The 69,862-nt window shown below is 50.6% G+C and overlaps 3 protein-coding genes across 4 annotated transcripts in view; 2 read left to right on the forward strand and 1 right to left on the reverse strand.

The window, feature by feature from the left end:
- The first annotated feature begins 2,450 nt into the window (after positions 1–2,450).
- KLHL12 (kelch like family member 12) lies at positions 2,451–30,518 on the forward strand. 2 transcript variants are annotated; one of them, XM_081218698.1, is made up of 12 exons: positions 2,451–2,566; positions 4,296–4,525; positions 10,599–10,752; positions 11,786–12,003; positions 16,260–16,409; positions 18,573–18,687; positions 26,015–26,121; positions 26,913–27,108; positions 27,543–27,701; positions 28,013–28,111; positions 28,810–28,996; positions 29,154–30,518. In XM_081218698.1, the coding sequence occupies exons 2-12, from the start codon at positions 4,331–4,333 to the stop codon at positions 29,278–29,280; spliced, it is 1,707 nt and encodes a 568-aa protein (XP_081074824.1). In that variant the 5' UTR covers positions 2,451–2,566; positions 4,296–4,330; the 3' UTR covers positions 29,281–30,518. The 2 variants fall into 2 exon arrangements, with proteins under 2 accessions (XP_081074824.1, XP_081074825.1); XM_081218699.1 differs by lacking the exon at positions 2,451–2,566 and adding an exon at positions 2,626–2,795.
- A 2,357-nt stretch (positions 30,519–32,875) lies between these two features.
- RABIF (RAB interacting factor) lies at positions 32,876–40,311 on the forward strand. Its single transcript, XM_081218720.1, has 2 exons — positions 32,876–33,052; positions 37,718–40,311. Exons 1-2 carry the CDS (start codon positions 32,927–32,929, stop codon positions 37,961–37,963), a joined length of 372 nt encoding a protein of 123 aa, XP_081074846.1. The 5' UTR covers positions 32,876–32,926; the 3' UTR covers positions 37,964–40,311.
- Positions 40,312–66,832: 26,521 nt separating this feature from the next.
- LOC308612731 (alpha-1,3-mannosyl-glycoprotein 4-beta-N-acetylglucosaminyltransferase-like protein MGAT4E) overlaps positions 66,833–69,862 on the reverse strand; it is a gene marked incomplete at both ends in the record, with an annotated part of 4,551 nt that continues 1,521 nt past the window's right edge. The window contains 4 exon segments of the mRNA XM_081225385.1: positions 66,833–67,372; positions 67,375–67,529; positions 67,532–67,928; positions 69,378–69,511. Coding sequence (XP_081081511.1) covers positions 66,833–67,372; positions 67,375–67,529; positions 67,532–67,928; positions 69,378–69,511 — 1,226 coding nt within the window.

Genomic DNA, 69,862 nt, shown 5'->3' on the forward strand with positions numbered 1-69,862 from the left:
AAAACTGCTAACTAGCAGCAGGTGAATATTACCTTCTTTCTCTAACTGCATGCTATGGTTCATGCACTTCCTAAATACTTGTTGAGGACCTGCGGTGTGCTAGGCAATACAGGAGAAAAGTGATGACAGAAACACTGATAAGTTTTGATTAAAGAAAGGCCAAGAATAAAAGCTAAGAATCTGACTCTATCCTCTTCCTAACAATAAGTAAACCATTAGGGAAGAGACTAATCTCTAGCTATAGAACATCTATTGTCTTGCAATCTAAGAAAGGTTCAGCACAGCCCTGTGTTTGGGAGAAGTCCTTGATGTAAAAGCGGCTCACAGAGGAGTCCCATCTCCCCCAGAAAGTGCCTTCCTTAGTATCTGTGTTAGCACTGGTCAGGAGCAGGAACCAGCCCTTGGGAGGCATGAGGTGGGCCTGGGTGCAAATTCACGATGAATTTCAAAGCAGCAGCTGGGGCCCTGCTGTGATTACATTCAGTAATTAAGAGGTGCATTCTCATTTCTGCCATACTCTGGTGGCACAAAAATGAAATGCACTCTGCCTAGCTGGTTTAGAGATTTGACCTATATTCTACGTACTTGATCTAGAGTTCCACAGCACATCCCTGTTTTCCCTTGCTGAAACCTTTCAGTAGCTGTAAACACCCAGAGTCATCCCTGGAGTCCAAACAAAAAGGCAGGGCAATGTGTGGAACCTGGCTGATGGACTCACCTCATCCAGACACAGCCCTCCAACAGTGGACTTAAGAAACTCAGAATCAGTCTGGGCTGTAGCGTACTGAGTCAGATGTCCAAACGACTAGAAATATTCTCACTTGAGGACCGTGTTCCCACAACTTAAGCACTCAAAACATGCTAGGGCTGCACCCTTGAAGAAAACAGAAGCCTGAACTAGTTCCCACAGTGTGCTGCCTTTCTTGCTAGCAGTTTCTCCATCTTTTACTCTCAGGAAAAGGAGTGCGCATATTCTAAACAAAGCCTCTTTTATTAAGTTCCCTCTCATATTTGGAGAAACTCTCAGTTTAGCAGCCAGGAATTAGGCAATATCATTAAAGCATCTGGGTGCTATTCTGCAACCAGAAAACAAGGGATTATTTTTATTTAAATTATACATACTTTTAATTCACATGATGCAAAATTCAAAAGGCATAAAAATATATAGAGGAAAAAATCTCCCTCCCACCCTGTCTCCCAACCAACCAGTTCCTCTCTCCAAAGAAACTAATGTTACTACTCTATTTTGTATTATTCCAAATGCAATTTTTATACATATACAGGCAAATACGACTATTTATATTTCCCCAACCTTTTTACACAACTAATAGCAAAGTATGCACACTTTTCTCAACTTCATGGTATTGAACTGTATGGATGTACTCTACGTTACTGAACCAGTCCCCTACTGATGGGCGTTAGACTTGTTTTCAATACAATCTACAAACAACCTTGCACACACATCATTTTACATATGTGTGAATGTATACACAGGATAGATTTATTAAAATCGCTGTTAAAGGATATCTGCATTCATCATTTTGGTGAACTTTTCCAAAATGCCCCCCATAAAACTTGTACCAATCCTGCACTCACGATACGTAAATCAGAGAATTTTAGATCAGAGATATGATATGAGAGATGGAAACACTACGTAAAATTAGACTGCTACCCACTTGGCTATAGTTTTATTATCCCTAAAAAATCAAAGGCCCCACAGAGGAAAACAGTACAAACACAACTGGTTTGGACCTTCACATGAATTGAATCAAGGAACCTCATTCCCTTCTGAGCCACTGAGATAAGTGGGCCGAAATCAATCAGAAGCTCAGCATCCAAGAGCTGTGAAAGGCAGCAGAAGCCTAAGAGGGGAGATGAGGACTCCTGGGACTTCTAAGAAGATCCTTCGCAATCTCCCTCGCAGTGTGCAGCTTCTAGAGACCGCAAGTTCCTTCCACTTAACTGTCTCGGAGTGCAGAAGCAGAGGAGAACCACCCAGCGGTGATGACAGGCCCGACTGTGATGCAGAGAACGCTGAAGTCCGTGGCCGAAGGACTCACAGGATTCTCACCACAGCGATGGTCGGCCCGAAAAGGCCATTGTGGACAATGGAAGTGAAGAAATTGGAAGCCTCCGTGGGTTTACTCGATGTAAGAGGGCTCCTGAATACCTGTCAGGTAAAACACTCCCTGCAGTCAGCCCCTTAGCTTAGAAATCTCTGGAATCCTCTCAGTCCGCCGCGCCTCGCGGCCCTGGGGAACATCGCCTCAGCCGGTCACCTGGCTGGGGCTGCACCCCGGCCCTCGCGCCCGTACCCGCCTCCGCCCCCAGTTCCCCGCCCCGAGTCACCCAAACCCTCCGCGCTGCTTTCTCCGGGCTCGCAGAAGCCGGCAATGCGCACCCTCGGGTCAAGTGACGTGGCCAGTCACGTGACAGGTCGGGAGCGACGTCATCACCGCGCGCGGCCGCCGGGACCGCGCCGGAGCCTCCGGGTCGGGGCGGCGGCGCTTGGGTTCTTCCCGGGCTGCCCGCTTGCCCCGCGCCCAGCCCACGGGCCGGAGCGCAGGTGAGTGGCCCGGGGGCGTCGGCCGACGCCCTGCCCTGCCGCCCCTCCCACCGTCGTCCCCTCCGGGCGAGGAGGAGTCTCCTGGCGTGCAGCGCCCCGACCTCCGCCTTCAGGCTGTCGGGTAGCACAGCATCGCTCCTCACCCGCCGGGAAGGCGGCCCCTCCGCAATTCGACGCCGCCCAAGGCTTCCGCGGCTCCACCGGGAGGCTCGCGGGAGCCCTGGGCCAGGTCACCTCGGGGCGGAGGGCGGAGGTCGGGAACTCCGGGAGGGAGACCGAGCCGCGTTGGGGTCGCGTTGGTTTGACAGGCCGAGCCAGGTCATATAACCCCCCGAGAAGGTCTTCACCGTAAAGGGGAGGGGGGGTCTGTGCAGACCTTTCTCACATCTCCAGAGTTGAAAGTAAGTTGACTTAAGGAAAATCTTTTTGAAAATCATCTTATGCTTTGATGAATCACCTTTTCTGTAACATGGGTCTTGCGGAGTGGTTGGAGCGCTCATAGAACAATACCCTAACTATAAACAGGGGTAGATGAGAATTTAGGATCTCGTTTTTCCTATTCATATGAAATTATGGTTGTGAGTTGTGGACTCTTGAAAACCGTAGATTGATTTTATTTTCTTGGATCCTTTCAGAAAGTTTTGGATTCCACATAAGATAGACTCTCTTAATAACCACCCCATTTCATTCCCCAGAAGTTTTCCTGGAAGCAAATAAACAACAACAACAACAACAAAAATAGTGTGACTAAAGCCTGTCAACAACCACGAAAGTACTTCTTACATTGATTCTTTTTTATATGTAACCTATTGATATTACTGAGTTCATTTAATTGATGCATACAGGTGAACTTTACAAGTGACTGGCTATGGCCGTGAAATTAATCGTAGAGTTTTGATAGGTTTCTATCCTAGTAAGTCTCTCTCAGTATAGAAGAATTACTACAAATATTGATTTGTTAATGCTGATTGATGTTTACTAATAGAGTAGGGAGACCCTTCTATAGAAGAGCTTCAGTAGCTTAAGAGAAAGTTCATAAATAAGCTTGCATGGTTTCCATTATTCACTATAGGTATTGGGTCCTCATTTGAAGTTTCACTTTAAGAAGAAATCCAGATATAGTTGGACGTCATCATAAATAATTATTTGTGTGCTTCTTTAGAAAAAAAGTTTATTTTTACTGATACTGGCCTTTATCGCCCTAGGTTGAATACGCAGTTTTTCTTTTCTTGTGTTTTATTACTAACCATTTATTATACACTTGCTAGGAGAGAAAAAAATATATAAAACAGGGTCCCCACCCTCTAAGTATTTACCTACTTAATCTACTTAAGGATTAGAGTTATATTAAAAATAGCGATGTCACACCGTTAAGAAATTTTATCTTCTCATTTTATCACGTGCGACAGCCGCCTTGTGAAGATAGGCAGGAAATGTATCGTCTCTTTCTACTTACAGTACAGTTGCGTACTGATTACAATAAATGTCCAGTGGTTTGGGCACTCGATGATAATGGAATTCAGAGGAAGAAGAGATCATTTTTACTCGGGATAGTTAGTGGCTAGATTGTGTTGGTAATACCAGGAATAGGAGTGCTTCCTACTTGTGGATGTTTGAGTCCGATGGAGCCTCCTTAATTTGTAAAGCTAACTAAATATATTTAGTTTCTCCAGTCCTTCAGATATGCTCATTGTTTTTTTTTTTTTCTCTCTCTCTCTTGTACCTGCAGAATCCAAGGATCCCTTTCATTCTCCGTATTGCCTGATGGGAGGCATTATGGCCCCCAAAGACATAATGACAAATACTCATGCTAAATCCATCCTCAATTCCATGAACTCCCTCAGGAAGAGCAATACCCTCTGTGATGTGACACTGAGAGTGGAACAGAAAGACTTCCCTGCCCATCGGATTGTGTTGGCTGCCTGCAGCGATTACTTCTGTGCCATGTTCACCAGTGAGGTAAGTGGTGAGTCATCTCCTCACAAGTGAAACCTCACACATGTCACTTCACAGTTGTCTCATTTCACTGAATAAAATAGTAGAAGTTTGACGTAATGGTGAATTTCTATAGTACGGTGTTAAATGGGCCGACTCTGGATAACATCTGCCACTTGACTGTGCCTTAGTTTTCTCATCTCTGAATGAGGGATAATAGTAATACACAATAGCATACGGTTACTGTTACAATTACTTGAGAAAATTACATATGACGTGCTTAGAACAATGTCTAGCATGTAGTAAAACAAATACCAGCTATTGGATTTTACTTACTGTTTTTTAAATTTACATTTATTTATTTATTTATTTATTTTGGGCTGTGTTGGGTCTTCGTTTCTGTGCGAGGGCTTTCTCCAGTTGTGGCAAGCGGGGACCACTCTTCATCGCGGTGCACGGGCCTCTCACTATCGTGGCCTCTCTTGTTGCAGAGCACAGGCTCCAGACGCGCAGGCTCAGTAGTTGTGGCTCACGGGCCCAGTTGCTCTGCGGCTTGTTGGATCCTCCCAGAACAGGGCTCGAACCCGCGTCCCCTGCACTGGCAGGCAGATTCTCAACCACTGCGCCACCAGGGAAGCCCTACTTACTGTTTTTTAAATTTGTTTGCCTTCTTCTAAAGTTTAATATTTTAAAGTGAATACTGGGGAAGAGGGAGGGGGGAAGGAAAGAGGAGTGAGCCTCAGTCCTCATCCCATTCCTTCTAACAATATGTGGAGAAAATCAGTCTTCATTCTACCAGTGAAGGCTTTTGAGTAATTGCAAATGAGCGGGAGAGGGCTTAGTGCCTGACTCTGTGGGTGTGTGAAGTATCACCTAGAAAAATATGCTGGCTCTGGAGCACAAGCCTTTAACAAGGGAATTAGAAACAGGTTGGCTTGGCAAGAGAAGAGGTTCTGCTCTCAAAGTATTAGGAAAAAGACTGCCTCAGTAATTGCCTGGCAAGACAGCTAAGATGTGAAGGAGGCTGCTGGGTGAATCGTGAGGGACTCAGCTGAGCAGAGGGGAGCGCTGCAGACCTCAGCTCCCAGTATCTCAAGTCTGATTTTTAAATTTTAAATAAATTGTCCTCATTTCTTTTTAAGCTTGAATGGTGAGTACACCACTGTTGATTATATCGTTTATCTCCACTTGTATGTATGGCTGACATGTTTCATTACAGTAACACTTTTTAAAAAATCCTCTCAACCGCCAGTGTTTTATCAGTGCGGGTGTTGCTGCTGACCTGAGTGGGAGAGATCGTGTCATGAAAATGTCAGTAACTTTTATGGGCAGATGCTGTGTTCGGTGATTGTCGCATCCCGCTCACCCCAGGGGTAGTTGTTACCGTCTCATTTTACAAATGAAGAAATAAGGTCTCAGGTGTTAAATGCCTTATAGCTTGTAAATGGTAGAGGGGATTTAACCCTAAATTAACTTAGCTTGATTCTAATTCTGATGTTCTAATTGTAAAGCCAGAGTCATGTGTGATGCTGAACCAGTGCTCAGTCACATGGCTGGTAGGGAGAACACGGAAGCCTGACACGTCGCCCCAGCAGATCCAGGCTTTTTTTTTTTTTTAATTTTATTTATTTATTTTTGGCTGAGTTGGGTCTTCGTTGCTGCACACGGGCTTTCTCTAGTTGCAGCGAGCGGGGGGCTACTCTTCGTTGCGGTGTGAGGGCTTCTCACTGCAGTGGCTTCTCTTGTCACTGAGCATGGGCTCTAGGTGCGCGGGCTTCAGTAGTTGCAGCACTTGGGCTCAATAGTTGTAGCTTGCGGGCTCTAGAGCGCAGACTCAGTAGTTGTGGCTCGCGGGCTCTAGAGCGCAGGCTCAGTAGTTGTGATGCACGGGCTTAGTTGCTCCGCGGCATGTGGGATCTTCCCGGACCGGGGCTCGAACCCGTGTCCCCTGCATTAACAGGCGGATTCTTAACCAGTGCGCCACCAGGGAAGCCCCAGGCTAGTTTTAAAGTGACCCTGTGCAGGGCGACATTACAGACCCTGTCCTGTACAGTACCCCAAGGAGCACCAGAAGCAGTGGTATTTATTTAGCTGGGCGAGTGTCACGGCTGCCAGCAGGAAGCACTGAGGACTCGGACTGCTGGCTGCCCACCACACGTTGTGCGTCCTGTCTTCACTCTTTCTCTACATGTTCAGGAATTAGCGTGGAGTTCTATAAAAGAACTCTCTTTTATTTTTTTCAGACCAGTGAGTATTTTATAGTCTTTCTTTAAAAACTGACATCAGGCAAGAAAGTGTCAAATGGTCTTGTTTTTATCAACGGAAGTATAATTAACCTACAACACTATGTTTGAGGTGCACAACATAGTAATTCATTATTTCTATACAATATAAAATGATCACCGCAACAAACCTAGTTACCATCTGTCACTGTTCAAATGTATTACAGTATCATTCACTTTATTCCTCATGCTGTACGTGTCATCTCTGTGACTCATTTATTTTGTAATTGGAAGTTTGTACCTCTTAATCTCCCTCATCTATTTAACTCATCCTCCTATCCCCTTGAGGTTTTCTTTTTTAATTGAAGTATATTTTATTTACAACATTGTGTTAGTTTCACATGTACGGCAAACTAATTCAATTATACATGTGTGTTGTATATTCTTTTTCAGATTCTTTTGCATTATAGGTTATTGCAACATATTGAATATAGTTCCCTGTGCTATACAGTAGGTCCTTGCTGTTTACCTATTTTATATATAGTAGTGTGTATCTGTTAATCCCAAACTGCTAATTTTCCCTCTCCCCCACTTTGGTAACCATATATTTGTTTCCTATATCTGTGAGTCTATTTCTGTTTTGTAAATAAGTTCATTTGTATCACTTTTTAAGACTCCTTACAGAAGTAATGTCATATGGTATTTGTCTTTCTCTGTCTGATTTACCTCACTTACTATGATAATCTCTAGGCCCATCCATGTTGCTGCAAATGGCACAATTGTTATTACTATTTTATGGCTGAGTAATATTCCATTGTGTGTGTCTGTGTGTATACATATATACACACACACACACACACATATATGTATACACACCACATCTTCTTTATCCTTTCATCTGTTGATGGACACTTAGGTTTCTTACATGTCTTGGTTATTATAAATAGTGCTGCTATGAACATTGGGGTGCATGTAGCTTTTCAAATTAAAGTTTTCATCTTTTCTGGATATATGCCCAGGAGTATGATAACTCTATTTATAATGATAACTCTATTTTTAGTTTTTTAAGAACCTCCATACTGTTCTGCATACCCTTGCATTGAAGTTGTTTAAAGGAGTGGTTCCAGAGACCTGGATTTTTTTTCTTTTTTTTAACATCTTTATTGGAGTATAATTGCTTTACAGTGGTGTGTTAGTTTCTGCTTTACAACAAAGTGAATAACAGCTATACATATACATATATCCCCATATCTCCTCCCTCGTGCCTCTCCCTCCCCCCCTCCCTATCCCACCCCTCTAGGTGGTCACAAAGCACCGAGCTGATCTCCCTGTGCTATGCGGCTGCTTCCCACTAGCTATCTGTTTTACATTTGGTTGTGTATATAAGTCCATGCCACTCCCTCACTTCGTCCCAGCTTACCCTTCCCCCTCCCCGTGTTCTCAGGTCCATTCTCTACGTCTGCGTCTGCGTCTTTATTCCTGTCCTGCCCCTAGGTTCTTCAGAACCTTTTTTTTTTTTTTTTAGATTCCATATATATGTGTTAGCATATGGTATTTCTTTTTCTCTTTCTGACTTCACTCTGTATGACAGACTCTAGGTCCATCCACCTCACTACAAATAACTCTTATTTCGTTTCTTTTTATGGCCGAGTAATATTCCATTGTATATATGTGTCACATCTTCTTTATCCATTCATCTGTCGATGGACACTTAGGTTGCTTCCATGTCCTGGCTATTGTAAATAGAGCTGCAGTGAACATTGTGGTACATGACTCTTTTTGAATTATGGTTTTCTCAGGGTATATGCCCAGTGGTGGGATTGCTGGGCCGTATGGTAGCTCTATTTTTAGTTTTTTAAGGAACCTCCATACTGTTCTCTATAGTGGCTGTATCAATTTACATTCCCACCAACAGTGCAAGAGGGTTCCCTTTTCTCCACACCCTCTCCAGCATTTATAGTTTGTAGATTTTTTGACGATGGCCATTCTGACTGGTGTGAGATGATATCTCATTGTAGTTTTGATTTGAATTTCTCTAATGATTAGTGATGTTGAGCATCCTTTCACGTGTTTGTTGGCAGTCTGTATATCTTCTTTGGAGAAATGTCTGTTTAGGTCTTCTGCCCATTTTTGGATTGGGTTGTTCATTTTTTTTGATATTGAGCTGCATGAGCTGCTTGTAAATTTTGGAGGTTAATCCTTCATCAGTTGCTTCATCTGCAAATATTTTCTCCCATTCTGAGCATTGTCTTTTCATCTTATGTATGGTTTCCTTTGCTGTGCAAAAGCTTTTAAGTTTCATTAGGTCCCATTTGTTTATTTTTTTTAAACTTTCATTTCTCTAGGAGGTGGGAGAGACCTGGATTTTAGGTTCAGTTCTCTTAGTAATTCTGTGTGAACCCTGGTGACCATCTGACTTCACTAGGTTGTCTGTAGGACAGAGTGATTGAACTTGATGGCTTGTTCGTTCTCTTCCATCCCTAAATTGCTCCTTAAATGTGGTGCAACGGAAAGAGCACAGGGTGAGGCAGGAGGCCTGGCTTTGATCTGTCGCTTATTACTTGAGGCCTTGGTTAAGTCACGTAACTTCTCTGAACCTTAGATCCTTTTTGTCTTAAAGGGCAGCAATATCAGACCTAAGTGCCTTACCAGGTTGCTGTGAGAATCAGATGAAATAATAGTAAATGAGAGGCACCCTGAAAAATTGTAAAGCAAATATTAATGTGAAATACTACAGTTGCTCTAAGTTATTACATAGTGATCTCATTTACATATTTAAGCTATTTGGCTAATGGGAATATAGTTTACTGACTAAGAAATTCCTGGCATAAATGTATTCATGTTTCTGTTTGTAAATACTTATGCTGTGTTAAATGTTAGTAAAATGTTTTTCCAAAATAACGTACTGGTGACTTTTTGTATTGTTAGGGATTTATTTTGTTCTTGGCTTTGGTAGAGAATACTTTCTGATTATTATTCTGGGCTGATGATAAAGATTTAGTTCGTCATGGACGTGCACTGGAATTTTGTAAGTAATTGGAATTTCTAAACTAAGGTTACAATCTAGTCAAATTTTTGTAAGGCAATCAGTTTTCAGATAGTTGACTATCCTGTCAAAGTGAAGATTTCTACCCTTAGCTAAACCATTTCCTATGGTTATCTGGCCTCAACTATACTCATAACTCCACGGATATAGTCTAGATTGAATGCACCACCAGTAATTTGGTAAAATCCCAAAAGAGAGTCAACCCAGGATTTGACGACGTATCAGCCAATCCTGTTGGCTTCAGTGGTGCAGCAGAAGCCCTCTCAGGATGACCTGCGTGTAGTCTAGGGACACAGAGGACAGTGCTGGCTCATCTGGAGGGTCTGGAGCTGGAACTCCTGGGGCATCTACGAGCACGAAGCCTCAGCGAAGTCCGTATTTCATCTTAAAAGCTCACGGACACTAGTGGCATGCTCACGGCAACGTTTGGTTCTATTTGGTGTTACGTCTGTATCTGTTTTAACATGAAAGCAGCATTTAAAGGTATTCACAGGTAAACTTAATATTCCAGGGAGGTGTCACCTCTGTATCTTCTTGGGTTACACATAGCTCCCCCCATTTGAAAAGCTACAAATATATGCCGTGTTTGCTTTGTACAAATCAAACAAAATAGTCGATCTTTTTTTTTTAGATCTTTCAGCACATAGACAAAAATAGGATTTGAATCCCCAAAGCATGGAATTTCTAACCTGATTCTTAGGCGTTGAGCCAGGGTTCCTCCGATATTCAGTTAATATTGTTAATGTCCCTTGAAGCTCTTGTATATGAGACTCTGCCTTAATCTTGTGGAATTATAACCACCATGATTTCATACCCTTTGAACTTTCAGCTTTCAGAGAAGGGGAAACCGTATGTAGATATCCAGGGTTTAACTGCCTCGACCATGGAAATCCTGTTGGACTTTGTGTACACGGAGACCGTGCACGTGACGGTGGAGAATGTCCAGGAACTGCTCCCTGCAGCCTGCCTGCTTCAGCTGAAAGGTACAGGTGCTAAAGTTGTTCGTGCCACAGTGACTCTGGAGATGTTCAAAATTCGTGATGTAAACTTAATCGTGAAAATTAAGGAGACAGACTGTGGGCCTCATGTTTACTGCCCATGGCACACAAGTTGAGATTTCAAGTGCGGTATAGAGTAGCCTCCAAATGTGAGTCTTTGGCTCTTTGGAAGAGAGCATTTACTTTTTGTTTTTAAAAAAGTGGAGGAGGGGATAATAGATGCCTTTCCTTCCATGTATGTGCACAACAGTCCTGCAGGGAAACACAGAAAACTGATAAGCGTCGTTCCCTCCGTGGAAGGGAACTAGATGGCCAGGTGGGTCGGGAGGCTGGGGGGACTATTCACATAAACCCTTCTGTACCTTTAATTTGTTGAATCATGTAAATTATCTATTAAAAATTTAAATTGACACACAAAAATGAAAGTGTAAAGTTTTCACAGGATTGGAGATGATCCCCCTTCCAATTCCCAACCTGTCTGTCCTCACCTCCAGTTCTGTTTCTGTTATTTCCAGTTTTTGATACATGATTGAAACAGTGTGAAGTTTTTGCATTAGTGCACAGCTCTAACATTAATTTTGTACTCTGAGCTTTTCAGTTAGACAAATATGAGATTGTTATCAGTATCTCCTATTTTTCCTTCACCGGAGTCTTTTAGTACGTCTTCATGTGGAGTAGAAATTAGGTACACTGCGCTAAATTAAGTTGATTTTATAGCTTGATTCCCAAGAGTTTTATAGGCATGTTTGTTTAATTGTGGTGGTGTCCATACAAGCAGTTCGTCTTGCTGTACTTGTTCTAATGCAGCAGCAGATATTTGTAAAGTCCTTGCAGAAGGCCACACAGCACATAAGACAAAAATAGGATTTGAATTCCCAAAGCATAAAATTTCTAACCTGATTCTTAGGTGTTGAGCCAGGGTTCCTCTGATACAACATGGAGATGTTGTGATCCAAGAATATAGGCCCATCTACCTGGCCGAGTGTCCTCAAGGACTCACTGTTTTTGTCTGTCCTAGGCGTGAAGCAAGCCTGCTGCGAGTTCTTGGAAAGCCAGCTGGACCCTTCTAACTGCCTGGGTATCAGGGACTTTGCGGAAACTCACAACTGTGTTGATCTGATGCAAGCAGCTGAGGTTTTTAGCCAGAAGCATTTTCCTGAAGTGGTGCAGCATGAAGAATTCATTCTTCTCAGTCAAGGAGAGGTGGAAAAGCTCATCAAGTGTGATGAGATCCAGGTACAGACTTGGCTTGGCATTAGCTCTCTTCAGGACTGGGCCAGAAGACCAGAAAGCAAGGTGGAGTTGTTATACTTCTGTAGCAGGGTCCATATTAAGCTCTGAGGTTTCATTAAATGTCCCTGAAATTACGTGCCAAACGTATTTGCCTATTTATGGGAGTTCGCTACCTCCCTCAATGAAATTTGTGATCCCAGCGGTTAAGAATCACTATTAAACAGTATGGAATAAGCATTTTAAAACATTTACCAAGAATGTCTTCCCGTATAGCCATCGCCATGCCAGGTGCTGGGGAGCCAAGAGTGCATAAGAGACAGTCTTGTTTCCAGAGAATTCACAGTGTAGTAGTGGCGACAAACAGGAAGACAAAAATGATGACTGAGTGTCAGGAAAATAATGAGCCTGTTCAAGGGGAGGAAATTCCATAGAGGAGAGAAGAAAACCTTCTGGATTTAAACGAGTTCGTAAAGGGGGCGGATCAGAAAGGACGGGGCAGCAGGTTGGAGATGGTGAGCCAGAGGCAGCTCATCAGCGCCCATCAGCGCCCGTGGGAGTAGAAGGCCCTGCAGACCGGGCGTTGACGCCCTAGGGTCCCGCCTCCGGGTGCCAGAGCGCCCAGGGGCACGGCCCAGCGGGGAGCGAGCCTCCGTCCTCCGCAGAGGGGGGGGGGCAGAGGGGGGGGGTTGCGTGTGGATCTGTAGTTAGGCTGGGAGCTGCAGTGAGTGCAGCGGGGGCTGTGCGTGTCGCCGCAGCCAGGCATTCCTCTCCAGCGCTCCAGCCCTCTGGTTAGGAGCTTCTGGACGACACCTAGCAGAGCCAAGTGCTGGGGAGGAGTCTACCTGTTGGGTTTGTTTTCCCCAGTGAGGAGACATTCGATTCTCTAAGGAGGCTAAGAGTTCTTTTATTTTTTTTTCCTCTCTCACTCTCCTGAGATAATAATGAGAAACGACTTTAAACGTTTACTTATTTATTTATTTGGCTGTGCCGGGTCTTAGTTGCGGCATGCAGGCTCTATCTAGTTCCCTGACCAGGGATCGAACCCGGCCCCCTACATTGGGAGCACAGAGTCTTAATCGTTGGACTGCTGGGGAAGTCCGGCATTTGTAAATCTTGTTCAGTTCTCAGAACTGTGTCCATTTTTCAGAGGAGGAAACTGGCGCTGTGATTAGTCATCACCCTCACCCAGCTAGGAGGGGCAGGACTTGCACCGCCCATCTGCATCCACAGTCTGCTCTCTTCACCACGGAGCTGTGAGCTGTGTTTCTATTTGACCAGATCTGGAAGTAGTCACAGCAACCATTTATTTTAGAACAGTGGAGACTGGGGGCTAAAACCAGATGGAACAGGGAGGGCAAACAACTGACCTCTGCAGAAGCCAGGATGAACTCTTTTGTACAGTCTTCCTTAAGTGTCCAGCGAGACTGGCCTTTGCTTTTTTTCAGCAAATGACATTTTTTGTCTTTCATATACCAGCCAGAAACAGGAACCAGATGTCTGGCCCCGGGGCTAACGCTTCCTCTGGACCATGTAAAACAATAGTACTTGAAACAATGGAGGCAGCGTGTCACGTTGTTTAAAACAACACGGGCTTCAGGGTCACACTGGGGTTTGGGCTTGGCCGTGTGACGCGTGTCCCCTAACCCCTGACCTTCAGATCCCTCTCCCATAAAATGTAGATACTAGTCGTACTTACTACGTAGGGCTGTTCTGAGCATTAAATAAGAATGTCAGTGCCTGATACATAAACGAAGTCTCTGAGAAAATTTATTATGGAGAATATTTTCTCCATAGTGAAGCATTAGTGTTGGGGGCTTTTCTTCCCAGTTTAGCTGTTTCTCTGCAATTCTAGTTTATTCTGTCCTCAGTAAGATAAAGGATCTCTGCTCATGATTGAAAAACCCCATTTTAAATGGATATATCTAATTTAAACCTAGAATGTGTCAGAGTCTAGCACGCAGCTGTTCAGAACTATTAGCCTGTCATCCTTGCCTTTAACCAAAGTTTATTTAAAAAGCCATGACCGCCCTCCTGCACCCTCACCTGCATGTAATCCGTGAGTAGGCTGGGTTAGTTCGACCTCCCATAAATTTGGTTACACAGATTCTGTCATCACTGCCGTAGGCTAAGCATCACCTTTTGCCTGATGGACCAGAGTAGCTTCTAACTGGCCTCCCAGCTCTTAGCCCTTCTGAACCGCCCTCCCGCGGCTCTCGGAGAAATCTTTACCAGACGTCAGTGGGGCCCAACACTGGCCTACTTGAAGCCTGTTAACGGTTTAGAGTGAAATCCAGTCTCCTGATGCTCTGTTTACTTCTCCAGCTTGATCTTTCTCATCCCCTCCCTCATTCATTCTGCCACACCAGCCTCTGTCGTTTCCCAGGCTGTCCAATAGAAAGTCCTGTGAAGATGGAAAGGACCTGTGTCTGTGCTGTCCAGTTCACTGGCCACTAGCTACAGGTGGCTGTTGAGCACTTGAAATGTGGCCAGTGTGACTGAGAAGCTGAATTTTTTTTGGCCACGTTCATTGCTATTAAGGACAGACTTTGGGGGTTTTGGGGGGTTTTTCAGCCGCACCACACGGCTTTCGGGATCTTAGTTCCCCGACCAGGGATTGAACCTGTGCTCCCTTCAATGGAAGCGTGGAGTCCTAACCACTGGACCGCCAGGGAATTCCCGAAGCTGAATTTTTAATTTAACTTCATTTTAATTAATGTAGATGTAAATAGCACACGTGGCTCATGGCTACTGTGTTGGAAAGTGCAGTTGTAGGGCTTTTCCAAGTGCTTTCTGCCTGCCCCGAGGCTACTGCTAACTGCTACTCTTCCATCAGGTTTAAACCTGTTGCTCCTGCAGGGAGGCATTCCCTGTCCCGTCAGCCTAATGAAATCTCATGTTATTCTGTCTCATAGCCCCTGTACTTTTCCTATGTGGTACATAATGACAGAGTGGGATTGTTCGTTTTTCTGATTTAACAATTATCTCCCCACTTAAGAGGAAGGTTCATGTCTGATTTCACCGTTGTATAATTACCCTCCACAATTCCTGGCACTAGTAGGTGTTTGGTAAATCCATCAAATGAATGAACATTCTGAAACATTTTCTGTATTTTCAATTCTTGAGAGAAGTCCACAGAGTGATGTCTTTGTCTGGGCACTGTCACACTCTGAAAGTTATCTCAGAACAGACACACTCTACGGGCTGATGGAGGGACACAGGCCTAGTCCTCAGGTGTCAGTTTCAGGGAGGTACTAGGTGTTACTGTACCGTATGCTTGTCCAGGGACGTAATGTAGGTTTTCTAGGGTGTGTCTTATCCAGTCTGTCATATGTAGCTTAGACCTAAGTTCCCCAAATGATTAATTATATGTGTCATCTCAAATAGCACGGTGCCTAATACAGAGTAGTTGCTCAAATACTAATTGACAGTGCTTTGAAGACCCTGCACTCTTTACGATGCCTTAAGGGAAGTTCCTGCTCACAGCCTTGGCTGAGGGGTCCGAGAGTGAGCATGGAGGTCCTTAGACAACACCTATGAATATAAGTTATTTTAGGAGCCAGTTTCGGGGGCTTCCCTGGTGGCTCAGTGGTTAAGAATCCGGCTGCCAATGCAGGGGACACGGGTTCGACCCCTGGTCCGGGAAGATCCCACATGCCGTGGAGCAGCTAATCCCGTGCGCCACAACTACTGAGCCTGAGCTCTAGGTCCCGCGAGCCACAACTGCTGAGCCCGTGTGCCGCAACAACTGAAGCCCGTGTGCCTAGAGCCCGTGCTCCGCAACAAGAGAAGCCACCGCGATGAGAAGCCCACGCACCGCAACGAAGCCTAGCTCCCGCTCGCCACAACTAGAGAAAGCCCGCGTGCAGCAACGAAGACCCAACGCAGCCAAAAATAAAAATAAACAAAATAAATTTTAAAAAAAGAGCCAGTTTCGAATAGGGCAGCAGATTCCCCCTTCCCCTGCTGAAGTTTCAGAAATAACCAGAAAAAAATTCAGGAATGGGGAAAATTCTGAATTAAAAGCCGATTTGTGACTGACGGTCTATTAGGGACTCTCTCTCTTAGGTTTTTTTCACCCGATTTGACTATAACTCTCTTCATGATCTCAGCAAGTTGTGTCTGAAACGATTGTTTTCCCAAGAGCCTGCTTATTTCTGGGAGATGGGAAATAACGGTGGCGGGAATGGGGCGGGAAGGGAAGGGAAGGGAAGGGAAGCAAGGTTACAGAGCAGCCCCACCATGTGGTCACGCACTCGCAGGTGGATTCTGAAGAGCCCGTCTTCGAGGCCGTCATCAACTGGGTGAAGCACGCCAGGGAGGGGCGGGAAGAGTCTCTGCCGGACCTGCTGCAGTACGTCCGTATGCCCCTGCTGACGCCCAGGTACATCACGGATGTCATAGATGCCGAGGTGAGCCACACAGGACCCAGGGCTGTGGGCATCTCTTGTAGCTTCGTGTCGTGAACCCAGAACTGGTCACCTCAGAGGAGGCACGAGCGTCCTGGGAAGCATGTCCCAGGGGGCCTGGGGCGGGGAGTCTGCAGGCGGTCGCTTGGCCGGTCAGTCTCCTGGCAGAAATGAAAGTCTATGGCTTAATTTAATTTTGTGCTTTGTTGTCTTTTCATTTTACGTGCTCCTCGGTGTTCTGCATAAGCAACATTGGATGATAAGTTTTGTCCCCTTCTCTGTTAAACAGCAATTGTTCCAAATTGCCTTGGAAAAGGTGCTTTGCTTACCTGGTCTCTCTTTTTGACTTCTGGTGAGGCCAGCATGAAAGGAGTTTGATGCATTTATTGGGTTGGCCAAAAGGTTCCTTCAGTTTTTAAGTAAAAATAAAAGACACATTTTTCATTTTCACCAAGAACTTTATTGAAAGACGTATTCACCGTTTTTTTCCACTACCTTCTGTCCTTTTTCAGGCAACTTCATAATTCCATCTTCCCAAAACTTTTTATCTTTTTGAGCAAAGAACTGTTCCAGGTGCATTTTACAGTCTTCCAGGGAATTGGAATTTTTTCCATTAAGAGAATTTTGTAAAGATCAAAATAAGTGGAGATCCGAAGGTGCAATGTCTGGTGAACACGGCAGATGAATTAGAACTTCCCAGCCAAGCTGTAACAGTTTCTGCCTGGTCATCAAAGAAAAATGCAGCCTTGCGTTATCCTGATGGAAGATTACACGTTTTCTGTTGACTAATTCTGGGTGCTTTTCGTTGAGTGCTGCTTTCAGTTGGTCTAACTGGGAGCAGTACTTGATGAAATTAATCATTTCATTTTCCGGAAGGAGCTCAAAATAGAGGACTCCCTTCCAATCCCACCATATACACAACATCACCTTCTTTGGATGAAGACCGGCCTTTGGTGTGGTTGATGGTGGTTCATTTCGCTTGCCTCACGATCTCTTCCGTTCCACATTGTTGTACACTATCCACTTTTCTTCGTCAGTCATAATTTAAAAATGGAACATTTTTGTTACCTTTCAGTAGAGGATCGCTTGCGGTAATATGGTCAAGAAGGTTTTTTTCCACTTAATACTGAACCCAGACATCAAAGCAATTAACCAAGCTGGTGCAAATGATTTTCAATGCTTGATTTGGACCTTTTGAGTCTCCCGCGTGGTATAACGTTGATTTTCGCAATGAATGTCTCGATTTGATCACTATCAACTGGTCTGCCAGAACGTGGAGCATTGTCCAGTGAGAAATCTCCAGCACGAAACTTCGCAAACCACTTTTGACACATTTGACTAGTCACAGCACCTTCTCCATACACTACACAAATGGTTCTCTGCGTTTCAGTTGCATTTTTCACCTTGCTTGAAATAATAAAGCATGATATGCCAAGAATGTTGCTTTTCTCTTCCATCTTCAGCATTAAAATGGCTACAGAGAAGTCCAACGATTTTGACAAGTATCTTTTAATGCACGCTGAAATGACAGCTGTCAGCATACAATCTAACAAAATTGTTTCGAGGGAAGTTAAAGTCAGCTAAGCGCTGCTAGAGCCAGCTTAGGAAACAACCGAACGAACCTTTTGGTCAACCCAATAATATCAACTTGGATCGTATCGTGTTTGTTTATAAGTGTTTCTCCAGCCTGAGATCTCGGTGGTGCGTTTTCTGACCTTCACCATGTGCACTACCTGGAGGCTACCCTGGGGGCCGCTGATTTGTAATGTGTAGGTGAGGCCCTGGCGGCCGTATGTGCTCCTGCTTCTGGCCCAACCCTGGTCTCTTTGGAAGTTAATTACAGACACAGCTTTGCAGTCGTTCGCATTAGAAAAGATGCCGGTGATTAGTGTCACATCTCAAATTCCTTGCCTCCTGTTTGTAATTTCTTCCTTATAGTCCACTCACATACCCCTCACATACCTTTGAATCATGTACCGTCTATTCAAAAAATCTTTTTTTAATCATTCCGGAAACCCGTAGCATAATTATTACCAGCAGCCCTCCTGGAACCACAGGGCTTTGGAAACTGGTTTTCTGTGTTCAGAATTTAATTCTTTATATGTGCCATTTATGCTTTTATTAGAGGTGGTCCTGCAGCTCACTCTCCTACCTGCTGTATTTCAGCCTTTCATCCGCTGTAGTTTACAGTGCAGGGACCTCGTTGATGAAGCAAAGAAGTTTCATCTGAGGCCTGAGCTGCGCAGTCAGATGCAGGGACCCAGGACAAGGGCGCGTCTAGGTAAGCTGGCATCTTGTATTAATTGTGTCAACTTGTACAAGTCCCTTTACCACCCTGAGCTTTCTTTCCTATAAACCAAGGATATCTTCCCTTCTATTTCACATAACTCTTTGGAGGATTACATGAGATAAAGGGTGTGAAACCACTTCATAAATTGTCGAGTATCATGCAACATAAGTTATCACTGTATTTCAGTATATTGGGAGCCTGTGAATTAGAAATATCTCAAATGTCATGTAGTGAGTAAGTGGTCTGCTTCCCCCACCTCTGCCCTTCTCCACGTGAAGAGAAAAGAGGAAGGGGAAGCAGCAGCGTGGTGACCTGCAGAGGAGTCCCGGGTGGTCAGAGGCAATGGCATGCGGTGGTCAAGGGCCTGGACTCAAGCCAGACTGTGGGTTGGGTGCAGGTCCCCATTTACCACTTGCCAGGCGTTCGGCAGGAAGCTCAGCCTCTCTGTGTCAGTTGCCTCATCTGTAAGTTGGGGGCCATCATAGCTCCTCCCTTGAAGGTTGTCGTGAAGAGCAAGTGAAAGGCTGAGAACGGCTCTCGGCACACGTGAGTGCTGTGCACGGAGGCTGTCATGTCGGCAGACGGACCTGGGTTCAGATCCCAGCCCAGCCAGTGACTGGCTGGTTGTGAGCCTGGGCAGGGTGTCCACTTGTCTGAGCCGACGCTTCCGCCTCTGAAATGAGGACACTAATGTCTTATCACACTGGTTGTTGTGGAGGCCCAATGACATCACGCATGCAAGATGCCTGACATTGCAGCTGGCACGTAATCTGTGCTCAAATGTTACGTCACTTCCATTTCACTGTCCCAGGATCCTAGATACTGTATGTAGTAATAGCATTTCATAGGTTATAAATTACTCTGTGTATGGGGGGTGGTATCTCGTTTTTATCACTTCCTATTTTTGCTCTTATCCGACTGTGGACTCATGTGTGCTAAGGTGTTAATTGATAATTAAGCCTTTCATTGATAGATTTAAGTAGAATGATGATTTATCTCATTTTTTAATGGCATAAGTAGTACATATCTGTAGAAGTTTTAGAAATACAGAGGAGCAGAAAATAAATAAATGAGTCATCCATAATTCCACCACCCAGAGATACTACTTTTTCTTATTGTTGTTTTTATTTTTATTTTTATTTTTTATTTTTTTTTTTTGCGGTACGCGGGCCTCTCACTGTTGTGGCCTCTCCCGTTGCGGAGCACAGGTTCTGGGCGTGCAGGCTCAGCGGCCATGGCTCACGGGCCCAGCCGCTCCGTGGCATATGGGATCTTCCCGGACCGGGGCACGAACCCGTGTCCCCTGCATCGGCAGGCGGACTCTCAACCACTGCGCCACCAGGGAAGCCCTTATTGTTGTTTTTAAAGGGATGCTGTTCTGTTAATTCCTGGGAGATGACAAAACGTGATCTGTATTGCTTGTTATATACAGAGATATGTAATCAAAATACAAGATAAATGGAAAAAATACAAAAGGAAATTTTTTTTAAAAGATTGAAGGACTAAGTGAAAAATCATGAAAATATTAGAAGAGATTATACGAAAATTATTTGTATAACTTCTGGGCGGGAGCCTTTTTTTCTATTTTTAATTGTGGTAAAATATACATAACATAAAATTTACCATCTTCTCCATTTTAAGTGTACAGATCAGCAGTGTTAAATACATTCACACGGTTGTACAAGCCATGTCCAGAACTCTTCTCATCTTACAAAACTGGGATTCTGTATCCATGAGAGAGCAACCTCCCTTCTCTCTACTCCCCTTTTTTAACTAAAACAGAAAAATCTAGAACTATTCAAGGTTACTTGACTGCATCAGTTTTCTGGGGTTTTTTGTTTTTTTAAAATTGATGGCAAAAGACGTAAAGTCAAAAGACGGGGACTGGGAGAAAATATACTCAATATGTATGACAAAAGGTTAACATTTCTACATAAAAAGAACCCATATGTATCAACAAGAAAAAGAGCAGTGACCCCACAGAAGCCGGCATGGGAGGCGCACAGGTAGCACACAGAGGAGGACGCGTGAGGGAACACCGTGCGCTTAAAAGATGCTCCACTAGGAGGTCTGGAACCACAGATTAGAACAAGGTAGTCACTAGAGTTTAAAACGGGCACACCCTGTGTGTCCCACCTCCGGGAATCTGTACTGTAGAAACAGTGTGTCAGTACAGAAATAAGCACATATGAGGAAAGATATATGCATAAGAACGTTTACTATAAATCGCTAATATCCAGAAAAAAATGAATACAACCTGAATGCCAAGTAAAGGGGGATTAATGGTTGACTGAATTATAGCACAGCTGTACCATGGAATGTCACGAAACCGTTAAAAGCATTGAGTCAGATACACGTAAGATTAATTGTGTACACTGAGTGGGGGAAAAGAAAGAGGCAAAAGCTCCTATATATGTGCGTTTGCCTGAGCATAAACAAACGATATGTATACAGGATAAACACTAAACCTTTAATAAAGTGAGATTGCAGGGGAATATTAACTACTAGTGTTTTGTTTATATACCTCCGTGTTATTACCATAAGCTTACAGAGAAGATAACAAATATATATTCTGGAAGTACCAGGTAAGCCAGTGATGTAGAGGAAAGAATCTGGCACTAGAAGATAAGACATCTCGCTTACTTTGATTTTTCACTCCCGGTTCTGTTACTCTGCTAACGTGCTGTTTGAACTTCGACAAGTCCTTCAGCTTCTCTGGATTACCATTTCTTCTTCGGCATATGAAAGGAGTTAAATTCAGCCACTAGAGTTCTTTCCAATACAGAAGATGTGTTTCTTTCTTGTAGAGCCAGAAGTGTCCCAACCAGTACATAATTGCTTGTTAAATCGAACTAAGTCCAATGAAAATTTGTGTGAACCACCAAACCCAGAAGGTTCTTTAGAGTGCATTTCCTGCTTTTCTTTGAACAGGCAGCAGAAAGCTCCTGCTTGCTCAGAGAACTTGCTTATTGTCCTGACCTTGAGGGATTAGAATATGATTCTACACGCCCTCATAGTTTTGAGGTCATTTTTTCAAAAGTTCTAGGAAGGAAATAATGAAACTGTTCCCTACCAGATTCTTAATTTAGCATCTCCACGTTAGTACCTTAGAAGTAAATTGTTCCAGCCATCCTGTCCTCTCTGCCCGTCTCTATTCATAGAGGTTGCTAAGTCAGTTACCAGGATGATGGCTCTTTGCATACAGCATAAGGAAATTAAATATACAGCTGAGGAAAAACAGCATGCCAAATAATGTGTGGGGATTTTGTTTTAATTGTTAATCTTACCCATTACTCTCTCATAAAAGATGTAATAGAAATTGTAGTTCCTACTTTGTCACTGGCTTCTTTTCTGAGCACATGGAAATGTCGGTCCCTGAACCTGTTCTTAGCAGTCCTGCAGCCTGTCTGCACTTTCCTCCAACAAAACACCCCAGCGCACACACGTTCCCCTCCTCCCCCCCCAAAAAAATAGTGACTGGCACTGTTGGGAGGCCTTGTTGTGAGTAATGCGCCTTTTCACACTGCTCTTATCAGGTGTTTTAGACACATTTTCCTCATCATAAAGATAAGAATCTAACTTGGCAAGTGCCCCATTCCTTGGCAGAGAACAAACAGGCTTCCTTCTGGTCAGCCCTTTCCCTGGCTTTTTCTCACATTAGTAAGTCTGCTGGAGTAGTGGTCCCAGCTGAGGGTCCAAAAACAGTGAAACCCTAGGAGTTCCTCTGAGGGAGGAAGACTTTCTAGGCACAAAGCAATAGAAGAAGTTGCAAAAGGAAAGGCCAGTGTACTTGACTAAATAAAAACCATGTACAACACTGTAAGACAAATCAGGAAAATAAATCTGCAGCCACAGCAAAAGGTTAAAGTCGTTTGCATGCAAAGAGCTCATAAAAATGCATGCAAGAAAGAAACACTAGAGACTTGAGTGTACGGCTCATAGAAGGGGAGTCCTGCTAAATATAAGGGGCGAGATTCGGCCGAAGTAGTTATAAAGTCTTAGCAGTGATAAGGCAAGAATTAAGACAATAAATACAATTTTTTGCCTACCAAAGTATCAAAGAATAAAAAAACAATACCAGTGCTACAGAGAGTAGAATGGATTGGCACCTTTAGAGTGTTGGTGGGGATGGAATTTGTTTCAACCTCAGTATCTTATAATACAGATCAAAAGATTTCTTTAAGGTTCATGTTCTTCACTAGGCAGTCCTCCCATTACTGTGTTAAGAAAATGACTGGGAAAAGTTTCATATTCAAGGATGTTTATCATAGGGTTATATGTGATTATTTATAACCCCAAATGATGAACTCCTGAAATGCCTTAAGAATATTAAAATCATATATTAAAGGATTTTGTTAATATCTTGAGAAAATGAAATAAAACAGGACGTACTACAATATGGTCCCATTTATGTTTTATAAATATTTAGAAACAAAACTGGAAGGAAATAATCTTATGTTTTGCTGTGTCTTTGTATTGTGGAATTATAGCTAAATTTTTTTCATAACACTTTCTTTTTAAGCTTTTTAACACTGATAATGTATTTTATATATTATATGTTTTATAATCACAAGACATAAAATTCTTAAATCTTTTTAACCAAAGGGTGGGTAACATGTGAGTGAGGATGACAGTCATACTAGCCCTTGAGTTATTTTTTAAACTTTTTAAAAGAAAATCAATTTTGTGCTAGAAAAAGCTACACAGGCTAAACAGACATCAGAATTGACTAAAATTACATGTTTTCAGTGTTAAAACACTGGCCCTCTCATCCTTATCAAAAGCTCTGTTGGCACTGACATGAACTCCGGCTGCAGTGGGGAAGTTAACCACTTAAACTCACGTGGCAGGCAGTCTTTCAAAACACAGGATCTTTCAGGGAAAGTAATGAAAAGAGGCCTTCCTTGCAGAGAGGTTCGGACACCCCAGCCTCTAGTGATCTAGGAGCCCCAGGGTTCAGAGCCATAAATCACTGAGCGACTCACGCTGACACCTTGTCCACGTTCCTCTGTGGATGCAGGGTCACCAGGAGGTTTACTGAGAAACTTGCAGCCAACGGGAGTGCTATTGGTCCTCCAGATTTTGAAATTAAAGCTGAAAGTCAATGGTATTTTTTTTAATGTGCGAAGCATAGAAAATCCCCTCGGTTGTTGTGGGTGCTTTCGGGACTCATCACTGTCTCACCTCCTCTGCTCAAGTCAGAGGGGGAGAAAGGGGCAGATGGCGGGGAAGTGCTGCCAACGCAGGCCCTGGCCTCCCCCAGCTTGGAGGGATTTCAGAAATAAAATCTGCATCATACAAAAGGGCCCTTTGTTCAAATGCTTTGTTTTCTAAAAGGAGATGGCTGCTCACCTTGGAGAAGGGGCCACGTACTTTATTTGGCAAGTTCACAGACAGGTGCCCTCTCAGAGGGGGAGGTTAAAGTCCATGCTTTATGTGTGGGTTTAAGAAAAATTTCAAACATGTATAAAAACAGAATAATATAAGGATTTCCCCCATACCTATTGTCCAGTTTCAACAATTATCAACTCATAGCCTATGTATTTTGAAGCAAATCCCAGACAGGATAAAATTCCATCCATATATATTATGCTTTCGTGTGTATCTCTAAAAGATAAGAAACACACAACCAAGTATTTATCTTCATCAGATATCAAGTACACATACACACTTCCTCAGTTTTCCCGTAATTGATTTCTCTTTGTTCTTGACACTTCAGTTGCTCCAATCAGGATCCAGACAAGGCCCACACATTGCACTGAGTTCATAGCACTCTTTCGTCTCTTTTATTTTATTTTGAAACTTTTTTTCCACTTATTTTTGTTGGGCTTTAATTTATTTATTTATTTTTGGCTGCATTGGGTCTTTGTTGCTGCGCGTGAGCTTTCTCTAGTTGCGGCGAGCTGGGGCTAGTCTTCATTGTGGTGCGTGGGCTTCTCATTGTGGTGGCTTCTCTTGTTGTGGAGCCCGTGCTGTAGGCGCACAGGCTTCAGTAGTTGTGGCGTGTGGGCTCAGTAGTTGTGGCTCGCAGGCTCTAGAGCGCAGGATCGGTAGCTGTGGCGCACAGCCTTAGTTGCTCCGTGGCATGTGGGATCTTCCTGGACCAGGGATTGAACCCGTGTCCCTGCATTGGTAGGCAGATTCTTAACCACTGTGCCACCAGGGAAGTCCTCTTTAGTCTCTTTTAATCCATAGTTTTTTCCCTCCTGCTTTGGTTTTCCTTTGCAATTTATCTGTTAAAGAAACCTGTAGAATTTCCCACAGTCTAGATTCTGTTGACTGCATCCAAGTAGTCCCATTTAGCACATTCTTCTGTCCCCTGAATCTCCTGTAAACTGGTGGTTAGACTAGACGCTTGATAAGAGTCAAGATTCAGCCTCAATTTTTCGGCAAGAAAACTTCGTAAGTGATGGTGGCGTGCTTCCTGCTGAGTGTTGTGAAGCGTATGTGAGCTTTTCCCTGATGGTCATAGCAGCTGTGGGTGACTGCCACAGCCGTGACTTCATTAGGGGCTTGTCTGTATTTCTTGTCAGTTTAAAGGCACTGCATTTGCTCTTTCAAGGTCAACCAAATGCCCTCCTGGTGACTGAATTTCCCTAAATGCTCCAGCTAAGTGTTCTCTCCAGTAGAACAATACACCGGGGACTTCCTCAAAAGAAATATTATCAGAATAAGATTATCCAAATAAGTCCTTAGGGGAAAGGGGACGATATAAAAGCTATCAAAATGTCTTGTTTGGGAAAATAGTAGAGAAAGAGACTCCCTTTTAAAAGCCTAGTCTTATGATTACCTGGCAGTTTTGATGAATTAGCAGGGAATGTGGTCGTATAGTTGGCTAATTTGGAAAAATAAAAGTCATGGAAAAGATTTTTTTAATCTATCATTTGGCTCCTAAGCCACAACTCTCAACGTTTTGGGGACAAGGTTAGGAGAGCATTCTTTGCCACTGCAAAAAATCTCCCCTTCTGAGTTTTACAGGGTGAGAAGGGCAGAGAGAGCCCCTCCAGCCTCCAGCCTGCACTTGGGGCCCGTTGTGAAATCAGCCAAGTTGTCTAGATGGGTTGAAATGGTGTAGGGTGTGTTCACGCTTGCCTTCCGGAGTTTTAATGTTGTCCAGAAATTTAAATTTCAGAGATTCGGGTTCTCAGGAAGAAATAATTTCCTGTTAGGCAGCCGTATGATGAATCTCCTACTTCAGGTGGCTTCTCTGCGCTGCAGAGAACAAGGTATCCTAGCCCCGTTTCTCCTTCTCCTTCCCTGGGAGGAGTTACCCAGCAGCGATGGGGAAGTGACCTCTCTCCTTCTCCCTTGTCCTCAGGAGCCAACGAAGTGCTTCTGGTGGTTGGGGGCTTCGGAAGCCAGCAGTCTCCCATCGACGTGGTAGAGAAGTATGACCCCAAGACTCAGGAGTGGAGCTTTTTGCCAGTAAGTAGTGGTGGAACCAAGCCTGGGGAAAGAGCTTAAATGCAGTCCCTGGCTCCGGATCATAACTAGTCCAGCCCTTGGACTAGAAGAGCCTGGTAACAGCATCGTGTTCCTTACAGCATTAGGTACAGTAGTTAGTTACTGACTAATTAGACATCAGAAATATTAATGACCCTGTGTCACGTTACACTCAGCTGGCCGCCACCATTCCCGCGCCTTCCCGAGCTGCCTGTGCAACTCCCAGGGCGCTCCCCTCGTGCCCTGTTGACCTGCACACTGTGTTAAACTGTGCTAAGCTGAACTGGCGTCCAGCGGAACTTGGAAGTTTGTATCTCTCTCCTTCAGCGTGTCTGTTTCAGTGCTGAATGAACAGTAGTAATTCTGAGAAAACTTGGAAATCTTTTGATCATTTCTCCTAACTTTTTGGGTCTTTGGGTCCTGGCCCTTAGATAGCACTGTGGTAATCACTTTCTACTTTATGGAAGGATACCGGTCTTTAGCCCAGTGCCTTATGGAATAGAAAGGAATCGGATACTGGATAACAGAAGGACATTAGGTCCTTTGGAAGCCTTGGAAGGAGGCAAATGTAGAGAAGGCTTTAACCTGTAAGAGCATCACAACAAGCAAGAGGTTTTCATCCAGACAGCAGATGAACCTCTGCTCAGAAGGCTTCACAGTGACAGGTGAAGCAGCAGAGGTGCATAGATAAAAACAGGAAGGACAGCAAAAGGGCAGGCCTAAGACTGGCATGACGGAAATGACAGAGGTACCTCCTCTCTCCTGAATCCTAGAGCATCACTCGGAAGAGACGCTATGTAGCCTCAGTGTCCCTTCACGACCGGATCTACGTGATTGGCGGCTACGATGGCCGTTCCCGCCTCAGCTCAGTGGAGTGTCTAGACTACACAGCAGACGAAGATGGGGTCTGGTATTCTGTGGCCCCTATGAATGTCCGACGAGGCCTGGCTGGAGCCACCACCTTAGGAGGTAGGCTGGTGCACAGGGCAGTGTTTGCATTTCGGGGTGGCTAGATCGGGGTTCATACCTCTCTATGAAATGTGGAGGCTACTGGTGAGATCAGATATGCCTTTCTGCTTTCAGAAATACTCATGGGTGTTTCAACGCTGACAACAGAGTTGGTAAATCAAGTTCCAGTGTGCTGAGTGGGGAATTGGCACTAGTTGTATTTTTGCAAATTCCCATCTAGTCTTGGAATGTTTCTGAAGATTCCATCTTACCCCATTCTTTTTACATGTCTCGATGGTGCTGTCCTCTTTAAAAAGGACTTAATTGACTTATCCCTTAAAAAAACACTTGTTTTTGCCCCCAAACATTGGAAAGAGTTGTGGGAGATTTGTAGAGAAAAGAGTTATTAGAAGCCTCTCGTTCTCTAACAGCTGTGACTTGTTCATTCTGAGCAGATATGATCTATGTCTCTGGGGGCTTTGACGGAAGCAGGCGTCACACCAGTATGGAGCGGTATGACCCAAACATCGACCAGTGGAGCATGCTGGGAGACATGCAGACGGCCCGGGAAGGCGCAGGCCTCGTGGTGGCCAGCGGGGTCATCTACTGCCTAGGTGTGCGGGCTGGGACGTGGGGAGAACTGATGGGCGGCAGCCTCGGGGTGGGATCCTTTTTACCAGAATGAAGTTCGTAGACGTCCTTCCACTAAAACCCCGGTCTGTCGCAGTATATTTTTCATTAACTGGGATTCTCCTTTTCATGGAAGCAGAAAACAGGGTACTGTCAGATTTCTTTTTGGATTATTGGAACCCTTGAGGGAGAACTGGAACTAAAAGACTTAGTTGAACCACTCGAGAAAGGCAGAATGGGAATGGGCATGAGGACTTACCATTCTTTCTGGAGTGGTCTCTGCTTTGTCTTTCAGGAGGATATGATGGCTTGAATATCTTAAATTCAGTTGAGAAATATGATCCCCATACAGGACACTGGACTAATGTCACACCGATGGCCACCAAGCGCTCTGGTAAGACCAGTCAGATCTTGGGGGGCAACAGATGGAGCTGTCCAAACCTTGTATGTGCAGTGAGGGTGCAGCCACAGGCCAGGCATCGGACCAGGGCTGCAGCCCCGTCTTCCCTGGAGACGGAGGGAAACATGAGTCAGGTCCATTCTCCTCCAGCCTGTTGTCTCTAAATACAGTGAGACTGAAGGCAGCCTAAACCTTGACTGGGGTACAATTTGAGGGCGAAGGCTTCCTGTCTTACTCGTGTTTTGCATCTGGGCCCCTCCCTGCATCTTAGCAGCCAGTCCAGCTCTGTGCACGTGGTGCACACTGCCTGAGGGAATGTGCGTGTGCGGCGAAGGGGCTTCCTGAGCCCCCAGGCTGGGGCACAGTAAGCAGAGCGCCCTTCCTCTGGGCAAGATGTGCTCCAGAGCCAGTCACAACCCCTTTCCTCCCTTTATTGCCTTCTTTTTTCCACTTCCTTCTTTTCTCCTGATAAGGGTTGGGCCGTGAATTAACAAAGGTGAAGATGACAGCCAGTTCAAGAGGGTTTACAGGCGGGTAACCTGTGCTGGACTAGATTCTTCCAGGCCTGTCTGGCCCCGTCCCCATCCCTCGGCCATTCTGGAATTCAGCTAGCCGTCAGTGACAGTGTTCTGTTCCTAGAAGTCAGATCCTGAGCTTAGCAGTATTCATTTGCTGTACCTTTTCTTCCCCAGGTGCGGGAGTAGCCCTGCTGAATGACCATATTTATGTGGTGGGGGGATTCGATGGTACAGCCCACCTTTCTTCTGTCGAAGCATACAACATTCGCACCGATTCCTGGACAACCGTCACTAGCATGACCACCCCGCGATGCTACGTCGGGGCCACGGTGCTTCGGGGGAGACTTTATGCGATTGCAGGGTGAGGGTTAAACCAGGCATCCAGGGCGGTGTGATCCGAGCCGCATCTGGGGTGGAGATGGGGTTTGGTTCGGGAGGGAGATGGCTTGTTTGGGAGGGGGCCTGTGTGGGAGGGGGCCGTGTGGCTGCAGAGCTCAGTCCCGCCTCTTTCCCCTCAGCTACGACGGGAACTCCCTGCTGAGCAGCATCGAGTGCTACGACCCCATCATCGACAGCTGGGAGGTCGTGACCTCCATGGGAACTCAGCGCTGCGACGCTGGCGTGTGCGTTCTCCGCGAGAAGTGACCGGTCCGAGAGACAGTTTGCAGGGAACCAAGGATCCTTTCCAGAATGTCTGTTTCTCACTGTGTGCACAGAGCGATTACAGGCACCAGTGCCGCGATGATTGTGCTTATTTGACGCCCCTCGCGCTGGTGGTTGTCCCCGAGGAGGGTGGGCAGCAGACCCTCAAGGGAGGAGACTGCACACTGAGTGGGTGTGAGAGGCCAGAGCGCCTCTCCTCCCGGCCGCGGGGGCACTTTCTCCTCGTTTCTGACTCGGCGTGCGCTTGGCAGAATATACATTTAAGTTGTGCCTCGCGTGTTGCAGAGAATTAAGGTGAGTATGAGCGCCGGGGTGTGGGCAGTATCCAGCCTCGATGATTGGAAGGATACCAACTCTTGTTTTACAACAATAAATATCTTTCTAGTCTACAGGTAGCAGGGGCAACACAGTTCCGTTCTGGAGGAAAACAGAGGGAAGAGCCCCGTCAAAACTTCGGGGGGACAGGGTTGGCGTCAGACCTGGGTGTAGAGTGTGGGAAGGGAGCTGGACGTGGTGGAATGTGAGTGAACCTGCGACAGCTGGAAGGCTGAGGAGGGAGTGTTATTTGAGGGTCTCTCCTTGGCCCCCTGGTATTTCTGGGCCCTGGGGACTGAGAGAGTGACAGAGCCAGCACATGTTAGGTGAGCAGAGGTGGAGGAGAAGCGGGCCTTCAGTGGGCCAGGGATAAACCAGAAGTTCCTGTGATTTCACAGTAGTCCTCCCTGCTGTGAAGGTCTTCCTCTGTTGAATCAAATGCTACTCACTCTACTGTTATGCGTCCATACTGTTTAGAGGGGGCGGGGGAGGGGCGGGGTGGCAGCTGCCGAGAAGTTCAGCTGCCTGATTACTCCCTCATTCTTTTAAGGACATACTTCTGCTAAGGTGTGGTTTTTACTGCTGTGTTTCGTACATGTAGTTCTTTGCTATTAGAACGCCCCTTCCCTGTCTTTAAAGTGGATTTTGTTCATCCCAGGTCAGAATAATCAACGACAACTAAAATCCTTTTGTTAGTTTCGGTACGCGCTGTCCCTCCAAGGCTCCCCTGTTCTGTGCAGTGACGTTCCTGCTCTGTGGGTATTGGCAGTGTGGGGACGTGATCACCTAAAGAAGGATGCATTTTCCCTTTGCTCTGAAATTCCTTTTTTTCCTCTTTCCCTGAGTTGTACTGACCTCAAGTTCATTTTGTTTGTATTTTTTTTTAAGAAAATCTTGAAAATCAATGGTCTCAAGTGCCTGTCTTGCAGACATTTTGGGGGACCAGGCATAGGGATCAGCTGCAGGTCCTGTCTCTTCAGCCCGTTCACCTGTGTGTTTGCCAACTAGCTCTGCTGTGTCTCTGTTAGACAGGTAAGAGATCTCCGGAGACTCCCATCAGTACAAGGTTATCTGAATTGCATATTCACGGACTCTCACAGTTGGATTTTACTTAGAAACCACAGGGGATAAAGAAGAGGCAATCTTGGGCTTGTTTTGTAACCAGGTGCATTTTAGGGTTTTAGTCGCCCCAGTCCTTTTTCCATTTGCCTCGATTTGTGTCACAAACAGCTGTTTGTGATGCAAACAGCTATGCGGAAGGCTTGCAGAACTGCAAAACTCTTGATACTCCCAGAGCAAAGGGAAGGGGGAGCCAAAGAGGTTCAGCAAAGAGGCCGGCCGGCCTTTCTCTAGCAGAGGGATAGTGCCTGCGATGAAACCGAACTGTGAGACGTGTGCCTCGTTCTCTCAGGAAGAGACCAGGGGCGGCACAGGAGCGGAGGGGGTGAAGAACCCATGGCTCTGGGCTCTGGGCTGTCTTCATGGCTGACTTCTGAGTTTCAGACCAAATTCCCAAGTAGTTCTTAGATGGCAGCCACCGCTGAATAGCCCCCCTCCGTCCCTTTCCACTCTTTCCCCAGTCTTCTGTGCTTTCCCCTACTCATGGACCTACGCACAGCTACCCCTTATTTGGTGGTTCCTCCTGGTTTTCTAGCTCCCGTAACTGGCAGGCAGCCACTAAGTTATGCAACCTCTGAAAGCTACCTTCATCTTGTGTCACCTGTCACCTCCACCACAATACAGACATCCGATTAGTTTTTAGGTTGTACCTGAGTTTACTTTAATTGTCCCAAATCCATTCCTGTATTTTTTTTCCCTCTGCTACCACGTAGTTCAGACTTTTATCTTTTGCCCAGACTGAGGGAGCACAGTCTCCTGATACCCTTACCTCTGCTCTTCTCTTGCTTTCCAGTCTAGCCCCTCCATTTGGTCATCAGTTATCTTTCTAAAGCACGGACAGGGCCATTACAATACCAAACATACAACACATTTTCAGTAAATATCAAACAGTTATTTCTGGCCTAAAAGTCCATAGATGCCCACTGTCCATGTTATAAGGTTTGAATTCCTTCGCATGACACTAGACCCATGGCGATCTGGACTCACGGCACCTTTCTGATCTTGCCTCCTCTACCACCCTCCCTTCCCCCAGGTGTCACGTGCTTCATCCACAGTGGTCTTAACCATTCCTAAGTTTGTTCTCACCCTTGTGGATATATTACACCCTTCCTTCTATCTGAAATAATCTTGCTCTCCCGAAAAAATCCTAGTCACCTTTTAATGCCCAATTCAAGTGTCACCTAGGTAAAGCCTTTTCTGACTCCCCGTATGGAATTACTCCTGATCTGTGCTTTGTTCCCTGGATTGTCTTTATCACATGTCCTTGGGTTTGGGTCTGTCTTCCTATTTAAACTGCGTTCTCCAGTACAAAGTGCCTGTCGTCATAGTATCCTCAGGGTGTAGCATATTCCGTTATTGCTCAGCAAATGTTGAATTAATGAAGGACAGAGAGGAAGAAGAAAAACGTGCCGCCGACAGGGGGTGGTGGGTAGATGAGACGTTTCTCAGGCGGCTTGGCTCCCCTTCTATCTGCCTCCCCTGCCATCTCAGGAAGGCCACGCCTGCCGCACTACAACTAGTAAGCTAGACATCTGAAGACGAACCGGAGAGAGTGAGATGCAGTGTAACGACCCAGCAGTGGCTCTAGGGCCATGCCTGGACCCGTGGGCCCCCGAAGGCAGCCTTTCCGGCTTTTACCGCCTCACTGCGCTACGACCGACCCATAGGGAAACTGGGACTCGAGACGTTTCTGGAAGCGCGTCAACACCAGTCTTGCCACGTAGTTAGTGGTCAGTATGATTAGTACAGAGAGCAGCAACTGAAGCTTCCAGGCGCCTGTCTCCGCCCACAAGGCAGGTGTCGCTGTAGGTCGCGTCCCGTGTGAGCCACTGCGGCTGAGATTTGCTGATGGGGGTCTGACCCCAGGACGTCCCCGTCGTTCACGGGACTAAACGCACACCTGGACTGCCTCAGTTTCACTCAGTGTAAGGGAAGCCCAGCGCCCAGGTGAGCCTGGACAGAAGCTCTGTCACGTCCCAGAAGGGACCTAGCACAAAACCACGCCGACACCCGGCCGCCTGTGCGGCGGCGAAAGGCCGCGCCTGCGCAGTGGCGTCCAGGGCCGGGAAGCGGCGCCTGCGCTGAAGGAGCGCTGCCGGCTCCGCCGCCGCCGCCGAGACCGCGCCTGCGCAGTGCGGAGAGGTCGCCCTGAGACCGCGCCTGCGCGTCGCCGCCGAGGGCCCGGGTGGAGGCCATGGAGCCCGCGGCGCCGCCGAGCGAGCTGGTGTCGGCGGAGGGCCGGAACCGGAAGGCGGTGCTGTGCCAGCGCTGCGGCTCCCGCGTGCTGCAGCCGGGCACGGCGCTCTTCTCCCGCCGGCAGGTGAGGGGACGCGGAGGGAAACGGGGGGAGGGGCGGCGACACCGGGTCCCTTTCGGCTTGGACCCGGACACACGACCGGACACTGGCGCCCCGGGGCCGCGCCTGCGGACCGCGGGTACCGACGCCGGGCCGCTGTAGACCGACCTTCTAGGGAGCCTGAGCGTTCCTTCCTCAGGCTCAGGTGTCACGTTCCGCAGCCTCCTCCCTACTGCGCCGCCCCGCCCCGCCCTGGGAGTGGGCGCGGGTCCCGGGGGGGAGTGGGCGGGGAAACGGGGGGGCGGTTCGCACTGGGCGGGTGGGCACGGTGGGGGAGGGACGGGACGTGGGGGCCGTCCTGGGGGCGAGGCCCGAACCCGCAGAGCGCTCGCTCGCTCCCGGGTCTGTGATCCCCGCCGACGTCGTGAATCACTAGGAGTGTCGTTCACACCGCTGCACAGATCCCGTGTCCCACGTCCCGTGTCCCGCGCCCGCTGCCCCGAGACTGCGCGTGAGGGAGGACACAGACATTGGGATTTAAGTAAATGAGGGAGTGAAGTTCTCAGTCCGTGAGCCTAAGGGTTAGAGCAGGCGGAGCGGATCCGCGTGTCGCAGGCGCCATCGGTCACCCGACGTGTTCTTTTTTTTAAGCCCTGTGAACGGTTTCTTTATAAAATGTTCAGACCCCCGACTCGGTCCTTTGTGAAATCTCACCTGCAGTCTGGGGCAGAGGAAATTACAGTCACAGGGGAAAGAAACACCAAAGAGCTTGATAATGTAGGGAAAGGGTGATGATGAGTTAGAGAGGGGAATAGTTGCTTTGTTACCTTTTGAGGGAGAGGGCAGTTGGGGCAGGAGAGGGGGGTGGAAGATGAGCTTAGAGCAATGTTTGGATGAGAATGAGAGCAAACCGAGACATTATTCTCCAACTAAGCATGCACCTAACATAGGACCCAGCTAGTGTTCTCCGGGCCTTTATCCCTGGCGGGATGAAAACATGTTCACACAAAACCTGTGCACAAATGTTCACTGCACCTTTATTCCTAAGAGCCGAAAACCAGAAACAGCCCAGCAGGCCTTCTGCTGGTGAATGATGCCACACCACGGGCACCACAACTTGGATGAGAATGAATCTCCAGGGAATTATGCTGAGTGAAGAAAGCTGGTCCCCAAAGATTACTGTTGTATCATTCCATTTATATGACATTTTTGAATTTTAGAAATGGTCAACAAATTAGTGATTGCCAGGGTTTAGGAAGCGGGGGCGGGTCAGGGGTGTTGGCAAGTGTGGTTATAAAAGGGTGGATGGATGGTGGTGATGGCTGCACAATAATGGGAATGTACTTAATGGCACCAAACTGCCCACTTAAAATAATTTAAATGGTACAGTTTATGTTATGTATAGTTTATCACAGTGAAAAATCAGGAATCAAAATGGAACATGCCTCAGGTGTGTTGGGCAGTGTTGTTGTAGTTATTGCTGCATAACAAAATCACCCCAGACAGAGACTTAAAACATTACCGTTTATTTTGCTCACAAATTTGGGGGTTGGCAGGGCCCAGCTACGGCTCAGAAGTTCTCTCATTCATGGTCTTTCACGGGGCAGCGGTTAGAGGGGTCATCTCAGAAGCTTGCTCACTCCCATGTCTGCCTGTGGACTGAGAGGATTCAGGCACCTGGAACAGGCTGTGATGGGCCAGCCGCTCCTCCCGGTATCCGCCAGGAGGCCTCAGGCTCACCAGGGCTCCCAGAGCAACTGTTCCAAGAGCAACCTGCAAAAGTGGCCCAGCCTTCCCTAACCTAGCCTGTCACTCCCACCTTGGCCTGCCCAGGCTCAAGGGGAGAGGCACGGTCTCCACATCTTGGAAAGGTTGTCAGAGAATTTGTGGACATTTGTGTGGTTTTAAAACCACCACAAGGGACTTCCCTGGTGGCGCAGTGGTTAACAATCTGTCTGCCAGTGCAGGAGACACGGGTTTGAGCCCTGGTCCTGGAAGATCCCACATGCCGCGGAGCAACTAAGCCCGTGTGCCATAACTACTGAGCCTGCTCTCTAGAGCCCGTGAGCCACAAGTACTGAGCCCACACACTGCAACTACTAAAGCCCGTGTGCGTAGAGCCCGTGCTCCACAGCAAGAGAAGCCACTGCAATAAGAAGCCTGCGCGCCCCAACGAAGATTAGCCCCCGCTCACTGCAACTAGAGAAAACCACGCGCGGCAACGAAGACCCAGTGCAGCGATAAACAGATAGATAGATAGATAGATAGATAGATAGATAGATAGATAGATAGATAGATAGATGTCGGGTTCTTTCCCCATGTCAGTATCTTTAAAAAATAATAAGAAGAAATAATAAAGCCACCACATGTACTCACTGAAGGGGGAAAAATTAGAAAAAAGGTTAACAGAAGGTTACTGTAACAGTTTTTATTCTCATCTATAGTACAGCATGCTTGCCAAGTTCTCTATAGTGAGAATGTATTTTTACAAAGAGAAAGAAAATATTTTATTTTTTAACGGGTACTGTTAATAGTTCTTGAAGAAAGCAGAAGAGGTTTCACTGAGACATCAGCAGAATCTCAGCGTCGTGGTGTTCGATGTGTCTCACAGAGCTGTCCGGGATCAGGGGTGCTGGCCGGGGCCTTGGCCGCACAGCTAACCCACCTCGTCAGGGGTCTGGCGACTTTGGCCCCCAGGCAGCCGAGTTGGCCACCTCAAGTTAGGTGTTAATTTCTAGATTTCCACCCCAGTAGTCTGTCCAGAAAGCCTCATTGTGTCCCACATGTTACATCCCACAGCGTGACCCTAGCGTTGTCCTCTACTTTGTTGAGGTCCAGGCACAGATACACAGACAAGTGCACATACATGGCTCTGACTTAACAGGATTTCAGTAAAAATGGGAATGTTGAGGAAGAGAGGGAACAGGACCCAGTGTGACTGACCCCTTGAATGGATGGCTAGTAATAGTTCGTGCCCTTTAGTCACTAATCAAGTGGGAGACAGCAGAGGTGGCCTTATGCACTGCGAACGGGGACAATGTGAGGGAGATTCGCTCCTTTGCTAGACATGTCCTGAGGGCTAATGCTTATATAGTCTTCGATTTCCTCCCCTCACGTTTCACTCCTCTTGCATTTAGTTAAGATGTGATTTCACACCCACAGTATAGGAGGTAGGCTGGAAATGTACCTAGGGACGTTTAGGCCCACAGAAAATTACTCTTAGGACTGGAATTCAGGTTTTCTGGTTCCTGAATTTTGATTCCTACCTCTCTTTGCCTCTGCCTTTACTCAGGGTAAAACAAAGCATTAGGGACTCATTTAACCATCAGATGAGGCAAAAAGAGTGGCTGGAATGACAATATAACAGGAAGAGGGACTGTCATATTTTGTGATGTCCTCAGATGAAGTCTCAGGTGACACAGCAAAGGGAAATGCACAGATGTGTTTTAATAAGCCGAGTGCTTGGAGGACAGGGAGGGGGAATGTTCTGGATCAGAGCTCCCTCCTCCCTGCCAGGGATACCCTACCAGCGTCAGCAGGCCTGGAGTTCGGAAGTGCGGGCTCCAGGGTATTTCACACACTGGCAGCTCTTGTGGACTTCCTGACATTCTCATCCCCACCAGAGCATTGACCTGTTTTGGATTGATGTCAGTCTAATTTTTTAAAAACTTTTAAAATTGTTAGCTTTTGTCCTGATTGCCAATGCCGGGCTAGCACACTAAGGCCATCCTATTTTATTAGAGTTTGGGGGTGCGTTGGTAGTGAATCATGGGGTGGGAAATACTCTGCGCACTGGCGGCAGCGCGTAGTGAGGAGCAGGGAAGGAGCTTGGCTGACGTGTACTGCAGTGGGCGGGGCAGCTGAGGCGTCCGCTAATCACGTGGAAGAAGTCAAAGGGGTTGCGTGCGTGCGTGCGTGCGCATGCTTTCTCCTCGGGAATGGGAGATGCAAGGGTCCTAGAGATAATATTCCAAATTCTAGAACTAGATTTTCCTTTTTAATGTTCCTTTTATGAGATAAACCCCGTATCTTCGTAACAACAGTGATGGAGTAGCGTGAAGCCGGACATCCTGTTTGCTCTTGTCCCAAATATTTGCGCCCTGCTCTGTGTCACTTGCCGTTCCAGGCAGTGGGGATGTGGTAATGAACAGGAAAAGTGAGCTGGTGGAGGGAGCCCCCTGGTAAGTAACAGCCAGTAAACTGATCAGATGATTTCAGAAACGACAAGTAGGAAATGGAGCAGCATAAGGAAACTTTGGGGGTGATGAATATGCTCGTTATCTTGATCGTGGTAAAGCTTTGTTGGTGTGCAGTATACGTGTGCCAGAATGTGTCAGATTGGCCACGTTGGTGTGCGTCAGTTATGCCTCAGCTGAGCCACTTTAAAGAATACACATGCAGTGGGCAGCATGGGAAGCTCGTGCAGTTTGTCCGGTTGGGGGAGACCCTGAGGAGGCCACGAGGGAGCCGAGGGGGCGGGGGCGGGGGCGGGGAGGAGGAGCCCGAGGAGGGGGAGGGGAGGAACAGGCCGGCCCTGAGGACCCAGGGCGTCCCGGTTACCGCGGCAACCAGGCAGCGCCTCTCCCCCTGCTCCTGAGAGGCGGGCGAGGACCGGGGCGCCTGGGCTGGGGGAGCCTCGGGGGCCGGCCGTGCGGAGTGAGCGGGCTCTGCTGTGTTCTCTCCGCGCAGCTCTGCCTCCCGCCCATGCGGAAGAAGCCGGCGCTGGCCGACGGCGGCAGCCCTGAGGGCGACCTTCTGCAGGAGCACTGGCTGGTGGAGGACATGTTCACTTTCGAGAACGTGGGCTTCACCAAGGACGTGGGCAACATCAAGTTCCTGGTCTGCGCGGACTGCGAGATCGGCCCCATCGGCTGGCACTGCCTGGACGACAAGAACAGTTTCTATGTGGCCTTGGAACGGGTTTCCCATGAGTGACTGAGGGGAGGGGACTCAGCTCCACCCCGCTATAAAAGCTACTCCCCACAAGGACGGCCGAGTCGCCTTCTCTGCGCTAACGTCAGTCACGGGTGTCGGCCCGCCCCGTCCAGCACGCGTCCCCGTGCTTCCTCACGGCCTCAGCGCCGGCCTCCTGCTTAGTTCACAGGCGTTCCCGCCTTTGCTCGGCTCCCTTTCCCCCCGGGTTTAGGACACGGGGTGCTTCCACAGATCTCCCCTCCCGGCCTCCTGCTCTCCTGTACCCTGGGCTCTCACCCTCACAGACCAGTTATGCGACCTTTTAGCCATGATGACGCGTGACAGATGGTGCTCATGATGGTGCTGACGGTTGAAACCCGCCTTTTTCTCATTCAGGAAAGTGCACGGACGTCTGTTGTGTGGCTAACTTTATCTACAGTAATTTATTCTTTCTAAAAGTAAAGCATTTCCAAACTGCAGTATTTAAACCACTAATCAGAAACACATTCCTTTGGACATGCCTCTAAGACCACGTTTAGGGCCCCCCCCCCCCGGCTGACAGTGACTTTATTGTCCCTTCAAATCTCGATGTAGTTTTTCTTTGTATTCGCTCCGCACTGCTATATATAGCCTGTAAGCCGGAAGTCAGATTTCCAACCCCATCTGTCAGCTACCCCGAGCGAAACTCAGCCCTGGCTGTGTTCCCAAGATCTCCTGGAGTCAGCGGAGAGTGTGGGACGTAGGGGGCGGGCCTTTGCCACATCACACATGACTTCATTGGTTTCTCTGACGTGGACGCATATAACTCTCATCTAACTCTCTCTTTGCTCCTAGGACAGACTTCTTAAGTGGACGGTGTCATCGTCACTGTATGCGCTGGGCGTGGTCCTCACAGATTTCTGATTCAGTTGGAATCTCTAGACTAACCCAGAATACAGACCTTCCGTCCAGATGCCTCTCTTTGTAGCTGTGGGGTTTCTCTGACAGTTCGATGTTCAGTACGATTCTCAGTTCTGTCCTTTCTCTTCTGAAACGACTCACCATCTCAGAAGGAATCTGTGAAACCAGGTTCCGGGTATCCTCCCATCTTCCGTGCCTTTAAGGCTCAGGAGACCTAGAATGCAAATGAGGGCTAAGTGGAGACCTTACAGACATTCCTTCGAACCTGTTTTCCAGTTGCTTCCTCCCTCCTTCTCCCCAGAACTTGGTCTAAGGGCCCCCCAACGAAAGTGCGGGCCTTGGGCACAGTTTTGCCACCAACCTCCTCCCCTAGAAAGGTGGCTTCCGTTCCCGGCCGTAGCCTCACAAGCTCTGGTAGAAAATGAGAGAACTGTTTTCTAGACAGATGGTCAGATGTCCATGATTATGGCATTTGCAGAAAAACTGTGAGAATATCCACTCAGGTCAGAAGGAACAAAACCACATAGATGCCTCTGGGGACATGTGGCCCCTCGTATCATGAGCCAAAACCTGGGCAAAGCGTTTTTTTAATTAGACTTTTACTTTTCTTTCCTTTTTTAATCACAGAAATAGTACACATTCGTTGCAGATAAATACAAAAGTAGGTATATGGGGATATGTGTATATGTATAGCTGATTCACTTTGTTATAGGGCAGAAACTAACACACCATTATAAAGCAATTCTACTCCAACAAAGATGTTAAAAAAAAAAGTAGGTAGAAAAATGTTTTTAATCATGCATATTTTCACCATGCAGAGATTGCCGACGGTAATGTGGTGTTATGTTCTCAGTGTTTTTCTATATGTACTGTATAAATAAACGTAGGGTTTTTAAAACAAATACGAGATCATGTGGTACTCTCATAACTTGCTGTTTCCATTTAACAAAATACTGACTTCCCACGTAGGTGACGTCCATCTCCGCCGTTGTATTTCTGTACTGTAATTTATTTTACAGTCCACTGTTAGATTGTCTCCAGCCTCTCCTAAACCATGTGATATAAGGTGCAACCTTGTAGCTGAATCTGTCCAGGCTTTTGTACTGTTTCCCCGGCTGCGTCAGCAGTAGCAGGCTTGCAGGGTGTGTGCGTCTTCACAGCTCTGCTGACTGACGCACACACCCCGGAACAGCTGTGCGGCTTTACCCTCCTCCCCAGCAGTTCCTAACACTGGGTATTTATTATCTTAAATGAATATGTTGATACTTTAATAGTAGGAAAAATAGTGTCTCATTGTATTAATTTGCATTTATTTTATTTCTAATGAAATTTTTATATATTTACTGGTCATTTGTGTTTCGTTTCTTGAGAATTCCCAGACTTTGTTCCTCCAATAGCCGAAATATCGAGTTGTTATTCTGCCTTTTCAGCTTGATTTGAAAGAAATAAAGGCATTTAAACAGTGACAATTAGATTCTTGCACGTCCTTGGGAAGAATGTATAACTGGAAACAGAGAGGAGGGCTGAAACCTGCACCTTAGGATTTACCCTGGGGCCTGTCGTGGAATGAAGGTCGTCTCCCTGCCCCCCCACACATGGTGGGCTCTGGGGAAAGCCTTGTGAGTCAGGTCGCTGTGTGCTCCGGGGCACCAGGGGGAGCCCACGACCGCGGCTGTGAGTATCGAGGCTGCAGCTGCAGTGGGGGAGCGGTTGATTTTTCCAGGGCCTTCCTGTTTTGACACAGAATTAAAGGTGGATAGCGGTGTACTGACACTTTACTGCTGTTAGCGCACTGTATGAGGATCCTCAGAACTCCGCCGTGTGGCTGTGAGGACCTCTGCTCCCAGTACTGGTGGACTGACCATCCCAGTGAGGGCAGCTCGAAAGGCTGGGTACATACTTTAAAAGTCCGGAGGCATCAGGGCGCTAACACGAGTTTGGAGAACTACTGGAACGGGGCCACGGAGAAGATGGAGGCCCCGGGCGGTGGGCTTAGTGTGATAGACGCTCTCCTCCTGGCGGCGCTTTCCAGCTTAGAGGAGGCAGTTCGGAGGGTGATGGGTGGTCCTGACGGCCTTGCAGAAGTCGGGGACAGGGCTTGTCACAGGGTGTGGACCAGGCGGCCGGCCCTCACTTCGGGTTGGGGCCCTCGGTCCTTTGCCCCCGGAAGCAGGGCAAAGCAGGGTGGGGAGTAGAAAGTTTCTAGGACGGATGGCAGCTCAGCCTCCAAATCTCAGCCCTTGAAATTGGATTAAGGTGATCCCAAGGGGTCGTTGGCCCAGGCCTTTGGCATGAGCAAACAAAAACCCTCTCTAGAGGAAAATGACACCATCCTAAACTTCAAATTCTTTCTGCAAACAATTTCGCTAATATCCTGAATATAATAAAATGTAACCAAGCATATGGTTACATTTGATCCATTCAAGCTGACATCTGATTTATTGAGATTCAGGAGCCTGTGAGTTAAGGATGGTTTTTGCCTACATAAAATTCTCAGTTTTGGGCCTCCCTGGTGGCGCAGTGGTTGAGAGTCCGCCTGCCGATGCAGGGGATACGGGTTCGTGCCCCGGTCTGGGAGGATCCCATATGCCGCGGAGCGGCTGGGCCCGTGAGCCGTGGCCGCTGGGCCTGCGCGTCCGGAGCCTGTGCTCCGCAACGGGAGAGGCCACAACAGTGAGAGGCCCGCATACCACAAAAAGAAAAAAAAAAAAAAAAAAAAAATTCTCAGTTTTGCCTCTTAGCCCACAAAGCCTAAAATATTTATCTGGTCCTTAAAGAAAAATTTTGCCAACTCATGACTAATTGTAAAGATGTCGCCTTTTCCCCAAACTGATGTATATAAATTTAATAAAATCCCAATCAAAAACCCAACAGGTTTTGTGTGTGTGAAATTCAACAAACTGATTCTAAAAGTTATATGTAAGGGGACTTCCCTGGTGATCGAGTGGCTAAGACTCCAAGCTCCCAATGCAGGGGACCCAGGTTCGATCCCGGGTCAGGGCACTAGATCCCACATGCATGCCACAACTAAAGATCCTGCACTCAGCAATGGAGATCCCGAGTGCTGCAACTAAGACCTGGCACAGCCAAATAAATAGATAAATATTTTTTTAAATAAAGTAATAAAATAAAAGTTATATGTAAGTTCAGAGGACTAAGACTAGCCAAGACGGTCATGGAGAAAAACCAGATGGGAGAATTTCTCTTTTGGAGAGACATCACAGTTTGTCACAAGGGTAAAACAAAATCTCTCAGAAACAGCACCATGCATACGGATACTTGATTTATGACAAAGGTGGGGGTCGTGATCTGGAAGGGCAGGGTCAGGAGGGCTTCTGCAAGGTTGGTAACATTCTAGTTTTTAAATATCTGCATAGTGGTTATGTCATAAATTAAGCTGTACATCTTTTGTGAACTTTTCTGAACACATGTTATTTTCATCATAAAAAGGTTTTTTAAAGAAAGTAACTAATGGTCCTATACAGAGCCCACTTTTGTAAGCAATTCAGTCATTTGGAAGCAGGAACCACCTGCATAGCCTTGTCACTGGCTCAAGAATGATGAGCCTGGGCATGGCCCTGGTGTCTCCCTGGTACCTTGATTGTTCACCAAGAGGATAAGCTTGTTCCCACAAAGTCTCTCCCTCTTCCTTTGCCCCTCCCCTGCCCGGGCTCACCGTGTTTGTCATTTCAGTTACATGTCACTTTGTTGCTACGTGATGGGGGTGCACGGGGAAGGGGTGCCGACAGGAAAAGGATGCAGACTTGTCAGGATTCTTCCGATGGCTTGAAAACTAGAGTTGACCGTGGGCCTTCCCCTCCAACCTTGGGAGTATTTTAAATTCCTGGAGCTGAGCTGAGTGGGGGTGTGTGAGAAGAAATCAAGGGACCTCATCTTACATGGAGTGGGGAGGCCAGAAGGGGGGCCTTTCACGCCCGTGCCTGCATCACCAGCAGGAAGAGGGAAGATAAGATGTTGCTTTTTTCCCTCTGGTACAAGGGAGGGCATTTTTCACATAGGCAGTTTATCTCCTGCTTAAAACAAAAAGGGAAGGAAAATCCCTCCCTGCCCAGTGGTGGTCCCACTCTGACCACCTGGCAGCCAATGAGAAGCCCTCACAAACTTGGACCCCTGTTCTTCCCCTGTGTCCTGTTCAGAACACATGTCCCCAGGCTCCTCCTCAACCTGGTGAAAGCACGACTCTCTGCGCTCTCCCAGCTTACCTGCGATTCACCACAGCTTGCCTGTCCCAAGGCGAAATTCTCTGCCATTCCTGAATAAACCCATTTTGCTGGTAAAATAACTGCCTCTTTTATTTTTGAGGTTAACAGGAGATATAGAGAAAAGGAGGAGGAAAAGTCAGAAATAAAAATCTAAAATTGGAAGTAGTCTAGATAGTAGAAATAAATCCAAATACCTTGTAAAAAGGACTAATTTTAATTGGTGTGATGTAAAGTAGCATAGTGTCAAGGGGGCAGTGTCATTTCCACAAGTAACACTGAGGAAGTCACTGTTTCAAATGTATTTATAATCCCTGGGTCAGAGGGGGCTCTATCTAGTAGGGAGATGGAAGGACTTAAACTGGGTGACTCTGCCAGCGGTGGGATGAATGCCAAAGAGGCAAAGGGAGAGACGATGGTGTTGAGTTCATGACCAGGCAGCTTCACTCTGATCATTGAAGTGCCCACCTTCAGCAGGACACCCCGTGCAAATTGTTTTGTTCAAGGCAGTGACAGGCAATAGATTACATCTGAGCTTTGTACACACGAGGTTCCAAAGCACTAACTTGAATGCCCACCCACACATTCTCCCCTTATCCCTTGACCAGAACATCCACTTTAGAGTTGGCAGCCTCAGAAAACCCCACAGTTGAGACCAAAGGACACTTTTCAGAGTTCCAGGTTCAGCTGGGCACCCTGGACTTAAGCCACCTGAGACACTTGAACATTTAGGTTTTTTGTTTGTTTTTTTAAATTAATTAATTTAGTTATTTTTGGCTGCATTGGGTTTTAGTTGCTACACGCGGGCCTTCTCTAGTTGCAGGGAGGAGGGACTACTCTTCGTTGCGGTGCGCAGGCTTCTCATTGCGGTGGCTTCTCTTGTTGCGGAGCACGGGCTCTGGGCGTGCAGGCTTCAGTAGTTGTGGCACGTGGGCTCAGTAGTTGTGGCTTGAGGGCTCTAGAGCTCAGGCTCAGTAGTTGTGGCTCACGGGCTTAGTTGCTCCGTGGCACGTGGGATCTTCCCAGGCCAGGGCTCAAACGCACGTCCCCTGCATTGGCAGGCGGATTCTTAACCACTATGCCACCAGGGAAGCCTGGGCATTTAGTTTTAAAATATTTCAGGATAGGGGCCTCCCTGGTGGCGCAGTGGTTGAGAGTCCGCCTGCCGATGCAGGGGTTACGGGTTCGTGCCCCGGTCCGGGAGGATCCCATATGCCGCGGAGCGGCTGGGCCCGTGAGCCATGGCCACTGAGCCTGCGCGTGAGAGGCCCGCGTACCGCAAAAAAAAAAAAAAAAAAAAAAAAAAAAAAAAAATTTCAGGATACTTTCAAATGACATGGCTAGTGTCTTGTGGGTAAATAGGTGCAGGAATCCAGGGGCACTGGTGGGTGACCCTAACTTTGTCTTCCTGAGCTCTACCAGCAGGAAGTCATTACCGCTGCAGGTTTTCCAAGGCAAGAATCCAAGCCTCCAAGCCCGACCCACGTACGCTGGGTGCAGTCACCTGTCCACAGGAGAGGACAGGTGCGTGAGGTCCTTTGGATGGCACAGTAGTGAGGGTGTCATTGCGGGGGCCCCAATCATCTTATAAAACCAGACGACAGCCAGCCTCTCACACTAGAAGATGGACCAGCGAGTTACACTTAGGTATTTAGAAGTAAAACCTCATCTCAGAGGTCCCTCAGCTGACAGCTTGGGGAGAGGGAAAATGTGTGTATGCCCTTCCTCATGGAAAAATACGAAACCACTACTGGGGGAAGAAAAACGTACATGTGTGTACTGTCTAAAATGCTTCTCTGATCACATCACTCCTCTGATCAAAACCCCTCAATGGGGACTTCCCTGGCGATCCAGAACTGGAGCAGGGGCCCCAGCCAAAGGGCAGGTAGGTTTCGTTTATTTATTTATTTATTTAATTTATTTTTGGCTGCGTTGGGTCTTCGTTGCTGCGCAGGGGCTTTCTCTAGTTGCAGCAAGCAGGGGCTACTCTTCGTTGCGGTGCGTGGTGCGTGGGCTTCTCATTGCGGTGGCTTCTCTTGTTGCCAAGCAGGGCTCTAGGTGCCCGGGCTTCAGTAGTTGTGGCACGCGGGCTCAGTAGTTGTGGTGCACGGGCTTCAGTAGTTGTGGCTCGCGGGCTCTAGAGCGCAGGCTCAGTAGTTCTGGCACAGGGGCTTAGTTGCTCCGCGGCACGTGGGAATCATGACGGACCAGGGCTCAAACCCATGTCCCCTGCATTGGCAGGCAGATTCTTAACCACTGCGCCACCAGGGACGCCCCCAAGGGCAGGTAAGTTTCAGTCACCTGCACCTGCGATGCTCTCCCCACACCCGTCTGCCACCCCTCCCCCAGCCGCATTCTGTCCCGCCTTCGAACCTCCCCGCACCTGGTTCTCATCACAGCATCTCTCGCTCTCCGGTGGTTGCGCACCTCAAGTCTGCACCACCCTCCGGTTACGCACTTTTCCGATAGGTCTAAGGTGTTACCCTAAGTTAAAAACGGAACGAAGGCTCTGCCCAGCGTTTCAAGCTCTCAGCGCGGCACACAGGCCACCGGGGAAGCGGGTCGAGCTGGCCAGAGGGACTCCACGCTCGCGGCTTTCCCTCCCTTGGGCTACAACCTGCCCCGTGACCGGCGGGGCGGGGCTCTTTCATAAGCGGCCGCCCAATAGCGGCGCGAGGGGGCCTCGTGTGGGCGGGCGGCACGAGAGCGCGGGGTAGGGGCGGCCAGGCGGCCGCCGGGGGGAGGCAAACCCCTCTAGGCAGCCGGCGCCGGGGTTGGGGGCGCCGCTGGGGGTAGCGCGTCTGCTTTGAGGTTCTCGGAGTCCGCGGTGCGGGGCTGGGCGCCGTCGGGCGTCCGCAGCGACTGCGGGCTGCACGGAAAGGCGGGTGGCGTGGGACGCACGCGCCGAGGAGCCCGGGCGCCGCGGCGGGGGTTCGCGGGACCTCTCTGCCCCCGGGTGGCCGGGGCTCCGCGGGCTGTCCAGTTCTGAGCCGGCTCTTCTGCACTCCGGCCCGAGGTCAGAGGCGCCCGAGCTTCGGCCCAGCTGACCGGAGTGTTCCCGGCGGCCCTCTCTCCGCCGTCGGTGCCCGGGACGCGAAGTCCCTCCGTGGAACGAAGAGCCCGGATGTCTCCCCGGGTCCCGGCGCCTCTCGGGAACCTGTGATCCCACCCCATGCCGAGCCCCTGCCAGGGCCCTGAGGCCGTCCTGAGGGAGCTCCTAACTAAACGGTTGAACGGCTGCGGGTGTAGACGACCCGACCAGCTCCAGCGGGCTGCGCGCAGGACCAGAAGCGGGAGTCCGCCCGGCTCCGGACTCGCTGGAGTGAGGAGAGCCGACGGGGGGGGTGAGTCTTCTGCCTCCGCGGTGACCCCCGGGCAGTCCTCATCTGGATTAGCTCTTGTGCACTGCAGGGGACCGCGACAGGTGTCCAGAGTAGGGGCACAGCCCCCCAAAAGAGGACCGTGTGGGCGAGCTTTCAAACCGGCTTCACTCCGGAGCCTCTGCCTCTGTTAGCCCGCAGCCCTGAACTCAGCCCGCTGCCCCTAGGGGTGTAGGGGTCACAGGGTGCCGGCGTGGAGACCCCTCTCTGAGGGGCCTGGGGCTAGAAGCACGCAGGGCTCTGAGCCTCCCCAGCCGCTCCGACCCAGCAGACAGGGAGGGGGGCCGGGGCGGCTGCTTGGTGTCGGTTTTCTCTAGTTCCTGCCTCTAGAGACCTCAAGCCCTGAGCGCATGAAGAGAAAATGAGGGCCTTAAAGCAGGGAGGGGGGCCTGGAAAGGGAGTCCAGTCTCTGGGTTTCAGACCAGGTAACGCATTAAGAGGCGTCAGACTCCTGGAGAATCTCAGGACCCCTTCTCTCCCCGCGCCCTGCTCGGATCCCCCCGCCCCTACCTCCACCCGGGGGCGGGGCCAGGCGGGCAGTGCCAGCCCGAGGGCGCCACGCCCAGGCACACGGCCTGGGGACCCGAGAGACCCCTCACCACCCTGGCCAGCCCCGCACAAAGCTGCCTCTGTGGACCTGGAGCCTTCTGTCCTGGGTGACTGGGTGCTTGGGGGTCCCCTCCTCCAACCCAGAGTCAGGGGAGCTCTGCTTGGGGGAGAAGCTCTTGGGACTCGGGGGGCCCCTGTCAAGAACAGCACCGAGGCCAAGCTTCTGTGACATTGCGGTCCTGGCAAACAGCTCTGCCTGGAAACTGCCAGATGCTTGAGTCGGGGTCCAGTCCGGAACGGAGACTGCAGAAAGAGCGGATATAAAAGCAGAGCCTGGAAACTCCCTCTCCTACCCTCAGACTCTTGAGCATAGCGTGGCCGAAGGAGAACATTCCCAGGGGCCCCTGCTCGGCCTGAACTGAGGTGGCCCTGGTAGGATGTGTCGCCAGCTCCCGGGGTCCTGGCCGTCTCCCTTCTGCATCTGGATCCTCCTCAGTTTCCTGTTCCTGGAAAACCCTCCCTGTCTTTCTAAAGACATGTTGTAAGTGTTAAGCTGTGGCCTGGGCTTTCTGCATTAGCCTGTGTTCTTATCCCAATCAAAAGTCAAGTGAGATCTCCCTAAACACCCCGATTCCTCACCAAGCAGGATGAGGTGTCTGTGATCTGAGGGACTGCTGGTACGGGACCCCTAAGTCCCCCTCCCTGCTCAGGCAGGAGGCAGGACTGGCTGAGAAGTGGGCCTCAGGTCCCTCATGCCCTGTGGTGGGCTCCACCTGGGGGCTCAGCCACACAGTCCTCGTGCCCCGTGTCCTCGTGGGGGATGGACCTCGCTTTGCCTCTGGATAGAGTAAGAATTGGCATTTACAGGCACCCACCCTGAGCCGCTGGCATCTTGTGAGGAAGATGCAGCCAGCAACTCTGCCCGAGGCCACTGCACACAGGAAAGGAGATGCTCCAGCCGGTGCTGGACCAACTGGACATTGGTGAGTGGACAATGTGCCCTGGGCACCCACAGGAGATCAGCATGTCTGGAGCCTCCTCTCTGGCCCAGGAGGCTGGATACATGTGGAAGCAGAGGAACCACAGGATGTGGGCTGTGGCCGGTGCCAGTGGCGTCCACATGCTTCCTCTGGCCTGTCTGTCCACTCGGCTTCCCCTGGGGCTGCTGTGTGTCCCGGGTGTGGATCAGGGACAGAAGCCTGAGCTTCCAGCCCTGCCCTGAGACTGTGGATGCAGGCCGTGCCCGGCTGGCTCCTGGCTTTGCCGTCTGATTGTCTGATCCAAGCCTCCTTTGAACTCTGGTCTGTGTCTAGCCCAGCAGGTGGGAGGAATTGGCCTTGATGCTCTGCTTGTTCTTAGACTCCTGAGCAGGGCTTTCCAGCTGGGAGGGACTCCTGCTTACCTTCTAGCCCCTTCTCCAGTTCACCCCATCCCCTGCCCGAGGCCTGGAGAGCCAGGGGTGAGGCCGGCTGGGAGCCAGCAGTTGGCACTGGACCTTTAGAGGCATTGTCCAGACACTGTCTGCTGCTTGGTGACCTGAGGACGTAACACACCCCTAGGCTTAGATCTTTCTTAAAAGGAGAATTTTCTTTTTTTTAGTCAACAACTTGCATAAAACCTGCTTTTTCTTCTTTCTTTCTTTCCTTTTGCTTTTTTTTAAAATTTATTTTTATTGATATACAATAGGCAACATTCTATTAGTTTCAGGTGCACAACATAATGACTTGATACGTGTATATATTGCGAGTAAATGGAGAATTTTTATACTATCACTACTGTGTGTCTGCTGTAGATTGGTGCTTTTCTAGTCCAGGGGACACCAAGGGCGCTTGTTAAACCTGCAGGTTCCTGGGTTCCCGTCTGAGGCGGGGCCTGGGAATCTGCATGCTCAACAAGGTACCCCACCCCCACTCTACCGCAGCAGGGTGGCCAAGCTCTGATGACACGCCCTCTGTCCCCCAGCCCTCTTCTCCCCTACCTCACCTACCCCATCACACACACACACACACACACACACACGCCACGGTCTTCCACGTCGTATGTCTCTCCAGGACTCCAAGCCCCTGTGGGCATTCTCTTGTCACCTCTGAAGAGGTGAAGCAGCACAGCGTGAGAGGGAGGGATGGGAATTTCTATATCTTTTCTGGTTTGTTCTATAGGTCCATACATTTGTCGTATCACTCACTGCACATATAGTAAAGCCTATGCACTTAAGTGTAAAGTATGCTTCAAAGTCTTTTGACTTTTGAATTACAGAAGTGGACACAGTTGTATTGGGTCACAGTAGTTTTCTAGACAGAAAAGCGCCCTGTCTGGAGAGGAGGACTGGGCAAGTGGTGTGCCGTCTGCATCCTTACGGTGTTGCTCCCGCCCTGGATGGACCAGGGCACCGGCTTCAGGGTTACCTGTTTCCTGACAGCTCTGGGGGCGCTGAGGCCCCGAGACCCTGCTGGTGAGAGTGGCTTTCTGCTGACGGGACAAGAGGTCCAAGTTGAAGTTTGCTACTTACCGGCTCCCAAGTGTCTACAGCAGTTGTAGAACCCTTCCAGCTCCATCCTGAGCACCCAGACTCTGCCCTCATGGTGGCCAATGAGATCATCCATGATGCCCCAACCTGGACACCAAGTTCCCCATTCCCCACCTACACCAGCCTCAACTGGCTCATCTCTGCCTCCCTGCTTTGAGGATGCCCTGACCTGGACCTCACGGAGCTCCAGGTGCCTCTGGTCACTGACTCACCCGTTGTCTTGGCTGCAAAGGCCTACCAGAGGAGCTCCCAGTGTCCGAGATCCCCAGTGCCTGCTTTGAACCCTCCAGCCACAGGGTCGAGTGCGGCCCCCGCCATGGCAGATCCACAATGGAGACCCGGTGCCCAGGATGGGAGCTGCCATGGCTATGGTCAAGGGCAGGCACCCGTCCGGCTGGGCTGGTGTCCCACGGCTTTCAAGGCAAGTGGGAATGAAGGGGAGGGATTGGCGGCGGCCTGTGGACCCCCTGAGCGGGGCAGGTCCTGCAGACCTGGAGGCATGAAAACAAACACACTAGGGATGGGAGAGTCCTGCAAATTCAGCTTCAGAGGCTGTCTTTCACTTAACAGATCCCACTGTGTCTGGAACCCAGGTCTTTGGCCTGTGCCACAGGGTCGAATCTATCCGAAAGTTTGCCTTTGTGAAAGGAAAAGTGTTTCGTGCCTGTTAGCCTGGCAGACAGGCATCCCCGGGCCTGCCAGTCAGGCTGGGGTGAGGGTCTCACCGGTCACATGCCGGGGACACACCCGCTCACTGTGGCTCCCACAGGGGCCGGGGTGGGCGGGGCGGGGCGGCGGGGGGAGTAACAGAAAGGCCTCCATTCAGATAACGGACAACACGGGGTCAGAGGTCTAAGAACACCGTCTCCTCCTTTTGAGTAATTGGTTTCCCCTCCACCCTCTCATCAGTTCACAGTCCCAGAGGGAACCTGGCGTTAAGACCTGGTGCAGGTTTTATGGGTTTTCTTCCAGGGTGAGACCCTAGCAGCTGTGGCGTTTAGGAAACAGGCAGCTTTGCCACCCTGTTACCCTGCTGCCTGTGTGAGCATGAAGGGAGGGCAGGCAGGGCTCCTGATCACAAACATAATAGTGAAGAGGTGTCTGTAGCTCAGCGCGTGGGCAGCAGCGCAGCGTATATGGGAGGCTGCACGTTAGGAAAGCTGTGGCTTCTCGGGGCGGAGCAGCTGCCCTCAGGAAGTAGCGCCCTTGCCGTCCTTAGAGGCTTTGAGGGGAAGATGCCTTTTTTTTTTTTTTTTTTTTTTTGCGGTACGCGGGCCTCTCACTGTTGTGGCCTCTCCCGTTGCGGAGCACAGGCTCCGGACGCGCAGGCTCAGCGGCCATGGCTCACGGGCCCAGCCGCTCCGTGGCACGTGGGATCTTCCCGGACCGGGGCACGAACCCGCGTCGCCTGCATCGGCAGGCGAACTCTCAACCACTGCGCCACCAGGGAAGCCCAAGATGCCCTTTTAAAAAAAAAAAAAATTTTTATTGAAGTACAGTTGATTCACAAGGTTGTGTTAATTTCTGCTGTACAGAAAAATGATTCAATTATACATATATCCTTTTTCCGATTCTTTTCCCATATAGGTCATTACAGAGTGTTGACTGTAGTTCCCTGTGCTATACAGTAGGACCTTGTTGTTAATCTGTTTTATATACAGTAGTGTGTATCTGTTAATCCCAAACTCCTAATTTATCCCTTCCCCACCTTTCCCCTTTTGTAACCATGAGTTTGTTTTCTATGTCTATGAGTCTGTTTCCGTTTCGCAAATAAGTTCATTTGTGTCGTATTTTAGATTTCACATGTAAGTGACATCATATGGTATTTGTCTTTCACTCTCTGACTTGCTTCATTTAGTATGATAATCTCTAGGTCCATCCATGTTGCTGCAAATGGCATCATTTCATTCTTTTTTATGGCTGAGTAGCATTCCCTTGTGTATATGTACCACATGAAGTTGCCCTTTTTTAAAAACACTGAATAGGAAATGTATTTATATATTCTGAACAGAGCAATGTTTAAAGTAGGTTAAGTTTAGATCCAATTGGAGATTGTCACAAGGTTTTATATTTTTTAACTATTAATTTTCTAAACTACAGCAAAGTGGTGAGACTAGCATAATTAATGCCCATATACCCACTACCTGGATTCAATATCTGAGTCTACTGTGTTTATTTTGCTCTGCTGACCCATTTAAACTCACTTATAGCTATTACATAACACACAAATCTGTTTTTTGTGACTAACGAAACTAATAATACTTCCCCAAATAATACCTAATCAGTATTCAAACTTTCCCAGTCGCCACAAAATTTGAGTCAGTTTTTCAAAGTCAGCATATAATCAAGGACCAAGTGTTGTATTTATTTGTGTCTTAAACTTTTTGACATAAAGCAGCCACCCTTTTTCTGGACTGTGATTTTGAAGGCACTCGTCTCACCGTCTTGAACGCCCCGCGTTCTGGAGTTCTGTTCCCTGGTGGTGGGCAGCACGTGGCTCTGTGCCTCCGTTTCTTGCAGGCTGGCAGACCAACCGCAGGTGACCGCCCCTCCCAGTTATAAGAACCCCTGTACAGACAACTTCCAGGGAACACAGACGCAGGCACTCGTGCTACTTGCTGGTTCTTCTTAGCTCGACATGAGCCACCAGCCCCGCGGTGGCGCGGGGGGACAGCGGGGGGGCCTGCATGGTCGGCTGAGGCCCCAGTCCCCCCGGTGCCCAGTGTGTGGGTGCCAGGGGGAGGACAGGAGCCCCCTGAGGACCTGGCCGCCTTGGAAGACCGTGAAGAGGGGCACAGGGTGGGGGGATGGCGAGGACGAGAGTGAGGACCCGGATGTTAAGCCGTCTCTCCGCACTTCTGCATCCTCCGTCCGCTGTTCCCACGCCCCGGGCGGGCGGAAGTGTGATGCGGGATTCCGCCGGGCAGTGGGCCGTCCCCAACCTTCCAACGCCCTTGCCCTCCTTCCAAGGTAGCGCAGGGTGGCCTCCGCCCGCAGCGGCGCCCGTGGTTCCGGGTGAGCACCACGGGTGTTAGGACCGGCCTCAAGGAAAGGTGAGCCGCGCCGCCTAGGGGCTCCGGCTGGAGCTGCTGCGGGTGCGCCTGCCCGGGAGCCGAGGGAGCGCGTCTCAGGCCCTGGGCCCAGGAGATTGTCCCCGCGAGGGCAGTGGAGGCCGAGGCCCTGTGCACTCGCAGGCCGCTCCGCGAGCGTCTTACAACGGCTCCCCCCGACACCTTGTTAAGGCACGGCGTCCAAGAACCAGGATTCCAAAAGACGAGCCCCTGCAATAATTTACAAAGTGCCCATGAGCCTCTTAGGCGAGGAGGTCTATAGCTTTTATTCTCAACGGGGTCCCCAAAGAGAAAGGAACTACTTTTCTAGGGCCTGTGGTCTGAGAGATCAGTGTGGTGTCAGTGCAAGGGCACGGCAGGAACCAAGGGCTGGGCGACGCTCTGCCAGCGCAGCCCGGGGTCCAGGTGGCTTGAGAGGCCCCTTCGGCAAGGGGCGCGGGGGCCTGTGCTCTCGGCCTGGGGCTCCCTGCTCTGATTTTTGGACGCTCACTTCCGGCCTATAGCTCAGGATGTGTGTCTGCGCCAGTGAGCCCTGGGGCTGCTTAGGAATGTCACTGGAGGCCTTGCCTTGGGTTCAGGGGACGAGATACTAGCGTTCACCTAGGAACTGACCCCAGCGTCTGTGAGCCCTGCCTGATGGACCCCTGAGAGGGGTTTGCTGAGAGGATGGCGCCCAGCCCCACCCCGTGACCCCCACAGGGCTGGCACGTGCGCACCATGGGGGCCGTCAGCCCCAGGCTGTGGCTCTGGCCCCCCAGCATCCTGTGTCCCCACAGGTCTGAGGGCAGAGCTTTGACAGTCCCTGCTCAACAAGGCCCTCAGCCTAGTTTACTGGTTTGTCTTAATCTTACAAGCCCAGCTCTGGCCCTGGCCTGGGTCTTCCTTACCTGCACCCCTTTCTTCCATTTTAGGGAATAGAGTCTCCCTCGCTAGAAGTGTTAACTTTTTTTAAAAATTTTATTTATTTTATTTATTTATCTTAGGCTGCGATGGGTCTTCGTTGCTGCGTGCAGGCTTTCTCTTGTTGTGGTGAGCGGGGGCTACTCTTCGTTGCGGTGCGCAGGCTTCTCATTGCGGTGGCTTCTCTTGTTGTGGAGCATGGGCTCTAGGCGCGCGGGCTTCAGTAGTCGTGGCACAGGGCTCAGTAGTTGTGGCGCACGGGCTTAGTTGCTCCGCGGCATGTGGGATCTTCCCAGACCAGGGCTCGAACCCGTGTCCCCTGCATTGGCAGGCAGATTCTTAACCACTGCACCACCAGGGAAGCCCCTAGAGCTGTTAACCTTCTACTTAAGAACCTTTTAACCTCATGGTTCCTCTAGGACTCTGGGGGCTGGGATTGGAGGGGCAGTTAAGGAACAAGAGGAAAGGGGGTTGGTCAGAGAAACCTTCCCCGGGGCCGTGTCAAGGATCTGGGTCTATGTTGGGTGGGTCCATCCAGCCTGCTCTGCTGGAATCTTACCTGGACACCAACAGCCGACATTCTCTTTCCTCTCTTCCTTTCTCTGCTTTTTCCGTTGCTGGGCACATGAATTCATACATATCAATATGAGCAGTCCTTCCGTTTGTTCAAAGCACCAAGGAGAGCGACCACCACCCCTCATCACACAGGAGCCCAGGCAACGGGAAGGAGGAAGGCCAGGGAGGGTCGGACACATCACCCTGAGCCGAGCCCCCCCCCCAGCCCCCGCCGTGGTCCCGTACCAGATAGTGACTCAGTCACTAGTGGGCAGAGCAAGCCGCGTGATTCACCTGGACAAAGTCCCAGCTGCCGTTTCCTTCTCTCGCGGCCCTAAACTGGAATAGATGTGAGTCATGCTCTTTTCCCACCTCCCATCCTTTTTGAATTTTTAAAATAAGCAGGGAGGATCTTTGTTAAATCTGTGCTGGACCCCACCTCCAAGACCCAGCTGGAGCCAAGTCCCTCGGTCCCCAGGGAGAGCCTTGCCCGGGTTCCTTCCAAAGTAGGGAGCCCTTGGTAGGGTGAGGGTGGAAGGAGAAAGCATTGCCTTCGGAGCTGTGGCCTGAACTGGAGATACCTGAAGTCAGTATGTGCTCTGCCTAATGCGTGAGCGTGAAGTGACCGCTTCCCCAGAGGGGCTGGGATTTTCTCAAAGCTGCTGTTCCTGGGCTGCAGCTGGAGCTGTAGGACTGCGGTCCTGGCCACAGCAGAGGTCCGAACCCAGGAGGCTTCCTGCAGGCACCACCACCTCCCCTGACCCGGCCCCCGGGGGAGGTTGGTGGTTCTGCTGATGGTGCAGGGCGGAAGACGACGGGGAATTAGCCCCAATACGGGCGGGAAGGCTACAGCACCTGGCCCATAGCCCAGGCAAAAGAGAAAATTCTTGTGCTCAGAGACCGTATGGATGGGGCGGGAGGCTGTTCCTCTCCGTGGTGCCCGGTTTCAGGCTGGCTCCGCACCTGAGCTGTGCCCGGGTGGCTGAGACCAGAGCCTTTAGATCTGACCGCTCTCAGGGGTAAGTTTGTCTTCTGTCCGGACGCGTTAACACGTTTCCGCATGTATAAGATGAAAGACAGGCTCCCGGGTCAAACCGTTCCTTTGTGAAGCTTTTAACAGTCTTCCTAGTCTCATGTGTTCCCCGCCTCCTCCCCGGGGACAGCTGCCATGTGAGAACCTGATGGCTCTGTCCATCCTTAGAGCTCCGGCGAATTGGATGAGAACTGTGTGGATGAGCCTGGAGGGTACGGGGGGCCCCAGCCCAGCCCAGGGGAGGCTTCTGGGAGCCGGGTGCTGAAGGTGGCAGAGGCGGGTGTAGGAAAAGGTGCGGGAAATGCGGGCACACTTATGCTCAGATGATGCTGAGTCGTTTGTAGCTGAAACTCGAGGTGGAGGAAGAGGCAGCTAGAGAAAAGCTTACAGAGCTGGATGACCTTGGCTTTGCATTTCTTTCTCAAATATTTATCGAGCATTTCTACATGCCATGGATTTTTCTAGACGGTATAGGGAACCAGTGGGGAACAAAGGAGTTTAACTTCCTCCTGTATGAAATCTTCAGGTGCCGCACTTGGGAAGAACCTGTCCTCAGGGCAGTGGTTCTCAGCCTGCGGTGAAGCCGCGAGATGTTTTAGGTTGTCCCACTGGGGCACGTGGTAGGTAGACACCAGGGGCGCTGCTCTACACCCTACAAAGCACAGGACAGGTCCCCACCACAAGAATGATCCCTCCCCCAATGTCAATAATGCTGAGCTGGGAAGACCTAGCCTCACAGGATGGCTTGGTGTTTGCAGGAGGGGAGCTTTCGGGGTGGGCAGGTCTCCACGCACGGGCGGTGAGGGGACAGCGGCAGCTGTAGTGACCAGGGTGTTGAACAGGCTTCCCTCGGAGCAGTGAGGGGGGGGGAGGGAGGGCTGGGGTCACGGCACTTGGTGGCCAGATGACGTGTCACATAGAGTGGAGCGTGGTTGACTTTGGATTCCTGCCTCGGCCCTCATGCGATGCTGTCCCTGCCATGTGGTTCCATCTGGATTTGGAGACGGATTCAGCTCTGGACGTTGTATGACTCCCCTGGGGCCGCCATAACAGAGTCCCACAGGCTGGGAGCCTTCAACCACAGAAGTTAATTTTCTCACTGTTTTGGGGGCTGGACGTCCACCATCAAGGTGTCAGCGGGGTTGGATTCTTCCGAGGCCTTTCTCCTCGCTTCACAGACGGCCGTCTTCCTCCTGCTTCTTCCCTCTGTGCCTACATCCTAGTTCTCTCCTCTGTAAGGACACCAGTCGTACGGGGCTCACCCGGTGACCTCAGCTTGTCCTCATCACCTCTTTAAAGGTCCTGTCTCCAAACGGTCACATTCCGAGGTGCTGGGGCCAGGACTTCAGGGGCACAGTTCAGCCCCTAGTAGATCGTTCAGCTCGAGGTGCCCAGGGGCTGCTCTGGAGCCTGAGGTCAGGGCGAGGTCAGCTGTGGGGAGTGTGGAAGGACAGAAGGGACCGTCGGGGTTCAGCTGTCCACAGCGGGAGAGACGCCCAGCCACGAGAGGAGAGCCACAGACGGCTAGAGCACAGGATGTGTTCTGGTGCGGAGTACGAGGCCCAGAGATGCGGTGACAGCTGGGTGCTTGGACAGGTGCGTCTGAAGGTGGGAAGTTGACTTCCTGGGAGAAGAATTCATTTTATTTATTCACATGAATGCAAGACACGAGTCAGACAGTCTTCAAGACTTTTGATCTTCTGGGGGCAGGGGAAGCAGCACCTGGAGCGAGACGCCCCCCCCGGCACCCTTGGGGACCATGACATCAGCTCCTCAAGCAGTACACGTGGCCCCACCCCCCGAACCCTGGGGCCTCAACACAGCCACTGCCAAGGGGTCCCTGGCACAGGGGCTGCGACACCTGCCATTGGAGTCTAAGCTTAGGAGGGAAGAAACAAAGTCAGGGGAGGAAGCTCTGTGAACAGGCCACAGTACAATGTGACTGTGAACCTGGGCCGACAGTCCCCATGGGGTTGACTGAATGGGTTTTCAAGGCTGCATAGGAGTTGACCAGGCCGATTGGAAGGAATGAGGCAGAGGGCACAGCCAAACATCTCAGAACTACACCCAGCTTTCCCTGGAGGAGCAGGGCAGAGTGGTGAAAAAAGGTGAAGACTACGGAGCAGGCCGTTCACGGGAGAGGGACCCCTGCCCAGACAGGAGCCCCCTGGTGAGGAATGAGGGCCCCAGAGGCGGGGCCTAGTTGCAGCGAGCGGGGGCTACTCTTCTTTGCGGTGCGCGGGCTTCTCATTCCGGTGGCTTCTCCTGTTGTGGAGCACAGGCTTCAGTAGTTGTGGCATGCAGCCTCAGTAGTTGTGGCTCGTGGGCTCAGTAGCTGTGGCGCACAGGGCTTAGTTGCTCCGCGGCATGTGGGATCTTCCCAGACCAGGGCTCGAACCCGTATCCCCTGCATTGGCAGGCGGATTCTTAACCACTGCGCCACCAGGGTTCCTGTGTGGGTGCATCCCACGAGGTACTACGTGCCCAGCTCGGAGCCAGGTTAAAGGTCTCGGGGCGAGGTGAGGGGGAGCTCTGGTGCCCCGCTGTGGGCAGAGACGTGCGGTGACCACCTGAGTCCTCGGGAGTGCAGGGGTTAAGGTTCAAGGGGCGGTCATAAAGGTTGGTCCTCCCCGTGTCCCTGACACCTCAGCCCCACCTCACCGTGAGGCCAGCTGATCGCCCGGGGAGATGCAGCTGGTGACCTAAAACCTGCTCAAAAGGACCCGGCAGGACCCAGCCGAGGGGCGTCGTGGGCCCCCTGGGGCTTCCTCCCCTCTGCAGCCCCAGTCCTCGGGAAGAAAGCCCGGGAGCGTGCTGCTGGGGGGAGGAATTCTTTCCTCGGGTCATTCCTTCTCTGTACACTGAGGGGTGTGGCCTCGATCTCCAGCTGAGGACACCCCCGTGTCTCTGTGGACGAGGGTGCAGAACCCAGGCAACGGGGGAGAAGTTGAAGGAGGGCCCGTCTGCGGTTCTTCCCAGCAAGTCCAGGCCACTGCCGGCCTCTCCCGGGAGGGGCGGCTTTCCTGCCGTCGGAAGGGCAGGAGGCAAGTCCCACGCGGGATTTCATGCAGCAGCAACTAGCGGGGAGGCGGCAGACCCTGGCCCGTTTGGCCATCTTCTTCTAGAGAGCAGCTCGGGGGCAAGAGGCCCCATCCCTGGTGGCCGGGCCCCTTGGTGTGGATTTTATTAGCCCTGAGCACAAGTCACATCTACTTGCTGCGTTTAAGGCTCTGCAGAGGTGTGAGGGGCCGCGTGGGAATCCAGCAGTGTTACTCATGCTTGAGAACACGGACTCTGAAGCTGGACTGGCCAGATGTGAGTCCCAGCTTCGCTGCTGAGGAACTGCGTGTGGCCCCGTCCAGTCGCTGGGCCTCAGTTTCCCATCTATAAACTGAGACCGAAACAGTAGGACCCGCGGCCAAGGGCTGTGAGGAGGATTAAGTGCCTAGAACAGCACCTGGGGCACCTCGAGGGTCCCCGGTGTTGGCTTTTGTCAGCGTGGCCGTCAGCAGAAGCCCGCCCCCAGCCCCCGGGACCGATCTGGGCGGTCGCCTTCCATCGATGCTCTGCACGCAATGAGCTTCTGTTCTGATTCCCTTCTTTGTGCCTCCCTGTAGCTCTTCCTTTCGCCCAAAATAAGCGCTCTTGAAGACACTTGCTGTCTGGTTAGCTACCCCGATTTCTGCAGCCCAGGCCTCTCACCCGTCGTGCTCAGTGTCCGGAGCCGCACGACTGGCCCCGAGCGTGGGGCTCATGGCACGAAGTGGCTCCCGGCCCCTCCCGCTCGCCCTCTCGCTGCCAGACCCGCCGCCGCCCCCGCGCTCCCAGCAGCTTGGAGGTAGGTCAGAGGGGCCATTCATTAGGTACAAGCAGGACTCTGTCCCCATTCCCAGCCACTCCGCCAGCAGTGAGACCCGAGTACTTCATCGGAGTGACGGGCCGGCGCTGGTTCCTGGCAGAAGGGCCTCCGACAGAAGGAATGCGCGTTAGTGACCAGGCTCCGGGCCTGAGGCTTGTGGCACTCGTCTCACGCCTTGTGACAAGCCACCCCAAATCTGGTGCCGGGCAACCACCGCCGCGTATTCGCTCAGGACTGTGTGAGCGGGCAGGGCTTGTGGAGGTGGCCCACTGTCCCCTGCCCCCCAGGTAGGGTGGGCGGGGCCACCTCCACTAAGGTGGCTGGACCGAGGCGTGGCCTGGGCTTCCCTCCCTCTGCCAAGCCTCTGGGTCCAGGGCCCCTCCCTCCAGCGGGGGGACACTTTGTTCACGGACGGCCACTTCCAGGTGGTGCACGGAAACCAGGGGGACTCGAAGGATCCACGCCCAAGGCCCAGGTTCACCGGGATGTGTTACACGCCGAACACCACCCCCGCTCCCCGCGGCCAGACCACATGCTGAGGTCCTAACCCTCAGTTCCTCAGGACCTGACATCACTGGAAGTAGGGTCTCTGCAGATGTAACTGGAGGAGGGTGGACCCCGAATCCGACCTGACTGGTGTCCATATATAAGGGGGAGTTTGGACACAGACACGTACAAATGAGAAGGTCCGTGAAGATTGGAGTTATGCGCCCACCGTTACCAGATCCTAGGAAAGAGGCCTGACAACCCCTCGACCTTGGAATTCCAGCCCCCAGAACTGTCAATGAGTTTCTGTTGTGTAAGCCACCCGGTTTGTGGCGCTTCGTGACCGTAGCCCAGCAAGCTAATACAGAAGGGGAATGACGTCCACCCTTGATGGGAGGGGTGTCCTCCGCGTCCAGGCTGGGGCCTTGCGGTGGCTGTGTTTGCAGACCCCCGCTGCTGAGGGCTCGCCGGTGGCCGTGGGGAAGCCGTCTCTCCTTTCTCATCTTGGAGAAGACTTCTTTCTTGATTGTCCAGCTTTAAAACTTTGTGCCTCCCTGAGAGTTCTTTCGCCTGGATCAGAATCTCCTGCAGGGCTTGTCCACACAGACAGCTGGTCCCATCCCCCGACAATTGTCCGACCCAGCAGGTGCGGGCCTGGCACTCTGCCCGTCTACCAGGTTCTCTCAGGAGCACACGGGGAGCGGCCTGGAGGGCCTGGCGTTGGGGTCACCGGAGCTTTACCAACCACCCCAGGGCTTCTGGGGCTCATCTAGCGTAGCGTCCAGGCTCTGGTGTTGAGAGAGCCTGATCTGGGGGTGACAAGTGCTGCTCCCGGGGCCCCAGACCACGAGGACCCAGCACGATGGGACCAGGTCAGGGCACACTTTTTTAGAAAAACTTTGCTCAGTGACACACACAGCCCAAGCAAGATAGAGCTTTAATAAAACGAAGAGAAAACTGTTCCTGGGAGTTCCCTGGCGGTCCGGTGGTTAGGACTCGGTGCCCTCACTGCCGAGGGCCCAGGTTTGATCCCTGGTCGGGGAACTAAGATCCTGCAAGCCGCGTGGCAAGTGTTCCTGACTCCCCGAGGTTACAGACCTGACTGCCCTGCAAGTCCCTGTGTCCTCCTCCCAATGCTCTGGACCTGCCTCCAGTCCCAGCGTCCCTATGGCCACCAACAGTTACAGGCCAAGAAAGGGCGGGGCTCACTCCTCGAAGCTGAGAAGAGGGTCCCTGCCTCGGACGCAGCCTCGCAGGGGCCCCACGTGGGCGCCAGGCCGCGCCCTTCCCACTGCGTCAGCGCCCTGTGGACTGGGATCAGAGTCACCTGAACCGACCCTGACCTGACAGGGCCAGTGTGCGGGTGGGAAGGAGCCCCGAGGACCCCGACGGACTCTAAGGGAAACGGATTCCATCGTGCTGACATGCTGCCGAGGTGCTGGACAGCCTGACACGTCGGCAGTGATTGCGTCCCTCGAGGTTTCAGCTCTTTGGGGAAGTGGCATTCCTGTTTCTCAGGTGCAGAACTGACTTCCAGCCAGGACAGGCCCTGCTCCTAGGTTGGCAGGGAGGGGAGGGAAAGCCTGGACGTTGGCCGAAGGGGCTTACCTGGTAGTGTGACCCGACGCGGTGTGTCTCTTGAGACTCTGACCCCTCACATGTGCAGCCTCCGTTTGCTCCCTCAGCAGCCCTGAATGCCTTCATCCTACAGGTGAGACCACTTGGGATCACAGAGGTCCAGATCCCACCCCATGCTCCTGCCCTGCAAGGGGGCTGCCCCAGTGCCCAAGGAGCAGGGAGCCCTGGCTGCCCTGGCTGTCAGCCCTCTGGGTGATGGTACTGCTTCCGGGGATCCAACCAGATCCTAAAGCGGCCCAACCAGAAAGAGGAGACGCGCGCCCTGAGGCCTTTTGGTGGGAAGTCTGCCCCTCCCCGCCCACCTGGGGTCAGGTGGGCAACACAGTGGAAACTCCTACCTGCCCAGGCCTGCGGGGGAGGGGGCTCCCAGGGGGGAGGGAAGGAGCTCAGACCTGTAGTAGGAGCCCTGGGGTGCACCAGCAGGGAGCCCCCCAGACACTGCCTGGGAGTGAGTGGAGGCCTGGGGTCCTCCTCCATGGGGGGAGCTCGGGGTAGGGGGAGGGCTGGGGGCTCTACATGCTGAGCCTTGGCACCCAGAGTGAACGGACAGACAAGCTGATGCACCTGGGGGTCTGGCACCTGCCTCACAGGTTTGATTCCCTTTAACCCTCGTGCCAACGCTGTGTGGCGGGTGGAATCCTTGGTTAGAGTGGGGAGACGGCTCTGAGGGGTTAATGACGTTTTAAGATCTCTCATCTCGGAAGTGGAGCTGGGACTAAAACCCAGGTTTGGTGACAACAAAGCCTCCGTCCGGGTTTTCCATTGAGGCTGGTTAACCCGTGGATAGAGCCCAAGGTGTCAGGAGAAGGGGAAGTTTGCACAGGTGCCTGGCACCCCTTGGGTACTCAGTAAAGGTTTGGATGAATGAAAAGCTGGAAGGAAAGGGTTGCCGCTGGGCCGTGGACTGGGGCCGGCGTGGGGGAATGGAGGCAGTGGGCTCTCCCCAGCTCCCTGGTGATGGGTGTCCAGGCCTCCCCAGTCTCACCGGGAAGCCACGTCCTGTCCTGCCGGGCCAGCACTTGGGAGCAGGAACCCAGCTCCCAAGACAGAGGCAATCCATGAGGACGCAAAGCAGAGGATGTGGCAGGCGTGCAGGGAGGGAAAGAGGTCAGCGAGGACTGGCCTGAGGGGAGCCCGACAGGCTGCTGAGGGGCCACTCGGAGGGCGCAGGGGGCTGGTGGGAACTTTGATTCCTCCCCACCCGCACCAGAGCCCCACCTAATGACCAAGATCCCCAAGAAGCGGGGAGCTTGCTCTGAAAATTAACAGAAACCTCAATTAAAAGAGAGTCAGGGGCTTCCCTGGTGGCGCAGTGGTTGAGAGTCCGCCTGCCGATGCAGGGGACGCGGGTTCGTGCCCCGGTCCGGGAGGATCCCACATGCCGCGGAGCGGCTGGGCCCGTGAGCCATGGCCGCTGAGCCTGCGCGTCCGGAGCCTGTGCTGCGCAACGGGAGAGGCCACAACGGTGAGAGGCCCGCGTACCGCAAAAAAAAAAAAAAAAAGAGTCAGGAGGCCATCAGGGGATTGCGAAGCCCAGGAGAAGAAGAGAGCCTGAGCGGAGCACCGGCTCTAGGCATGCGGGCTTCAGTAATTGTGGCTCACAGTTGTGGCTCAGCCAGCGAGAGGCCTCCAGCCTTCCCGACCTCCCTGCCCCTGTAACAGAGCTCTCTCCCTGGTGTGGGGTCCTGCATGGGGCTCGCCAGGGCGGCAGACCCTCGGGCCCTGGAGACGCGGCGAGGAGGGGGGGCCCTGGCGGGACCTCAGGCCGCTCGCTCGCATGCTTCCTTCCTCTTCCCTGTCTGAGGGCACTGCCCCTGGTGGCTGCACCTCCTCTGGGAAGCCTCCCCTGATCCCTCTTCTCTGCCCCTTTTAATTAATTGATTGATTGATTGATTTTTGGCTGCATTGCGCGTGGGCTCTCTCTAGCTGCGGCGAGCAGGGGCTACTGTTTGTCGCCGTGCGCGAGCTTCTCATTGTCGTGGCTTCTCTTCTTGCAGAGCACGGGATCTAGATGCGAGGGCGTCAGTAGTTGTGGCACGTGGGCTCAGTAGTTGTGGCTCACAGGCTCTAGAGCGCAGGCTCAGTAGTTGTGGCCCACAGGCTTGGTTGCTCCGCTGCATGTGGGATCTTCCCGGACCAGGGCTCAAACCTGTGTCCCCTGCACTGGCAGGCGGATTCTTAACCACTGCGCCACCAGGGAAGTCCCTTCTCTGCCACTTTAATGCAGTATTTCACTTGTCTCTCTCTCTGGACTAGAAGCTTTTCAAGAGTCCACAGGCTTTTACTCTGTCCCTGTGCCCAGGGCCTGACGTGTAGTGGTCAGTCAGGAAAAGTTTGGCCATGAGCCTAAGCGGCAGGCCTAGACTGCGGTGGATGGGAAGGTAGGAGCTTACAGCGGTTGAAGCACTTTGAGGGGAGAATGAGCAAGTTTGGGTAAAAGCATTTTAAATAAGTAATTCTAGGGGATGCTGATGCAAGTGGTTCATAGACCAAAGCACTGTTTTAGGATTTTGAGTTTATGTTGTGTAAGGTAACCATTGCCAGAAACACATACAAGCTAAAGAATTTGGTGTCAGACGTGCTGGGCTGAGGTGACACAGTTAAACCCAAGTGGAGGGTCGTCATCAGCTGGACACGGGACTCGGAGGCTCAGATTGGAGACCTCAGAGGGTGGTGTGGACTTGGATGGTGCCTCAAAGTTCAGTCAGGTAAGGCTTTAACCATGATCGAAAGTCATCAAAGAAAGAAGATACAGACAGAGTGAAAGGCCTTGGAATGTTCCCACATTTAGGGATGGCTGAGACAAGGGAGACCACAACTAGTCAGCGAGGTATGTGGAAAAACAGGTTAGTTTATGATTAATGGGTGAGAAGAAAGCTGAGGGCTGGAAGGGAGAAGGGGAGGGAGTGCCCATCCCCAGCCAAGACCTCTCCTTATCTTATTAGTTCTCATTGGCTGCCTATCCTGACCCCCTGGCTGCCCCGCCGGGATGCCTGGGGTGACCCCCCAAAGCATGAACAGTCACTTCGCTCTCCTGCTCAGAACTGCTCCATGATTCTCTGTTGCCACCAGGGTATTCTAAACCCTTTCATTTGCTTCTACAGCTTTTAAACAAATAACTGCCTTATTGAGATATAGTTCACATACCCTAAAATTCACTCTTCTTGAAGTGTACAATTCAGTAGTTTTTAGTGTATTCACAGAGTGCAACCATTACCACAATCAATTTTAGAACATTTTCATTGCCCCCATATGAGCCCCATTGGACTTGCTTATTGTGAACATTCCATACAAGTGGAATCATATACTATGTGACCTTTTGTGACTGATTGCTTTCATGTAGTCCAATGTTTTGAAGGTTTGTGCATGTTGTACCGTGTATCAGTATTCCATTCCTTTTTGTGGCTGAGTAGTATTTCATTTTCATCATCTGATATACTACATTTTGTTTATTCATCCATCAGTTGCTGGACATGTGGATTGTTTCCACATGTTAGTTATTATAATGCTGCTATGATCATTCATGTGTAAGTCTTTGTGTGGATATATGTTTTCATTTTTTCATTCATTTTCATTCCTACAGACCTAGGAGTGGAATTGCTGGATCATATGGTAACTCTATCTAACATTTTGAGGATTGTTCAGTGGTTTTCCAAAGTGGCTGCCCCATTTTACAACCCCACCAGCATGTATGAGGCTCCAATTTCTCCACACCTCACCAACACTTATTTTCTGTTATTTATTTATTTATTTTAAAATTTTATTTTACTTATTTTGGCTGCGTTGGGTCTTTGTGGCTGCGCGCAGGCTTTCTCTAGTTACGGCGAGCAGGGGCTACTCTTCGTTGCAGTGCACAAGTTTCTCATTGCGGTGGCTTCTCTTGTTGCAGAGCATGGGCTCTAGGCGCACGGGCTTCAGTAGTTGTGGCACGTGGGCTCAGTAGTTGTGGCTCGCAGGCTCAGTAGTTGTGGCGCACGGGCTTAGTTGCCCCACAGCATGTGGGATCTTCCTGGACCAGGGCTTGAACCCGTGTCCCCTGCATTGGCAGGTGGATTCTTAATCACTGTGCCACCTGGGAAGCCCTTATTTTCTGTTTTTTAAATAGCTTTCCTAGTGGGTGTGAAGTGGTATTTCACTGTGGTTTTGATTTGCATTTCCCTAATGACTAATGATGAGTGTCTTTTCACGTGCTTATTGGCCATTTGTGTATCTTCTTTGGAGAAATGTCTATTCAGATCCTTTGCCCATTTTTAATTGGGTCATTTGTCTTTTTATTATTGTGTGTAAGCTTTCTTTATATATTCTGGACACCAGTCTCTCATCAGACATATGATTGGCAAATATTTTCTTCCATTCTGTGGGTTGTCTTTTCACTTTATTGATAGTGTCCTATGAACCACAAAAGTTTTCAATTTTGATGAAGTCCAATTTATCTATTCTTTGATGACTTGTGCTTTTGGTGTCATACCTAATTATCTATTGCCTAATCCAAGGTCACAACGATTTACACCTGTGTTTTCTTCTAAGCGTTTTATAGCTTTTAGCTCTTACAACTAGGTCTGTGATCCATTCTAAGTTCACTTTTAATACAACGTGAGGTAGGAGTCACTCTTCATTCTTCTGCACGTGGGTATTCAGCTGTTCCACCACCACTTTTTGAAAAGACTATTCTTTCCCCCACTGAACTGTTCATGGCCCTTTGTAAGCAGGTCTTTTCTTAGTCCTGTGACCTCATCTTCTGTCCCACCACTATTCCAGCTGGCCCTCCATCGCCAGCCCCACTAAATGATTTTTTTTCCCCAAATGAGCCAGGTTTCTTCTCATCTCTGGCCCACTTCTCTACATGCTGTTTCTTTTACTGGAAAATTTCCCTGACCTTCTTTCCCCATCACCTGGCTATCTTCCCCAGGCCTAGGCTTACATGTCTTCCAAAAAGCCTTTCCTAAGCTCCCAATAAAGTTTTAACACAGGTCTGTACTCCCCAAGGACCCTGTACTTCTTAACCCCAAGAGGAGCTTTTTTTGTCCCTGGCACATAGTGGGGATTCAGTAATTCTGTTGAATGGATGAAGCCCAGAAGTCAAGGAAGAAGACTAATTTGTACTGTGTGCTGCTGCAGAGAGTTAAGGAGAATGAGATCTGAAAAAAAAAAATGCCACTAGGCTTTGACTATTTTTGTCATTACAGATAGGAGTTTCAGCAGCGCTGGGATGCGGAAGCCAGCATGGGGTGAGAAGTGAATGCGGAGGAGAAAGTGAAGCTTCAGTTACAAGCTATTTGTGCCCGAGTTCGTTTGTGAGGGAAGAAGGGAACTAGATTGGCGCCACAGAACAGCTTAAAAAGACAGAGTCAGGGGCTTAGTTTTATGGGTATGCGTCCATCTGCTGCATTCCAGAGCCTCAGAGAGTTCGACTTCTGATGAGAGGCCCTTCCTTGGCTTCTTATGACGTAAATTCCAGGGCCTGGCCATGATTTCCCCTCCTGCTACCCCTCACCCCTGGCCTCTAACTATGTGTGAACACACACACCAACACCCTGTATCTGTGCTGACCTCAGCAGCCCAGGGACAGATTCTGGGAATGACCAAGGCCTTGTCCCAAACTGGGCTAAGCTATATCCAGCCCAGGAAAAGACAGCCTATAAGAGTCGTTTGTTTGGGTAGAAAAAGGAACGAACAGGTCTAACATCTCGGCGGCACCAGAATGACCACGTCTTGCCTCTCTGCCCCTCATTCCCTGGCATCCCCACCCCGCCTCCGGGTCACTCAGATAGGCTAGAATGACATAGCTGCAAGGTTGTAATTTTTCATCGTCTTGTTGTCTTCCTCCTGAGCTGCCCCCACGTCCCTGGCATGTTCCTCCCAGAGGTAGATGTGCCTGATGCTGAGCCCACCCACCTGGTTAGTGCTAGCCACCAGCCTCAGGCAGCTCACCGCGTGCTCCATGCTCTGTGCAACGACCTCCTGATCCCGCCGCCCCTCCAGGAGCTGGCCCAGCAAGGTGAGGCTGGCACAGCGCCGCGGCGTCCCCTCGGGCTCGTAGCCCGGCTCCGCCTGCCCCCTCTCCAGGGCATGCCTGCCGTCCACGCTGGTGCCCATCAGCACCGGCACCCTCCTCAGGTCTGCTGGGTGCTTCAGGATGGCCGTCAGGGGGTTCCCTGCGCTAACACTGTGGGTCCAAAAGAAGGACTCGTCCAGACTGTAGGCCTCCCAGGGGAGATGGACCTCAAAAACCTTCATGTCGGTTAACACGGCTCCTGGTGGGTTGTCAGGGGTGTAGGGGCTCTTTTTCTGCGTGCCCGAGGCCTTCTGGCTGTGTCGTTCGGCGCATGGTAGGGGACCCGGTGGTAGAACAGGAACGGTCTGCAGAGGATCGGGTCCTTCTGGGCCAGGAGGGTGTGGAAGTGACGGAGGAGCCTGGTAAGGGGCTCCTCCCTGTAGAAGAGGAGGAGGAAGTGGGCCAGCACCGGGGGTCCCCGCTGCGGAAGAGCTTGCCCAGGAAGCCCAGGTTGGAGAACTCCAGGAGCGCCCAGCGCTGGGACCCCAGGGTGTCCACTTTCCACTGAACGTGGCTGATGAAGTTGGGGGCGCACAAGGCGTCGTCCTCCAGCGGCAGGAAGTACTCCGAGAGCTTCGCGGCGCAGCTCATGAGGAAGGCCTGGTCCGCTGGGAGTAGGGCTCCCGGTAAGAGGCCCCCGCCCCGACGCCGCCCTTGGTGGGGACAGGCCTCTGGCGGGGTGTGGATCAGCAGCAGCTGCCCCACCGAGATCTGGGAGCCGAAGAGGCTGGAAATGCGGAGGACGGTCTCCCTGAGCCAGGTCAGGCCAGCGCCCGCCAGGTGGGCCAGCACCGTGAGGCGCTTCTGCTGCACCTTCGAGGTGGCGCGGACACGGGGAGCGGCGTGTACGGGAGGCCGCTGCGGTCTGGCCGGGGCGCCTCGAGCAGGTGCCGAGCGTCAGCCACGCCGGGGCGGCCAGCGGCGCGGTCAGCGCGCAGGCAGGCCGGGTGGATGCTCTGCGGCACCGGCTCTCTTTCCGCCCTCGCTGCTCGGCTATTTCCCACCCCAGAGGGCAGGTTCAGGTCCTCGCTCCGCAAAGTGTGGGCCTTAGTCCAGCAACATCGCCCCGTTTGGAAGCTTATTAGACATGCAGAATCTAGTGAAGCAAGAGTCTGCATTTTAACAAGGTCACCAGGTGCCTGAGCTGGGGAGCTGCGTCCCCACGGGCCTCTGAGGCTTCTTTGAGCTGGAATTTTGTGGCACATGGTTTAAGTGCTCAATAAATATTAGCTCTTTTTCCTTTTTAATTTTTGGCTGTGCCACTCGGCTTGTGGGATCTTAGTTCCCCCACCAGGGATCGAATCTGTGCCCTCGGCAGTGTAAGTGCCGAGTCCTAACCGCTGGACCGCCAGGGAATTCCCAATATTAGCTATTTTTATAGTCATTGTCATTCCTTTTGACTTTACCCAGCTCATCTTTCCAAAGCTCTCCTTTAAAGGAGATCTACTAGAAAAAGCCCTTCTCCTGGGAGTCAGGAGCCCAAGACTATTGTCTCAGCTCTGCCACTGACTATGTGGCCTCCAGCGGGTCCCTGTACCCCTGAGCTCAACACTGGTGAACTGGACACGTGGCCCGAAGGCCCCCTCGCCCCCCAGGGTTCTCTCACGCAGTGATCCCCCCCTCCTGCAGCGGCCGCGTTACCTCTTCCCTCCTTCCCCCTCCACACAGAGGCCTTGGCAGGGAGAGGACTCTCGGCCGGGCCCGCTGCCCCTCGCCTTCCCCCCTTCTTCCCTCTGAGCCCCTCCTTCTCCTGATGCTTCTGGTCCCCTGGGGAGCCCACTCCCCTCCTCGGAACGCACTCTTCTTTCTCTGCTGGGTTTTTTCCAAAGGTGAGATTCTGCCAGTCTTCTAGTGGCTCCAGATCCTTCCTTCTCCTATAACTGCCCTCCTGCGGCCTTGGCAGAGGCACCGCCTGGTCCTCCTTTCATAAAAAGAACAGCGTTTAGCCTCTAGTGGTTTCCCATGAGCCTTTCCAGGGAAAGAGCGGGTCAGTGTCCCCAGAGCAAGCCCAGCACATTCTCAGGATGTCTGACCACTGGCCAGAGTATCCAGGGCTCAAGCAGTATTTGCTGTCTTCCTTACCTTAACAAATATGGGGGGAAATGCAGCTTCTGTGTGGACCAGTGGGTCTGGCCAGGTCCGCACCCCAGCCCCCTCAGAGCCTCCTGCTCTCCGGTGGGAGGTACAGGGCATTTCCAAGACTCTACCTGTCCACACCCACCACACACCCTTAATCCCCACAGTGAGAGCAACTGTTGCTACCTGGGCTTCGATAGCCATCCTGTTCTGGTCGTCTTCAACTTCCCTGGGGACTTTCAGAGTGAACAAGAGCCACAGGAACCCGCCGCCCACCAAGGTGATGCAGCAGTGCCGGGCGAAACCCTGCATGGCAGCTCCTATAGCAAGAGGGCAGGAGGGCGACAGGATGGCAGGGGGTGCTCCCTGGTCCACGCCTCCACCTCCCGGACTCCTGGGAGGCTGGCCCTCCCGACGGCCCTGTTCCAGCCTTCCTCTCACCACGGTTAACTCACTTCCCAGGCCCACCTGTCTGTCTGACCTGGGAACCTGAGCCTTCTTCCCGGCCTCAAGAGGGGAGGCCACCTGTCCTGGGACGTTTGCTGCCTTCTCTTTATAGGTTTGTCTGGAGATTCCACTTCCCCAGGGCTCCCCCTGTTCAAATGGTAACAGTCTGCTGGGCCTTCAGTGATGAGGGCTGTTTATCTTAGAAAGATGGCCACCACCCACCC

The sequence above is a fragment of the Mesoplodon bidens genome, assembly GCF_964165515.1.
Source record: "Mesoplodon bidens genome assembly, chromosome: 2".
Lineage (NCBI taxonomy): Eukaryota > Metazoa > Chordata > Mammalia > Artiodactyla > Ziphiidae > Mesoplodon > Mesoplodon bidens.

Excerpts from the sequence above, each read along its gene's own strand:
- KLHL12 (XM_081218698.1), top strand. The coding sequence starts at position 4,331 with ATGGGAGGCATTATGGCCCCCAAAGACATAATGACAAATACTCATGCT. Across the intron at positions 12,004-16,259 it reads TCAAGTGTGATGAGATCCAG|GTGGATTCTGAAGAGCCCGT; the intron begins GTACAGACTTGG and ends ACGCACTCGCAG. Across the intron at positions 27,109-27,542 it reads TGGAGCCACCACCTTAGGAG|ATATGATCTATGTCTCTGGG; the intron begins GTAGGCTGGTGC and ends CATTCTGAGCAG.
- RABIF (XM_081218720.1), top strand. The coding sequence starts at position 32,927 with ATGGAGCCCGCGGCGCCGCCGAGCGAGCTGGTGTCGGCGGAGGGCCGG. Across the intron at positions 33,053-37,717 it reads CGCTCTTCTCCCGCCGGCAG|CTCTGCCTCCCGCCCATGCG; the intron begins GTGAGGGGACGC and ends CTCTCCGCGCAG.